This window comes from Ovis canadensis, chromosome 18 (assembly GCF_042477335.2).
Source record: "Ovis canadensis isolate MfBH-ARS-UI-01 breed Bighorn chromosome 18, ARS-UI_OviCan_v2, whole genome shotgun sequence".
Taxonomy (NCBI): domain Eukaryota; kingdom Metazoa; phylum Chordata; class Mammalia; order Artiodactyla; family Bovidae; genus Ovis; species Ovis canadensis.
The window spans coordinates 59,557,946-59,630,034 of NC_091262.1; the positions used below are offsets into that span (position 1 = coordinate 59,557,946).

The following is a 72,089-nucleotide window of genomic DNA, read 5'->3' on the forward strand; positions in this document are numbered from 1 at the left end:
GTCTATCATCCCTACCATTGAAAAAACAAAACATTTCATTAAGTCAAATATGTATTTTTCATTTAAAACTTTAGTTAAGATTGGAGGCATTTTCAGGGTGCGTATGGTAAACTGGAACTGTGTTAGTCACTCAGCTGTGTGCAACTCTTTCTCACTCCATGGACTGTAGCCCACCAGGCTGCCCTGCCTGTGGAATGCTCCAGGCAAGAATACTGGAGTTGATAGCCATTCCCTTCTCCAGGGGATCTTCCCGACCCAGGGATCAAACCTGGTCTCCTTCATTGCAGGCAGATTCTTTACCGTCTGAGCCACCAGGGAAACCCGCATATGGTAAAAAAAACAAATGTAAAACGTACTAGAGAAAAGTGCCAAGATAAAGCTTCCTTTCCTTTCATATTGCAAAAGTTTCAAGAATAATTTAAAGATTTTTGTGCAACATAGAAAATGCAAGTTGTCTGCAGAAACTAATTCAACAATAGTTTAATAGTGGTAATAAAAGTGCTTAGGTAAAGACATTTCTCCAGTTCCTGTAGCCTTAAAGAGGAGGAAAAGCCCTCAGGCAAAAGACCTTTTCACATCTGACAGTAACATCCTGGATGGCCTGGAAGCTCAGACAAGCACTTGGCGGGAAAAGAAAACATACAGACCAAAATCTCACAATCTGTTTCTGTTTAGTTTATAAACTGCGACCGAGTCTGGCAGCTTTCGTGCCTTGTGGGATTTGAAGTCCAGAGGGGAGAAACGATCAGGGTAGTTGAAGCTTCGAAGCCGGCGGCCCCTGCAGGTCTGAACAGTAAGGACTACAATTCCCGACACACACCGCGAGGCCGCGCCGTAATTACCGGCAACCAACCGGACCGGAGCAGGATTAGCTCCATCCCCCGGCTCGGGAGGACTGCCTCCACCAATGGCAGAGCTCTCACCGCTGAGCCTGCGGGTTAGGTTGTGAGGCTCCGGCGGGGGCGGGGAGGAGCCGAGGGGGTTCTGAACGAGCTCGGCGGCGGGGTGGGTCGGGGCGTTCGGCGCGCCCTTCATTGAAGCGGCGGTGGCCGGGCTGGGCGCCGGGAGTGGGAAGCGACGGCGCGGCTGGAAAATGCCAGTCCATTCCCGAGGGGATAAGAAGGAGACGAACCATCACGATGAGATGGAGGTGGACTACGCCGAAAACGAGGGGAGCAGCTCCGAGGACGAAGACACCGAGAGCTCGTCGGTCTCCGAGGATGGAGATAGCTCAGGTACGAGACCCAGCGGGCTGGGACCCCGAGTCCTCGCGCCAGGCTAGCGAAAGGCCGCTCTCCACACGCCGGCAGCTGCGTCCTGCTGGGAGAGCGGGGCGGGGAGAGAGGGAAGGGGCGGAGACTGGCTCCCGGCCCTCCGTGGCACCCAAACTGTTCGCGGGGCGCTGCCCAGCTCCTGGCGGGTCCCGGTTGGCGGGGCGGAGCGGGGCAGGGCGCGGGCCTGGACTCGTCCAGCTCACGGACGCTGCTTGGTTCTGTTCTCGATCCGCCCCGCCCTTGGGACCTCCGGGTAGTGCCTCGGGCTATCCGGAGCGGAAAATGTCCCGCATCTTATCTGGGAGACGCTAGAAATGCCTCCTCTCCCCACACCGCTGACTTCTTATTTTTGCACCTTTGCAGCCCTTCTCAGCGTGTGTGGGTTGTCAGGAGCCGAGGGTACTCGCTCTTGGCTGGTTTAGAATTTATTAATGTCAGCTTCCAAGTCAGCGTGTCAGTCAGTAGTTGACATTCGTCCTCTTTCGGGGGGCTGACGTGGGAGCTGGGTCATCTGCATCATTTCTGTGAACTTTTCAAGACTGAGAAGAAGAGCCCAACATCAGGACTGATTTTAGATCTTCATATGCTTATCAATAACTGGCTGATTTTGGCAGCTTTGAAGTTCTCCAAATCTTTTCTTCCCTTCAGTCTTTTCTAACTTTGTGCTGTTTCAGATTTTTTTGTTTGTTTATTTGTTTTTGTTTTCTGTTTTGAAGGGAGTGGGATGGGGTAGAGTGGCGGGGGGTGGGGGGAGCAGGTTAACACCATAAAGCATTTTTTGCAGTCTTTTAGGAGTGGTTATTTTAAAAAGAGATGAAATTTATGATTACCTGGGTTCCTTTCCTTCTATCCATACGACGAAGATGAGACTTATTTCTTTGTTTTGGCCTGATTTTGGCTATGTGAAGCAAGGATTGATGACAGGTTAACAACAGCCTATCATCACCATGACACTCTCTTTTTTTAGGCTTCCCTTTCAAAGAAAACCTCCGTGGAAGTATGTAATTTAAGTCAATAAATCAGCCACCCCGAATAAGTGTTTCTGAGTGACTTCCTTTTGCAGTATTGGGTTCTACTCAGTGGATGGTATAAATAGTTATGATCTGACCACAATTAAACAGCTGTCATAGGTCACCACTTGAATCAATTGCCAAATGAACGCTTATTTATAAACAATGCTGTAGAATTTGAGAGGTAGAGGACATCTTTTCAGTACAGGATGGTCAGCCAAAGCTAGTGGGATTACCTAATTATCTTGAGGAATGGGCGGAATTTGGATTGGAGTGGTAAAGTTCAGGTGTTTCTATAAAAGAAGGAATATAAGAAAAAGTGCAAGGCGAGAGCTTAAGCCTTATTTAGAAGAGTGAGAAAACCAGTTTGGTTGGGAGAAGGATTTGAGCTAGAAAAGGAAAAGATATAGGTGTTAAAGACTTCAGAAAAAGCAGAAAGTGGGATTGATGACTACCAGTTTAGGAGTCGATGTAAGAAGAAAAACCCAAATACAAAGAGAATGGTGGTCGTTTGAACAAAAATAGAAAAAAAAAAGATTTGAGATGAAGATAGAAGATAAAGTATTACAGACATGTTGTTTTTGAGGTCCTGATGGTGTATTTGAGTCAGAGTGCCCAACTGACAGGTGGTAATGTGGCATTGGAACTTGCCTGGGATGGGAAGTATAATTTGGAACTCATCTGCTTAGTCATGAAAATAGGTGAGATTTCAAAAGTGAGGATTACAGAGAACATCTCTACTATACGTGAGTATGTTTTCTGGATCTGTAAAACATTTTATTTTCACATGTTCTTTGTTTTTGTTTTTATGGGAGTCAGGATCTTTCAAAATGACATTTACTAAAATTCTGCCTTTCTAATTTTTATGTTGATCCTTGTGGGCTTTTGTTTTTAACTGTCTTTTGTTCTATCCCCCCAAATAATGGACACATTAATTTATGAAGAATATGATAATAACTTGAAGCACAAGTCAGATTTTTTAAGCACAAAGAAATTAAATAAATTTTCCAGTTGCATGTTGCTTTTGCATCTCTTTTCTACCATTTATCTTGCATGTTAAACTCCCACAGTTTTATTCCTCTCCAGCCTTGGTACTGGGCCAGTCTTAAGGCTACAGAAAAATTCCATCCAGAGATATTAGGGAGTGAGTCATCTTGAGGGACCACATTTTAAAGAGTCAAGGAATAAGCTCTTAAGAGCCAGAGATAATTTTAATCTGTTTCAGAAAAGTTAAAAAAAAAATCATACTTTCTTGCTGTAGAAAGTAACTGGACATAATTTAATTTTTTCTCATATTTTGACCTTTATTTGATGATGATCAATACAAATATCATTTTGTGCTTAAGTTATTCTGATGTTGTCAACTATATGTGATGTATTGATAAAAACAGACAATGTGAAATATAGGAGAGAGCTGGTAGCTATCAGTTGTTTTCCTTGAAAAGTTTGCTTGTCTTCCTCCTTCCGCTTTCTCACTGACTGACAGAAATTTGGGGAGAGGGAACAGTGGTAGCCTACAAGTAGGAAACCAAGATACTCTGTGGTAAACATAATGAGATTAATTTTCTTTTTTTATTTGACTTGCAAATTATCTGTGTGAGCATTCCATAAGTGGAATTCCATAAGTGGAATTCCATAAGTATTCTTGAGCAATATTAACCTTTAAAGGACATAATCATTTTGGTGCTTAAGTTCTGGTGAGTTGGTGGAAAACAAGCTGAAAGTGGATTAATTACTTTATAGTCATAGTTTAAGGTCAACCTTTCTCTTTTTGGCGGTGCTACAGCATGTGGGAGCTTAGTTTCGTTCCTTGACCAGGGATCGAACCTGTGCCTCTTACAAGTGGGAGCACCGTCTTAACCACCGGACCCCTGCCCCATCAGCCCTTTAATAAAATGATTTAAGAATGAATAAAGAGGCTTCCCTGGTGACTCAGTGATAAAGAATCTGCCTGCCAATGCAGGAGACACGTTTGATCCCTGATCTGGGAAGATCCCACATACCAGGAAGCAACTGAGCCTATGCACCACAGCTGTTGAGACTATGCTCTAGAGCCCAGGAACTGTAACTACGTAGCCTGAGAGCTGCATCTGTTGAAGTCCGGGCGCCATGGAGCCTGTGCTCTGAATCAAGAGAAGCTGCCACAGTGAAAAGCCCGTGTGCGCAACTAGAGAGTAGCCTCCACTCATTACAGTTAGAGAAAGGCCCGCACAGCAACAAAGACCCAGCACAGCCAAAAATAAATACATAAAATTATTTTAAAAAGCGGATAAAATTGAGAATGTCTAGCGATTGTTTTAACTATCTGTATTTTACATTAAATCTACAGTGGAAATTATTTTTGATAAATGTTTAAGTCCTAATGTAGTTTTTCTGTTTTTTTTTTTCTTTAACCATTTGAATTAACCTTCAGATGTATTTGGAACATAACATTAGTTTTAGCTTTGATATTTGCATTTTATTAACAGAAATGGATGATGAAGACTGTGAAAGAAGAAGAATGGAATGTTTAGATGAAATGTCCAATCTTGAAAAACAGTTTACCGATCTCAAGGATCAGTAAGTAGTAATTTCTGAAGGTCACTGTTACTGAATCTCAACCTTGTCACATGTATACTAGCATGAGAGAAATTATATTCATTCTAAACTATTTTCCTTTTTGTTTTTTATGGGACTGACTGACCTGAAAAAGGCTTCAACACTTGTTTTCCTGTTGAAGGCCTCATTAACTAATCAAGGGTTTTGAGGCTGGTTTTGGGGGGGATTTAATGAGATTTTTATGTGGGTATTGGTTATGAAAGTGTTTTCCTTGGATTGCTGTACCCTTGGTTCTAATACGCTTGATTCATTCTTTTGTTAAATAACTGGATAAAGATAACATTTTTTAAAAAGTTTGAGAATAAGAGTTAATTTCCCAGAGATGGCATGGTGATTTTTATTTATATCTTAACATTGGATAATGTATACATTGCATGTTTTCACATGCATTGTTTAGTTTGCTTCTCTGTAAGGTTGGAAGATAGTTTTGTCTCTCATTTGCGCTTGAGAAGATTGATGCTCACAGAGGTTAAGTGATTTGTTCATAGTTTATCAGAAGGTGATAAATTAAGCTAGGCTTTGCCTCTTAGGTGCTATCATGTTCCTTCCACTAAGGCACATTACTTTGGAGGAATCGTAGTGGAATCACAGGCCCTGAATCCAGGCTTTCTTGACAGATTTTAAAAATATAATAATAGATTCTTTACTATCTACTGTAAAGATTGAATGAGCAGTATATAAAATTCTCAGCCATGTGTCTGGCATGTAGTATGTGTTTATAGATACTGTTTTTTCCCCCTCTTTATAATGCCAGAACTCTTATGTAAAGTTGGTAATGCACGAAGGGGCTCCAGTGATTGGAGAGAATAGAATAGATGCAGATTTTAAAGACATCTGAAAGGTGAACGTTCAGTGTAAGGTCATGGGGCATGATATACTTTAGGAAACGTAAATGAAAGGGAGAAACCTTTGAGCCCATAGATAGCTTAACTTATTCAGAAGCTGCCTCTTCAGTTTATGGATTCTTTGTGATTTTGCTGCTTATTCTCTTTCTCCTACTTCTTCCCTAGAGAGGCCCAAAGAAGAGATGAAAGCCCATTTAATATCTGGAATTGCCAGCCTGAAATAAGACAGATTTCGTTACCAGATGAATCCTGCTGTTTATGCCATTTCTGGTGTTAACTTTCATTGGTATTAGTGATAAATATATAGATAATGTTCTATGCTAGTGTGACAAATTGATATAAGCAATCCAAAATAATCCATAGTGTAAAATTTTGCCTTTAAAAAGCATGATGCTTTCAATGCTAAAGATTTACATTGTTAATTTGAAGTTAAAATTAGTTTGGATTCCCAAGAATCCATTGTTTGGGCAACATAGAGAGTTCATTCAGTTCATTTGGGATCATTCTGGAAAAGAGGAAGCAAATTTGTATTTTAGCATAAGAAATCCATGAACGAGTGATTCTTAAAGTTATTTAAGATATATATGTTGAGCTTTTATAGAGCCCTTTTGGTTATCCAAGAAATGAAAATTGTTGTAAAGCTCTAGTATACTATATTACATAGGAGAAGTTTGCATCTAGTGAGTCATTTGGTCTAATCTTGTTCCCCTTGGGGCAAGCAGTTGCCTTGGTTTTTGCTTTCTCATGGCTCACCATGATCACCAGCCAGTTCCCCTATCAGCCTTATTCATTTCTGAAAGTATTAAAAGTAGACTCATTAACACTATTTAATAGGATTCTTTCTCAAGGAATTGGTATAAATATGTTTTTGAAAAAAAAAAATCTTGGCATAAGGTTTATAATTATTTTTTTGTCTCGCCCTGTTGCTTTGTTTTTTATTTTTGTCTTCTCATACTGTGTATCTCTTTAAGCTGTCTCAAATCCTCTTTGGAAGAGGTGGGAAATACATTAATAATAATAATAATAATAAATACCCTGCTTTGTCTGTTCTAGCACTATAGGGCACATATTAGCACTCTTTTCCTAAGGCAAAAAATCCACAGTTTGCAGTATGTAAAGTGGTGGAAGGTGAGTTCTTCCACCTTCTTAAAAAGAAAGAGGGACTTGTCCCACCCAAGTGTCCATTCATTTCAATGTTCAGCATCCAACAAACATTAATTAGCTTCTATTCTGTGAATAGTATTGTGGTTGCTGCTGCAGGACTCATGATCCTTGCCTTTGATGAGTTTATACTTGATTCCAAGGTTGTAGAAATTATACTGATTTTGGGGAATCTATTCTTTTAAAAGTGAGTTAATTGAACAATGTTAATTCGCATATCCTCTTCATTCAGGATGTTCACCTATTCAGGATACTTTATTATCCATATTTTATGTGAGTTTGATGTTTTTCAGGTGCAGTCATCTTTTGTATTAGTTTTTTAGCATTTTGTCTGAAGTTGTATTTATAATTTAAAAACTATTAGTATCGTGTTATACTTTTCGGATTTCATACATTGTATGTTGAGTTTTAGAAAAGTTTAACCCAGACATGATAGTGTATTATTCTGGAAGTTGATTCAGATAATTTATCCTTTCTGGTTTTAAAAAAAGAATATTAACTAGTTATTAACTAGTATGAACATTCAAACTTGCTTTATTCCTTTAAAATCATTATATAAATCACTATGCTAAATATAATGATCAGTAATAGACAATATTAGTTGTCTTAGTTGTATTAGTTGGTATTTTCAAGAGGAGAGAGTGGAATGTTACATGAATGCCAAGTATCATCATGTTTTCAATAGTCAACTGCTATTTATACAAACAACTATAAGCATAATCAGTGGTTTCTTCTGGGAGTTACTATATGCCATCCTTGTGATGTATTATGACATAGTCACCTATGATGCAGTAATAAATGGCAAAAATTTTTTTTACATGATGATCTTAAATCTGCTTTGAGATTTTAGGATATCTTTGAAATGCCACAAAACCAGGGTTAGAAGTGCTTCTCATAAAGAATGACAGTTTCGACATTTTCTTGTTAAAAAAGTTCTATCCTGCAGGACTATTGGTAAAAATAAACATTGGGTTGCCTCACATACCATCTTTGATAATCAAGCTGAAGGTATTGATATGCAAGCAGTTACATTAGGCCTGTTTGCATGTAGACTCATAAAAAGAGCAACGGGGATTCTTTGCCCCACTTTTCACTTCCCCATCTGCCAAGCAACTCATGTTGTTATAGCTTCTTCATTCGCAGTCTAGATGAGCTGGGTATGCCAGGTCTTAAGTTCCCTAGGCTTTGGTTTTACCTTCATCACTCTGCTTCTTCTTGGTTCTCTTAAAAATTAAGTAGGCTGAATATTTTTAAACTGACTCCTTTTCAGGAGATTTGGAGGGGAGGCAGGGAATTATTTATTTTTGACAGCTAATAATGCCTGTATCTAAATTACTCAAAATAATTTGTTCCTTTTAAACTCAGTGTTTATTTGACCTTTTCTCTTAGAATTGATTTATTCTGCAGTGAAAAACACCTACAGTGTCCAGCGGTAGTTATTTTGGTTGTATTTTTTTGATTTGTAAATTAACCATTAAAAAGTGATATGTCTAAAAAATAGAAAAACATTTCTTTGTGATTATTTGCATAAAAGTCAAATGACGTAACTGTGTTCTTGTCACCTGAGATCAAGGAAAAAATATATTCAGTAGGCTATTAGAATATGAATGATATTAAGAGATAATGTATAGAAATGATAAATTGTTAGCCTTTGCTGGGCCTTTAAAATTAATATCTTAATTTTTGCTTTGTTAAGACTTTATAAAGAACGATTAAGTCAGGTGGATGCAAAACTACAAGAAGTCATAGCTGGAAAAGCACCAGAATATTTGGAACCACTGGCAACTTTACAAGAAAATATGCAAATTCGTACAAAGGTAGCAGGTAGGAAAGTGAAACGTCTTTTCCATATAGTAGAATATGAATTCTTCAATAGATTTAAAAGGTGGTTGTTGTTAATAGAAGTACAAATGTATCTACGTTGAACAGAATATTATACTATCAGTCAGCCCACAGTTATTTTAATTTATTAAATGCCTCCTGCTTTCCTCTGCTGCTGTGGAGCGTTAAAAAAAAAAAGCCCTCAAATTGCTCACAGTGTTGTTGAAAAGATATTTCCACATGTGAAACAGAAACCAGGATATTTTCATTAAGAGATACTGTTAACACCGTAGTTTATTTTTCTATTAATGTTCAATTTAAGTCCTCGTAGTATTTTTCATCTTTAAGAGTGATAAAGAGTTCTTATTTATAAAAACATTAAAAAAAATTTGATCAGGATGTTACAGAACAGGGAGTTAACCTTCAAACCTGTAGTTCAGCTATAAGTTTTTATTTTGAAAAGTTTGATGATGCATTTGTGATTATGAATAAATGGAGGTGTATTTTATTTGTATGGTTAAATTTCAGTCTTCTGTTTGTAACTGGCCTCAGAATTGTGTCCTACCATGCCTAACAAAGGATATATCTATTTGAAGATCATTTAATGATTTTTCATCGTCAAACTAAAAACTGAAATTTACTGAAGATGCTGATTGTTTTCTTTTTGGGGAACAATAATTGATCCTCATACACCTGTTACATATTAATAATACCTACGGCATTGTTGATAATAGGTTCTTCTTATACTGAATCCTCCTTAAACCAAATTTTAGTCTTGAGTGCTTAACATTAAGTATATAGATAATGTTATGCTTAATCTGCTATTTTTGCATATTGACTTAGCACATCCTTAAAAGTAAACATGTCCTTACTTTTCTTTGACATTTGAAAAGAACTAAGTGAGACTTCCTTAAGTTTTGAAAATATTACTTGAGTCAGTTATTCACTTTGCTACGAGGTGGCCTCCTGTACTTTTTGAGTGTACAAAGAGTAGTGTGTGTGATTGTGTTGCTGATGGCATAGTTCCAGATATCTGTTCCTTGCCTTTACTGTACAAGAAAAAGTATTACAGTTCTAGAGGCAGCTATGGCATAGAGTTAAGTATGTACATCTAGACCTCTTTGCCATTTTTGTGATGGCGTATTTGCATGGCCTACTTTCTGTGTTTTTTTAAGGGTGCCTATTTTATGCAGTGGTCTCGGTACCTCTAAGTTAAACTCGAACATCTATCCTCTAGGTAAAGCTCTGTCAGGAGCACTCAAACATCGTGTTATTTTATAAATTTTCTTATATTAGTTTGTACATTGAGTCTTGGAAGCTTCGGACTCTATTTTGTTTCGATGGTTATGGTATCCAGTTGTTAGTTTGAGTATATATGATTGAGAAACCAGAGTTTTTTTTTACTGTTTCCCTTATGAATCCTGAGACATTGTTTTTCATAGGTGAAGAGTTTTATTTTTGTTTTAATCATTCTCTAACAAGCATTTGGAAATATTTTTTAGAAAAATGGCTAAGAACTAAAATTCGCACTGTAGTTTCTCTCTAGCTCTTAGTTTTGTAGTCTTCTTTGATGTATATTTTGACTGAGCCTTGTTATTTTTAGTTTATAAAGGTAAAGTTAGACCCACCAATTTCTTCTTGATCCATTTTATAAAATAGGACAGAATTCTTACAGGGAAGTGATAATGAAACTCCTTATTGCTAACATAATCAGAGTAATTGTGTTTGGTTGCAGGAATCTATAGAGAGCTCTGCTTAGAATCTGTAAAGAACAAATATGAATGTGAAATTCAAGCTTCTCGCCAGCATTGTGAGGTACTGTTATTTTGTTTAACTTTTAAGCTGATTTCAATTCTTCAAGTCTTCTTCTGAGTGCAGCAGTTAAAAAAGTAAATGAAACAAAATTGAATAGTACTTTAGCTCAGCCCACTTATGCAATTTTTTTTAATACAGTTTCATTGGAAGCTATATTGGAAATGGGACACAAAGAATCATACAAAAGAACTAAGTGATATAATTTTAGAAGTTTTGCAGCTGTCACCTTAAAAAGACTTTGTAATATTTATGTCATCTGGCATCACCAAAAGTAGTATAATTAGTATAATGTTAAAGACTCAAAAAATGTATATCCGGTAGTTATATTAACTTCTCAATTTTTTGATCTGTCTCCACATCTTAGGGCAAAATTCTCTATGGGGGAAAAATGGATTCTCTATGTTCTGTTTATTTTTAATAGCATTGGAAAACATAGTGTTGATTTTGCAGATTACTTTTCATAAGGCCTAGACAAGATCATAAATAACTAGGGAAAATAAGAACAAGCTCTGTGATGATTCTTATCTTAATGTACCATATCTTTATAAACTATTAAATTACTGAGAGTAGATAGATATAAAAATGATGGAGCTTGTGTCATTTTCTTGGTTATAACTGAGATGAAACATTTTCTTTTCTAAGAAGTACCTGTACCTATCTTTTGCCTTTATGTTGAGCTTTTAGTCTTTTCCTCATTGACTGTAGGGATTCTTCATATATTCTGGATACAAATGCACTGCTGGTTATAAGCTTTGCAAATATTTTTACCCAGGCAGTGGGGAATCTTTTTCATTCTTTTTGATGACCTTTTAAACAAAATTTCACATTTTAATGTGGTTGAATTTATCATCTTTCCTTTATAATACTGTATGTTTCTTGTGTTTTCCCCACTTTGAGTAAAACGATATGTTTTCTTTTAAAATTTGAAATTTGTTTTTTGTTGCTAAACTACTTTTAATTCATTTTTGTGTGTGATTAAAGTATGGATCTAATTTTACTTCTTTGCTTTTGGATAGGTAATCTCACTGTTTATTACATACTTCATTGTTTCCCCACTAATCAGCAGTTCCATCTCTTTTTTATACCAAATATCCATGTATGTGCTGGCTTGTTTTTAGCGTTTTTTTTCATCTGTTCCAGTGGTCTGTTTGGCTCTTCTTGCACCAGTATCACAATTTCTCTATTTGCAGCTTTCTTTCTAGTAAGTTGATGACTCAATAGCCTAATAATTTTACCTTGCTCTTTTCCTTCTTACAGATGTTATTATTATTAATTATATTTGTTGTTTAGTAACAGCTTTTTAAAAATTACCTTTTTTACTTTTTATTTTCTGCTGCTGCATAGAAAAGTGAGTTTTATATATTGATACTATATCCAACCATGTTACCCTTTCTTAATTTAGAGTGTAAATAATATAAGTAAATCATCATATAGTAATAATGTGATTTGTGAATAATGCTGCAGTGAAAGTGATGTGTGTATTCTTGGCACCCTTGGTGAAGTTCAGTTGACCATACATGCATGGGTCTATTTTCAAGGCTCTCTATTTCTGTTCCGTTGGTCTAAGTTTTATTCTGGTACCATATTGTTATAATTACTGTAGTTTTATAATATGTTTTAAAATTAGGAAACGTGAGGCCTCCTCACATTTGTTCTTCTTTCTCAAAATTGTTTTGTCTACTTGGGGTCCTTTGTATTTTCATATGAATTTTAGGATTGTTTTTTCTATTGCTGTTAAAAAGTCATTGGAATTTTAATAGAGGTTATATTGATTTTTTTAAATTGCTTTGGGTAGTATGGACATTTTAACAATAATAAGTCTTCCAATCCATGAACATGGGCTCTCTTTCCACTTATTTATGTTTTTCTTAATTTCTTTTATCAGTGTTTTATATTGTCAGTATACAAGTCTTTCAGTTTAGTTTATTCCTAAGTATTTTATTGTGTTAGATACTCTTGTAAATGAGATTTTTAATTTCCCATATCTCCTTAATTCTATCAGTTTTTGCTTTATATATGTGTGCATATATATATATATATATAGAGAGAGAGAGAGAGAGAGAGAGAGAGAGAACTTCCCTGGTGGCTTAGACAGTAAAGCATCTGTCTACAATGCAGGAGACCCAGGTTCGAGCCCTGGGTTGGGAAGATCCCTTGGAGAAGGAAATGGCAATCCACTCCAGTACGATTGCCTGGAAAATCCCATAGACAGAGGAGCCTGGTAGGCTACAGTCTATGGGGTCGCAAAGAGTCGGAGACGACTGAGCGACACAGAGAGAGAGGAAGAGGGAGAGAGAGAGACAGAGAGTCTGTATTAGCACACACATATTAAAATTTTTGTGTTTTTAATGAGTGTAACATTTTATCCTTTTTTTATACCTTCTGTCTCTGTAATGGTGATTTTTGCCTTAAAGTCTATTTTGTCTTGACAGTTAAAGCAGGTACCCTAGTTTTATTTGGCTTGGCATCTGCCTGATAAGACATTTTTTCATTCTTTATTTTTTTTATCTTTTCACTTTTTTCTGGCCTTGTATTTTAGATGTATTACTTATAAATAACATATACCTTGATTTAAAATAAAACTAACAATTTTTGTCTTTTAACTGATAAATTTAGTCCAATTATTTTGATACATAAGCCCAACCTATTCTGTGTTTTTAATTTGTTATGCTTTATCCTTTTATAAAATTCTCTCCTGACGTTTTTTTGGTAAGTATGTGTGATGTGTTGAGTTTTAACATTACATCAGAAATTTATATCCTCTATTTCTATTTTATTGATTACCTCCACATTTTCCATTTCTATATTTTAAAGCTTATCTTAAATTTTCAGTATACATACCTCCATTAGTAGAATCTAAATACCAATCAATGGCTCTGTTCTCCTCAATAAAATTCCTATATAAAGGATCTTAGAACTCTAACTGCAGTTACTCCCTCCCAAATTACAAGTTATAGTTGTTCACAATTTCTTACCTTTCATACTTTAGATGAGATGTTACTTTGATCTCATAGATTTAGTTGTGTTTAAGTTTATCCATATTTTATTAATACTAGTTACTTGTTCACTGTTTTTTAATTATTAATTTGTCTGTATCAGATCTTAGTTGTGGCATGTGGAATCTTCACTGCTGCATGAAGGATCTTTCTCTGTGGTGCTCAGGCACTAGAGAGCGTAGGATCAGTAGTTGCCATATACAGGCTTAGTTGCCTGGAGGCACATGGGATCTTAGTTCCCCAACCAGGGATCGAACTCGCGTCCCCTGCATTGGAAGGTGGATTCTTAACCATTGGACCACCAGTGCAGCCCCTTGTTAGTTGTTTTTGAGTTGCAACCCTTCCCTGCAGGTTTATGTTTTGCTTTTTGAAGAATATCCTAGGCATTCCTTCCCTGAAAGTCTTTTAGTTCAGTTTTTCTTTGTTCAAAAATAGCTTTATTTGTAAATATTGTGGAACAACAGTTTAGGGGGTTATAACACTCTAGGATGACAATTATTTCTTGTTAATATTTTTAGGATCTTGCTTTCCACAGTCTGTGCTAGAAGCCTACAGTCATTTGTAGGTAATTTTTTTCCCTTTCCCTCACTGGCTGCAAAAACTCTTCTCTTTGTTGTTCTTCAGTTTCTGTACTGTGTGTCTCCACAGGATTATTTTTCTCTCCTGACTTGGATTTGTTGTGACTTCTGCATCTCAGAATTTGTTTTCCATTCATTCTCTTTTATATTTATTTTTTGTTTGTTTTTCTGGCCGCAAGGCATGTGGGATCTTAGCTCCCTGACCAGGGATCAAACCTGTACCGCTTGCATTGCAAGGCGAAGTCTTAACCACTGGACCAGCAGGGAAGTCCCTCCATTAATTCTGGAAATCTCTCAGCTGTTAACTTTTCTGGTATTGCCTCTCTTCCATTGTCTTTACTTCCATCTTCTGAAACTCTAGTAAGTCATATGTAAGTCCTCATTCTGTCTTTCATGCTGCTTAATAGTTAATTCATATTTTTATTCAGTAAGTCATTATCAGACCTTCTTAGAGCCTAATTCTGCTGTTTCTTATTTCTGCCAAACCTCACAGTTTGCTTATTTCATGATTCTGGAGGCTTTATTGGTAGGAATTCTGCGAGCCTTGGACAGAAGACGTGGCTCTTCAGATTGTGTGTATGTGTGTGCGTGCATATGCTGAGTCATGTCTGACTCTTTGCAACCCTGTGGACTGTAGCCCTCCAGGCTGCTCTGTCCACGGGATTCTCCAGGCAAGAATACTGGAGTGGATTGCCATTTCCTCCTCCAGGGGATCTTCCCAACCCAGGGATCGAACCGTCTCTTGTTCTCCTGCTTTGGGAAGCAGGTTCTTTATCACAGTGCCACCTGGGAAGCCCCCTTTAAATAGTATCTGCTTTTTTTTCTGCTGAGTTGTTTTAGCCAGTATCCTCATCTGCCACCAGCACATGACTGCTTCAGTTTTTTGGCTTAGGATTTTCTGTGTTTAAATCTCAGATATGTAGAAATCAGACCTGAGATGATATATGTTTAGGGAAAACTTTTTTCTCCACTTATGCTCTATGCTGAGACAGATTTCCCTCAGGTGGATCGTTTAAGTCAGCCTTTTCATAAAATGTAGTAACCCTTCAGAACCGTACGGGGATCTCAGTTACCTCCAAGATCTTTCTCTTTTAACCAAACAGCCATTAAAAACCATGCTTCCGCTGTTCAGTAACCAGCAAGTACCCTCAAGGAGACCACAGTTTCAGTATCAGGTTAGCATGCTGGTTTCTAGCTCCTTGTTTACGTTTGATCCTTGGGGATATCTCTTATTTTCTTGAGAGATTAGCTATATCTTTAAAAAGATTTTGTGGTATTCTATCTACAATGTCTAGAGGTGTTGGGAGTTTTATTTAATTTTGTTTTTCGTGAATATCTAGTGCTTCTTCATAGACTAACTCTCACATCCATACATGACCACAGGAAAAACCATAGCCTTGACTAGACGGACCTTAGTTGGCAAAGTAACGTCTCCGCTTTTGAATATACTATCTAGGTTGGTCATAACTTTCCTTCCAAGGAGTAAGCGTCTTTTCATTTCATGGCTGCAGTCACCATCTGCAGTGATTTTGGAGCCCAAAAAAAGTCTGACACTGTTTTCACTGTTTCCCCATCTATTTGCCATGAAGTGATGGGACCGGATGCCATGATCTTCGTTTTCTGAATGTTGAGCTTTAGGCCAACTTTTTCGCTCTCCACTTTCACTTTCATCAATAGGCTTTTGAGTTCCTCTTCACTTCTGCCATAAGGGTGGTATCATCTGCATATCTGAGGTGATTGATATTTCTCCCAGCAATCTTGATTCCAGCTTGTGTTTCTTCCAGTCCAGCGTTCCTCATGATGTACTCTGCATATAAGTTAAATAAGCAGGGTGACAATATACAGCCTTGATGTACTCCTTTTCCTATTTGGAACCAGTCTGTTGTTCCATGTCCAGTTCTAACTGTTGCTTCCTGACCTGCATACAGATTTCTCAAAAGGCAGGTCAGGTGGTCTGGGAAGAATTGATGCTTTTGAACTGTGGTATTGGAGAAGACTCTTGAGAGTCCCTTGGACTGCAAGGAGATCCAACCAGTCCATTCTGAAGGAGATAAGCCCTGGAATTTCTTTGGAAGGAATGATGCTGAAGCTGAAACTCCAGTACTTTGGCCACCTCATGCGAAGAGTTGACTCATTGGAAAAGACTCTGATTCTGGGAGGGATTGGGGACAGGAGAAGAAGGGAACGACCCAGGATGAGATGGCTGGATGGCATCACTGACTCGATGGATGTGAGTCTGATTGAGCTCCGGGAGTTGGTGATGGACAGGGAGGCCTGGCGTGCTGCGATTCATGGGGTCGCATAGAGTCGGACACGACTGAGTGACTGCACTGAACTGAGTGTACTACATTGCCATAAATAAAAATCAACAAGATACATTTAAGTAATGTTTTTTCTTAGGCAATTGTATTGATATTCTTTCTCTTCCATGGTTTTTCAGCTTTGAAAGTCCTCACTTCTTCATAGAGATGCTGAATATTTACCTCAGTCTCTTCTGGTTTAGTTATGGTTTGATGTTTTAAATGTTTAATATATAATTACTACTATAATTAATCTGTTTAATTATATAATTAATCTGAAAATACTCACCAGTGGTTCAAGGGCATTTTTAGATAGGAAATAGAAGGTGAATAGGAACTTTAAATATTTAGAGTGTTATGTGTTTTACATTCACTTTCATTTGAATGCTTACAGCAATTTTATAGAATAGGAATTGTCTTGATTGTTATGAATGGGTTAACAAAGACTCAGAGAGTTTAAATAATTTGCTTGGGAGTCACACAGTTAATAAGCAGCAGAACAAGGATTGAAATCCTTTGTTTATTTTTCTAGTTATTTATGTAGTTTAGTGTTAAATCTGAACTTTGTCATACAAGGCTTTGTATCTGCTTATTCCTTAGTTCTTCATTTGACTCATATGTTAATAATGGAAATAACCCGAGGGACGAGGGAAGTGGGAAGAAGGAAGACATACTGCCAGTTGTCAGAATAAAAGATTGATTAGCAGCAAATAGAAAAGAAGGGCCAGGGTCAGAGACTAGACAGGTTCATGCAGGTATGCACACAGAGAGTGTTCCAAAAACCACAGAGGCAATCAAGGCAGCAGATGGTTTGTGTCAAATTAAGGAAGAAAATCATATTTATAGAATACTATAATGTGCCTGAAACACTAAGTTGGGTAGAGATACTTTATTTAGGTTATCTCATTTAAGCCTCCCCATAGAGCTGGAAATGAGTTTTAAGATGTGATGGCAGGTGGTAGCAAGGTTTCAGCCAGGCCCTTAGGGTTCAGGGTTAGCATTCCTATTTTTAAAAATTGGTGAGAGCTCTTCAGAGCTCTGATTTTTTTTGATTTTCAATTCATTTGATTATTTTTTCTGATTATAACATTAATAAGTGTTTGATGAGAAAACTAGAGAAATAAGTCTAAAGAAGAGAATAAAAGCAACCATAATCTTACTAAGCAGAAGTAATTACTGTTAATAAGTGTGCATGCATGCTCAGTTGCTCAGTCATATCCAACTTTTTGTGACCCCATGAACTGTAGCCCACCAGGTTTCTCTGTGGATTTCCCAGGCAAGAATCTGGAGTGGGTTGTCATTTCCTTCTTCAGGGGATCTTGCCAACCCAGGGATTAAACCTGAATCTCCTGTATGCAGGCAGATTCTGTATCACTGAGCCACCTGGGAAGCCCTAAGTGTGTGTATGTTTGTATAATTGTTTTTCACATAGCTGGTGTGACTCTATGTATACTATTTGTATCCTAACTTTTTAATAAGCAGCATTTCATAAGTTTAACCTTATTGCTCTAAATACTTTTTTTTTAAGGGTCACTTTGTGTTTTTTATTTTTAAAAATTGGAAGATGGTTCTTTTAAGGTGCTAGCCTGCCATCTTCTTGATCAGCTGGCCCCCTAAAAAGGTCTCTTTCTGCCTCAGCCCCTTATCTGTCAGATTCATTGGCCTGTTGTGCAGTGAGCAGATCAAGCTTGGACTCAGTATCAATTTGGCTTAGCCAGCCAGGAGCCTGCTGCTTGTGTCTAGCTGATACTAATCAAGGAATATTGGGGCAAGACCCTAGTAGCTGCTGGGACCATTTGTCCTGAAGTTCTTTTCTTTCAAGATTCCCTGCAGTGACCTGGCTGCCCCCAGTGCTTGGCAGTTGAGAAAAGGAACAGACAAACTTCTACTAGTTGACAGACTGGGATTTTGTTTGTAGGGATTCATTAATGAAAAACCCAGCCCTGCATGAGATAGATCTATAATCTCTTCAGAAACTTGACATCTTCCAACTCAGTTCAAAATTGAGTGAGCATCCAGGAAACCACTGGCTCATTCACTGCTCTGATGAGGTCTTAGCTTTGGAACACAGAACAATGCAGAGTTATGCACTTAAAGCTCAGAAAAGGATGCAGAACAGTATGCGCTAGATCAAGCCACGCTCCTTAGCACTTTAAGAGATGAAGCCATGAGCCTTTGGAGTGGGAGCACTGGCTCCAAGACCCTAGGCTACCAGAGAACTAACCCTCAGTTCAGTTCAGTTCAGCCGCTCAGTTGTGTCCGACTCTGCGACCCCATGAATCGCTGCACACCAGGCCTCCCTGTCCATCACCAACTCCCGGAGTTCACTCAAACTCACATCCATCAAGTGATGCCATCCAGCTATCTCATCCTCTGTCATCCCCTTCTCCTCTTGTCCCCAATCCCTCCCAGCATCAGAGTCTTTTCCAATGAGTCAACTCTTCTCATGAGGTGGCCAAAGTACTGGAGTTTCAGCTTTAACATCATTCCTTCCAAAGAACACTCAGGGCTGATCTCCTTTAGAATGGACTGGTTGGATCTCCTTGCAGTCCGACGGACCCTCAAGAGTCTTCTCCAACACCACAGTTCAAAGCATCAATTCTTTGGTGCTCAGCTTTCTTCACAGTCCAGCTCTCACATCCATACATGACCACAGGAAAAACCATAGCCTTGACTAGATGGACCTTTGTTGGCAAAGGAATGTCTCTGCTTTTCAATATGCTGTTGAGGTTGGTCATAACTTTCCTTCCAAGGAGTAAGCGTCTTTTAATTTCATGGCTGCAGTCACCATCTGCAGTGATTTTGGAGCCCCCAAAAATAAAGTCTGACACTGTTTCCACTGTCCCCATCTATTTCCCATGAAGTGATGGGACCAGATGCCATGATCTGCGTTTTCTGAATGTTGAACTTTAAGCCAACTTTTTCACTCTCCTCTTTCACTTTCATCAAGAGGCTTTTTAGTTCCTCTTCACTTTCTGCCATAAGGGTGGTGTCATCTGCATATCTGAGGTTATTGGTATTTCTCCCGGCAATCTTGATTCCAGCTCGTGTTTCTTCCAGTCCAGCGTTTCTCATGATGTATTCTGCATATAAGTTAAATAAACAGGGTGACAGCATACAGCCTTGACGTACTCCTTTTCCTATTTGGAACCAGTCTGTTGTTCCATGTCCAGTTCTAACTGTTGCCTCCTGACCTGCATATAGGTTTCTCAAGAGGCAGGTCAGGTGGTCTGGTATTCCCATCTCTTTCAGAATTTTTCACAGTTGATTGTGATCCACACAGAGGCTTTGGTGTAGTCAATAAAGCAGAAATAGATGTTTTTCTGGAACTCTTGCTTTTTCGATGATCCAGCAGATGTTGGCAATTTGATCTCTGGTTCTTCTGCCTTTTCTAAAACCAGCTTGAACATCTGTAAGTTCACGGTTCATGTATTGCTAAAGCCTGGCTTGGAGAATTTTGAGCATTACTTTACTAGCATGTGAGATGAGTGCAAATGTGCGATAGTTTGAGCATTCTTTGGCATTGCCTTTCTTTGGGATTGGAATGAAAACTGACCTTTTCCAGTCCTGTGGCCACTTCTGAGTTTTCCAAATTTGCTGGCATATTGAGTGCAGAACCAACCCTAGGTGGCATCAAATAGTGAGAACTCACACAAAGGAAACCTCTAGAATACAAGACACTGCATCACCCAACCACCAATAGCACCCTGTGCAGGATGCCTCATCTAAACAACAAACAAAACAAAAAATACAAACCACATCATCAGTAGACAGGAGTACCACCTCATCCAGCCTTGTCCATCCGAGGAAAAACAAACAAACAAACATGCAGCAGAAATCTCACCCTATATGAAGGTTACACAAACCACTGGGACCAACCTTAGGTGGGGAGAAACCAAAAGGAAGGAAGAATTCTACCTTGAAGCCTGGGCAAAGAAGACCTCAAGTACAATAAATTAAAAAAGAAAAAATGAAAAGGCAGAGAAATACCACACAAATGAAGGACAAACTAGAAACAAGTCCAAATAAATGAAGAGGAAATAGGCAAACTGCCTGAAAAAGAATTCAGAATGATGATAGTAAAGATGATCAAAAACCTTGAAAACAAGATGGAGAAAATGCAAGAATCAATTAACAAAGACCTAGAAGAATTAAAGAATAAATATGCAGGACAAACAACACAATTACTGAAATTAAAAATACTCTAGAAGGAATTAGTAGCAGAATATCTGAAGCAGAAGAACGAATCAGTGAGCTGGAAGATAAAAGGTGGAAATAACTTCTGAAGAGCAGAATAAAGTAAAAAGAATGAAAAGAATTGAGGATAGTCTTAGAGACTTCTGGGACAATATCATATGCACCAACATTCGAATTATAGGAGTCCCAGAAGAAGACAAAAATAAAGGGTATGAGAAAATTTTTGAAGAGATTGTAGTTGAAAATTTCCCCAACATGGAAAAGGAAATAGTCAATCAAATCTAAGAGGCACGAAGAGTCCCATACAGGATAAACCCAAGGAGAAACATGCCAAGACACATACTGATCAAACTAACAAAGACTAAACACAAAGAAAGAATATTGAAAGCAGCAAGGGAGAAGCAATAAGTAACATACAAGGGAAACCCTATATGCTTAACAGCTGATCTTTCAGCAGAAACTCTGCAGGCCAGAAGGGAATGGCAAGATATATTTTAAGTACTGAAAGGGAAAAATCTACAACCAAGATTACTATACCAAACAAGGATCTCATTCAGAATTGATGGAGAAATAAAATGCTTTTCAGACAAGAAGAAGTTAAGGGAATTCAGTACCACTAAACCAGCTTTACAACAAATGTTAAAGGGACTTATATAGTCAAGAAATACAAGAGAAGGAAAATGATCTTGGTACGGGGAGGGAGGAGGGAGGGGGGTTCAGGATAGGGAACACGTGTATGCCTGTGGCAGATTCATGTTGATATATGTCAAAACCAATACAATATTGTAAAGTAATTAACCTCCAATTAAATTTATATTAAAAATGGCAATAGGAACATATATATCAATAATTACTTTAAACGTAAATGAACTAAATGCTCCAACCAAAAGACACAGATGGCTGAATGGATACAAAAACAAGACCCATATATATGCTGTCTACAAGAAACCCACTTCAGATCTCAAGACACATATAGACTGAAAGTGAGAGGATGGAAAAGTATATTCCATGCAAACGGAAAGCAAAGCTGGAATAGCAATCCTCATGTCAGACAAAATAGACCTTAAAGAAGACTACAAGAGATAAGGAAGGACACTACATAATGATCAAGGAATCAATCCAAGAGGAAGACATAACAATTGTTAATATCTATGCACCCAACAGAGGAGCACCACAATGCTATGACACTAGAAATCTGTTACAAGAAAAAAACTGTAAGAAACACAAATACATGGAGATTAAACAACATATTTCTAAATAACCAACAGATTACTGGAGAAATCAAAAGGGAAATAAAAAAATTTCTAGAAACGAATGACAAAACTCAAAACCTGCGGGATGCAGCAAAAGCCGTTCTAAGAGGGAAGTTTACAGCAATACAATCCTACCTTAATAAACAAGAAGAACATTGAATAGACAACCTACTTTACAGCTAAAACAACTGGAAAAAAAATTAGTAGAAGCAAAGAAATCATAAAGATCCAAGCAGAAATAAATGAAAAATGAAATAAACAGTAGTAAACATTAATAAAACTAAAAGCTGATTCTTTGAGAAGATAAACAAAATTGAGAAACCTTTAGCCAGACTCATCAAGAAAAAGAGAAGAATCAAATCAACAAAATTAGAAATGAAAAAGGAAGCATTGCAACAAACAGTACAGAAATACAAAGGATTATAACAGGCTATTATGAACAACTATGTGGCAATAACATGGATAACCTGGAAGAAATGGACGGATTCTTAAAAAAGTTCAATTTTACAAGTTCAGTTCAGTTCAGTCGCTCAGTCGTGTCCGACTCTTTGCGACCCCATGAATTGCAGCATGCCAGTCCTCCCTGTCCATCAGCAACTCCCAGAGTTCACTCAGATTCACGTCCATCGAGTCAGTGATGCCATCCAGCCATCTCATCCTCTGTCGTCCCCTTCTTCTCCTGCCCCCAATCCCTCCCAGCATCAGAGTCTTTTCCAATGAGTCAACTCTTCACATGAGGTGCCCAAAGTACTGGAGTTTCAGCTTTAGCATCATTCCTTCCAGAGAAATCCCAAGACTGAATCAGAAAGAAATTATGAACAACCCAATTACAAGCACTGAAATTGAAGCTGTGATCAAAAATCTCCCAAAAAACAAAAGCCCAGGACCAAATGGCTTCACAGGAGAATTCTGTCAAACATTTAGAGAAGAACTAAAGCCTATCCTTCTAAAATTCTTTCAAAAAATTGAAGAGAAAGAATATTTCCAAACTCATTCTATGAGGCCACCATCACCTGATACCAAAACCAGACAAAGACAACACACAAAAAGAAAACTACAGGCCAGTATCACTGATGAACATAGATGCAAAAATCCTCAAAAAATTTTAGCAAACAGAATTCAGCAACACATCAAAAAGCTCATACACTATGATCAAGTTGGGTTTTTCCAGGGATGCAAGGATTCAATATATGAAAATCAATGTGATATACCATATAAACAATTTGAAAGATAAAAACCATATGATAATCTCAATAGATGCAGAAAAGGCCTTTGACAAAACTCAGCACCCATTTATGATTAAAACTCTTCAAAAAGTGGGCATAGAAGGAACCTACCTCAACATAGTAAAAGCCATATATGATAAGCCTACAGCAAACATTATTCTCAGTGGTGAAAAACTGAAAGCATTCCCCCTGAGATCAGGAACAAGATAAGGGAGTCCACTGTCTCCACTATTATTCAACATAGTTTTGGAAGTCCTAGCTATAGCAATCAGAGAAGAAAATGAAATAAAAGAAATCTAGATCATAAAAGAAGAAGTAAACCTCTCACTGTTTGCAGATGATATGATACTATACATAGATAACCCTAAAGATAGTATCAGAAAATTACTAGAGCTAATCAGTGAATTTCTCAGTTCCAGGATGCAAAATCAATATGCAGAAATCACTTGCATTTCTATATACTAGCAATGAAAAATCAGAGAAATTAAGGAATCAATCCCATTCACCATTGCAACAAAAATAATTAAATATCTAGGAATAAACTTACCTAAGGAGACAAAAGAACTGTACACAGATAATTATAAGACACTAATGAAGGAAATCAAAGATGACATAAACAGATGGAGAGAGATTCCATGTTCCTGGGTAGGAAGAATCAATATTATGAAAGTGGCTGTACTGCTAAATGCAATCTACAGATTCAGTGTGATCCCTATCAAATTACCAGTAGCATTTTCCACAGAACTAGAACAAAAAAATTTCACAATTCAAATGGAAATACTACAGACCCTGAATAGCCAAAGCAGTCTTGAGAAAGAAGAATGGAGGTGGAGGAATCAACCTTCCTGACTTCAGATTATACTACAAAGCTACAGTCATCAAGACAGCATAGTACTGGCACAAAAACTGAAATATAGACCAATGGGACAAGATAGAAAGCCCAGAAAGAAGCCCATGGACCTATGGGTGCCTTATTTTTGACAAAGGAGGCAAGAATATACAATGGGGCAAAGACAACCTCTTCGATAAATGGTGTTGGGAAAACTGGACAGCTGCATGCAAAAGAGTGAAATTAGAACACTTCCTAACACCATACACAAAGATAAACTCAAAATGGATTAAAGACCTAAATGTAAGACAAGAAACTATAAAACTTTTAGAGGAAAACATAGGCAGAAAACTCAATGACATAAAGCAAGATCCTGTATGACCCACCTCCTAGAGTAATGGAAATAAAAGTAAAACAAGGGGGACCTGATTAAACTTAAAAGCTTTTGCACAGCAAAGGAAACAAGGTGAAAAGACAACCCTCAGAATGGGAGAAAATAATACAAATGAAACAACGGACAAAGGATTAATTTCCAGAATATACAAGCAGCTCATACAACTCAATGCCAGAAAAACAAACAACCCAATCAAAAAGTGGGAAAAAGGCCTAAACAGTCATTTCTCAAAAGAAGACGTATAGGCAACTAACAAACACATGAAAAGATGCTCAACATCGCTCATTATTAGAGAAATGCAAATCAAAACCACAATGAGGTACCATCTCACACTGGTCAGAATGGCTGCTATCAAATAGTCTACAAACAGTAAATGCTGGAGAGGGTGTGGAGAAAAGGGAACATCTTGCACTGTTGGAGGGAATGTAAGTTGATACAGCCACTATGGAAGACGGTGTGGAGATTCCTTAAAAAACTAGGAATAAAACCAGAATAAAACCAGCATATGACCCAGCAATTCCACTCCTAGGCATATCCAAAACTGAAATAGGCACATGTAACCCATTGTTTATAGCAGCACATTTGTAATACCTAGAACATGGAAGCAACCTAGATGTCCATTGACAGATGAATGGAAAAAGAAGTTGTGGTGCACACACAATGGAACATTACTCAGCCATAAAAAGAAATGCATGTGAGTCACTTCTGATGAGGTGGATGAACCAAGAACCTATTATACAGAGTGAAGTGAGTCAGAGAGAGAAAGATAAATACCGTATTCTAATGCACATATAGAATCTAGAAAAATGGTACTGAAGAATTTATTTACAGGGCAGCAGTGGAGAAACAGACATAGAGAATGGACTTACGGACATTGGGAGAGGGCAGGAGAGGGTCAAATGTATGGAAAGAGTAACACGGAACTTACATTACTATATGTAAAATAGATAGCCAACAGGATTTTGCTGTATGGCTCAGGAAACTCAAACAGGGGCTCTGTATCAACCTAGAGGGGTGCGGTGGGGAGGAAGATGGGAGGGAGGTTCAAAAGGGAGGGGTTATATGTACACCTGTGACTGATTCATGTTGAGGTTTGACAGAAAACAGCAAAATTCTATAAAGCAATTATCCTTCAGTAAAAAATTTTTTTCTTCTAGTTTTATGAAGATGTAATTGACATATAGCACTGTGTAAGTTTAAAGTGTACATCACAGTGATTTAATTTACAAGCATCATGATATCATAAGTTTAATGGGCAGCCATCTCATATAGATATAAAATTAAAAAAATTAAAAAATAAATTTTTCCTTGTGATCAAAACTCTTAGGATTTACTCTTAACAACTTTTGTATATAACACATAGTGCTATTAATTATATTAATCATGTTGTACTTTTTTTTTTTTTTTAATTTTTAGTTTTTTATTTTTTAAATTTTAAAATCTTTAATTCTTACATGCATTCCCAAACATGAACCCCCCTCCCACCTCCCTCCCCAGAACATCTTTCTGGGTCATCCCCATGCACCAGCCCCAGGCATGCTGCATCCTGCGTCAGACATAGACTGGCGATTCAATTCACATGATAGTATACATGTTAGAATGTCATTCTCCCAAATCATCCCACCCTCTCCCTCTCCCTCTGAGTCCAAAAGTCCGTTATACACATCTGTGTCTCTTTCCCTGTCTTGCATACAGGGTCGTCATTGCCATCTTTCTAAATTCCATATATATGTGTTAGTATACTGTATTGGTGTTTTTCTTTCTGGCTTACTTCACTCTGTATAATCGGCTCCAGTTTCATCCATCTCATCAGAACTGATTCAAATGAATTCTTTTTAACGGCTGAGTAATACTCCATTGTGTATATGTACCACAGCTTTCTTATCCATTCATCTGCTGATGGACATCTAGGTTGTTTCCATGTCCTGGCTATTATAAACAGTGCTGCAATGAACATTGGGGTACATGTGTCTCTTTCAATTCTGGTTTCCTCGGTGTGTATGCCCAGCAGCGGGATTGCTGGGTCATAAGGTAGTTCTATTTGCAATTTTTTAAGGAATCTCCACACTGTTCTCCATAGTGGCTGTACTAGTTTGCATTCCCACCAACAGTGTAGGAGGGTTCCCTTTTCTCCACACCCTCTCCAGCATTTATTGCTTGCAGATTTTTGGATCGCAGCCATTCTGACTGGTGTGAAGTGGTACCTCATTGTGGTTTTGATTTGCATTTCTCTAATAATGAGTGATGTTGAGCATCTTTTCATGTGTTTGTTAGCCATCCGTATGTCTTCTTTGGAGAAATGTCTATTTAGTTCTTTGGCCCATTTTTTGATTGGGTCGTTTATTTTTCTGGAGTTGAGCTGCATAAGTTGCTTGTATATTTTTGAGATTAGTTGTTTGTCAGTTGCTTCATTTGCTATTATTTTCTCCCATTCAGATGGCTGTCTTTTCACCTTGCTTATATTTTCCTTTGTTGTGCAGAAGCTTTTAATTTTAATTAGATCCCATTTGTTTATTTTTGCTTTTATTTCCAGCATTCTGGGAGGTGGATCATAGAGGATCCTGCTGTGATTTATGTCTGAGAGTGTTTTGCCTATGTTCTCCTCTAGGAGTTTTATAGTTTCTGATCTTACATTTAGATCTTTAATCCATTTTGAGTTTATTTTTGTGTGCGGTGTTAGAAAGTGATCTAGTTTCATTCTTTTACAAGTGGTTGACCAGTTTTCCCAGCACCACTTGTTAAAGAGATTGTCTTTACTCCATTGTATATTCTTGCCTCCTTTGTCAAAGATAAGGTGTCCATATGTGTGTGGATTTATCTCTGGGCTTTCTATTTTGTTCCATTGATCTATATGTCTGTCTTTGTGCCAGTACCATACTGTCTTGATGACTGTGGCTTTGTAGTAGAGCCTGAAGTCAGGCAAATTGATTCCTCCAGTTCCATTCTTCTTTCTCAAGATTGCTTTGGCTATTCGAGGTTTTTTGTATTTCCATACAAAGCTTGAAATTATTTGTTCTAGTTCTGTGAAAAATGTGGCTGGTAGCTTGATAGGGATTGCATTGAATTTGTAAATTGCTTTGGGTAGTATACTCATTTTCACTATATTGATTCTTCCAATCCATGAACATGGTATATTTCTCCATCTATTAGTGTCCTCTTTGATTTCTTTCATCAGTGTTTTATAGTTTTCTATATATAGGTCTTTAGTTTCTTTAGGTAGATATATTCCTAAGTATTTTATTCTTTTCGTTGCAATGGTGAATGGAATTGTTTCCTTAATTTCTTTTTCTACTTTCTCATTATTCGTGTATAGGAATGCAAGGGATTTCTGTGTGTTGATTTTATATCCTGCAACTTTACTATATTCATTGATTAGCTCTAGTAATTTTCTGGTGGAGTCTTTAGGGTTTTCCATGTAGAGGATCATGTCATCTGCAAACAGTGAGAGTTTTACTTCTTCTTTTCCAATTTGGATTCCTTTTATTTCTTTTTCTGCTCTGATTGCTGTGGCCAAAACTTCCAGAACTATGTTGAATAGTAGCGGTGAAAGTGGACACCCTTGTCTTGTTCCTGACTTTAGGGGAAATGCTTTCAATTTTTCACCATTGAGGATAATGTTTGCTGTGGGTTTGTCATAAATAGCTTTTATTATGTTGAGATATGTTCCTTCTATTCCTGCTTTCTGGAGAGTTTTTATCATAAATGGATGTTGAATTTTGTCAAAGGCCTTCTCTGCATCTATTGAGATAATCATATGGTTTTTATTTTTCAATTTGTTAATGTGGTGAATTACATTGATTGATTTGCGGATATTGAAGAATCCTTGCATCCCTGGGATAAAGCCCACTTGGTCATGATGTATGATCTTTTTAATGTGTTGTTGGATTCTGATTGCTAGAATTTTGTTGAGGATTTTTGCATCTATGTTCATCAGAGATATTGGCCTGTAGTTTTCTTTTTTTGTGACATCTTTGTCAGGTTTTGGTATTAGGGTGATGGTGGCCTCATAGAATGAGTTTGGAAGTTTACCTTCCTCTGCAATTTTCTGGAAGAGTTTGAGGAGGATAGGTGTTAGCTCTTCTCGAAATTTTTGGTAGCATTCAGCTGTGAAGCCATCTGGACCTGGGCTTTTGTTTGCTGGAAGATTTCTGATTACAGTATCAATTTCCGTGCTTGTGATGGGTCTGTTAAGATTTTCTATTTCTTCCTGGTTCAGTTTTGGAAAATTGTACTTTTCTAAGAATTTGTCCATTTCTTCCACGTTGTCCATTTTATTGGCATACAACTGCTGATAGTAGTCTCTTATGATCCTTTGTATTTCTGTGTTGTCTGTTGTGATCTCTCCATTTTCATTTCTAATTTTATTGATTTGATTTTTCTCTCTTTGCTTCTTGATGAGTCTGGCTAATGGTTTGTCAATTTTATTTATCCTTTCAAAGAACCAGCTTTTGGCTTTGTTGATTTTTGCTATGGTCTCTTTTGTTTCTTTTGCATTTATTTCTGCCCTAATTTTTAAGATTTCTTTCCTTCTACTAACTCTGGGGTTCTCCAACTCTTCCTTTTCTAGTTGATTTAGTTGTAGAGTTAGGTTATTTATTTGACTTTTTTCTTGTTTCTTGAGGTATGCCTGTATTGCTATGAACTTTCCTCTTAGCACTGCTTTTATAGTGTCCCACAGGTTTTGGGTTGTTGTGTTTTCATTTTCATTAGTTTCTATGCATATTTTGATTTCTTTTTTGATTTCTTCTGTGATTTGTTGGTTATTCAGAAGTGTGTTGTTCAACCTCCATATGTTGGAATTTTTAATAGTTTTTCTCCTGTAATTGAGATCTAATCTTAATGCATTATGGTCAGAAAAGATGCTTGGAATGATTTCGATTTTTTTGAATTTATCAAGTTTAGATTTATGGCCCAGGATGTGATCTATCCTGGAGAAGGTTCCATGAGCACTTGAAAAAAAGGTGAAATTCGTTGTTTTGGGGTGAAATGTCCTATAGATATCAATTAGGTCTAACTGATCTAATGTATCATTTAAAGTTTGCGTTTCTTTGTTAATTTTCTGTTTAGTTGATCTGTCCATAGGTGTGAGTGGGGTATTAAAGTCTCCCACTATTATTGTGTTATTGTTGATTTCCCCTTTCATACTTGTTAGCATTTGTCTTACATATTGCGGTGCTCCTATATTGGGTGCATATATATTTATAATTGTTATATCTTCTTCTTGGATTGTTCCTTTGATCATTATGTAGTGTACTTGTTTATTTTATAACTGGAAGTTTGTACCTTTGGACGGCCTTCAACCAGTTTCCCCCTCCCTAAATACTCTTAAAAATCTGCTTTAACTGGGTAATGTGTGTACATATTCCTGAAAGCACAGGCTTATAATGCAAAACAGCAGCCTCACTACCATCTCTGTGTTCTACATGCAAGCAGCAATTGTCTATGTAAATCTTTTATCTACTGCTTCTGGAGTTTAGCCTCATTTCTAAATAATATCAGTTTTGGATAGTACGTTTTGAAAGCCGAGGATTCCATATTAGTTTTCCTCATCTCATTCTTCTGATATAGTTATGTCATAATTTTTGTTTTTGTTGTAACAATAACTATTTTTTACTGATCCCAGAGTTATGCTTTGCTTAAACTTCCCTTCTTGTACAACTATGTTTTTTTTAACCTTGGAATTAATTGCTTCGTTTATTGTTTGTTAGTTTTCTCTTGTTTATCAGATCTTCCCAGAGACTCGAGCAGATTTATGAAAACCCCCAGTGCCGTTTTCTGCATGGTCAGATGCTTCAGGTAATCCATGAGACCCGTTTCCTTCTGGAGTTCTCCATCCTGGGAGCAAGTCTTCCATCCCTGGACCCCGTTCCTTTCTGCTCCATCTTTCAGATACTTTCTATGCTAGCTGCATCTCTGTCTTCATGGGTTTCTCTTCACAAGTAAAGTGATTCCCTTTACTTCTTTCCCTGCTATAGTCTTGTTTTCTTTTTTCAGTTTTGTTGAGTAGCTTCTTGGGAAAAAGGGTATAGAAGTTAGGTGTTTGAGACTTCTTGTATTGGTTATCTATTGCTTTATAATAAATTACTCCAAAATTTAGTCACTTGAAACAGTAATCAGCATTTTATTTTGCAGTCTCTATGGTCAGGAATTTGGGAGCAAAGTAGCTGGGTGGTTCTGGCTCAGGGAATCACATGAAATTGCCGTGAAGAGGTCAGCCAGGGAAGCAGCTATTTGAAGGCTTGACTGGGACTGCAGGAACTGCTTCTATGGTGACTGACTTAAAGACTGGCAGGTTGTTGCTAGTTGTTGGTTGGAAGCCTTATTCCCATAGGCCTCTCCACAGGCTGACTGAGGGCCCCCATGTCCTTGTGACTAGCTTCTCCGAGGGTGAATGGTTCACAAGAGCAAGACAGAAGTGATAGTGTTTTTAATAACCTAGATTTCTGCCACATTATATTCCTTACAGATGAGTCATTAAGTCCTGCTCACTTTCAGGGAGACAGGAATTAGGGTCTACCTTTTGAAGGGAGGCATGTCAAAGATTTATTGGACATGTTTTAAAACCCTTACATCTTTCATGTCTGGAACCATCTTTTAACTCACCCTTGAGAGTATGGAATTCTAGATGTAAGTAATGATGTTTCCTCAGAATTTTGAAGGCATTTTTCCACTGTCTTCTAGCCTCTAGTATTGCTTTGGGAAGCCTGTTACCATTGTGAATCCTGATCCTCTGTACATGACCTTTTTTCTTCCTGAATAGCTGTAAGATGTTTTCTTTGTCCTTGATGCTATGGAACAGCAAGGTGATATGTGCATCTCTCTTCATTCATGTGGATACTCAAGAGGAACATTTATATCAGGAAACATACCTTTTGCTCTGAGAAGTTTCTTATATTGTTTCTTCTCTATTATTTTCTGTTTTCTCATTTTGGAATTCTTCTTGGTTAGCTGCTGAACCCCCAATATTGATTTTGAATTTTCTTATATTTCATATATATATTGTATTATTGCATATTTTGTAGATCTTATATATTATATTTTTATTATAGGTACTTCCCTCCACCTCTTCCCTTCATTCTTATTTTATTGTTTTTAAGAGTGTATTCAACTTTCTTTTCCAATCCTTTTACTAAATATTTTATTTCCATTCTGTATTTAATTTCCAAGAGCTCTTATGTCCTCTGATTACCCATTTTTAATATTTTTTCCAACTCCTATTCTTTTCTCATGGGTGTAATCCCATCCCTTTATGGGTATTAAATGCAGTTGTTTTGAACTTTTTTTCTGTATCTTGACTTGTTCCTGTTTCTTTATACTTCTTTTTTGTTCATTTGTCTCTCTGTGTTTCATTTTGATGCTTTTCACAAATAACTAGTCACCTTTGGCCATCATTCATATCTAGGAATGAGTCAATATAATCTGCCTGTGTGCAGAGCTTGTCAGCTGCTGAGCTCTAGAAGTTTTCTTCTCACTGGTGAGCCTTTCTCTCTTTAGGGCTTCCCATGTATTTTCCCCCATCCAGACCCTTCTTCATTTCTTTGTAGATTTGGAAGTATGACTCAGACTTTTTGAATATTCCCCCCCTAAACTTCTTTCTTTACAGAGTTCCTGTGTGAGTATAGTGTACATAATGCAGATCTTGGGGTTCTGTCTCAGTTTAGTTATCATGTTCAGAGGTTATGGCCTGGCATTGTCCTCCTTCCTTTGTTTGATAACTATAAGTGTCGTTTGTTGATTTATTTTGTACTTGTTTTCTGTTTACTTCATTATGTCTTCGGGAAGAGAGAGTTTATGATCTGGATTCATTTGTAATTTTACTGTAGCCGTTTTCCCCTACTTTTTGAATTCTGAATGTTATCTGCAGAGTAGTAGTATGGATGTACAATAATTTCTGTAGCCAATACTCTGTTATTAGATTTTACTTTGTTCCTGGTTTTATGCATTACAAGTATTGCTGTTGTGGACATCCTTTTCCATGCAACATTGGCCAAGGTTGTTATTTCTTTAGGATAGAATCCTCAGCGTAATTACTAGATCAAAGGATATAGTCAGTGAAGTCCTTAAAACTTATTTGTAAGTTACTTTCTAAATTGTTGAGTTGGTTTATATTCTCTATATCAGTTGGCATAGTTTATTTATTTATTTTAAGTTAATTTATTAATTTTAATTGGAGGCTAATTACTTTACAATATTGTGGGTTTTGCCATACATTGACATGAATCAGCTACGGGTATACCTGTGTGAAGTAAGTCAGAAAGCATCCTCTCTCCCATCCTGAACCCCTGAACCCCTCTCCCACCTCCCTCCCCATCCCATTGCTCTGGGTTGTCCCAGTGCACTGGCTTTGAGTGCCCTGTTTCATGCATTGAACTTGGACTGGTGATCTGTTTCACATATGGTAACATGTTTCAGTGCTATTCTCTCAAATCATCCCACCCTCATCTTTTCCCACAGAGTCCAAAAGTCTGTTCTATGTATCTCTGTCTCTTTTGCTGTCTCACATATAGGGTTATTGTTACCATCTTTCTAAATTCCATATATATGTGTTAATATACTATATTGGTGTTTTTCTTTCTGACTTACTTCACTCTGTGTAATTAGCTCCAGTTTCATCCACCTCATTAGAACTGATTCAAATGCGTTCGTTTTAATAGCTGAGTAATATTCCGTTGTGTATATGTACCACACCTTTCTTATCCATTCGTCTGCTGATGGACATCTAGGTTGCTTCCATATCCTGGTTATTGTAAGCAGTGCTACTGTGAACACTGGGGTACACATGTCTCTTTCAATTCTGGTGTCCTCAGTGTGTATGCCCCGCAGTGGGATTGCTGGGTCATAAGGCAGTTCTATTTTCAGTTTTTTAAGAAATCTCCACACTGTTCTCCATAGTGGTTGTACTGGTTTGCATTCCCACCAACAGTGTAAGAGGGTTCCCTTTTATCCACACCCTCTCCAGCATTTATTGTTTGTAGACATTTTGATAGCAGCCATTCTGACCGGCATGAGATGGTATCTCATTGTGGTTTTGATTTGCATTTCTCTGATAATGAGTGATGTTGAGTACCTTTTCATGTGTTTGTTAGCCATCTGTATGTCTTCTTTGGAGAAATGTCTGTTTAGTTCTTTGGCCCATTTTTTGATTGGGTCATTTATTTTTCTGGTAGGCATTGTTTATTATAATTGAAAAGAATAAAACAACTTTGCCAAGTGAAGAATAGTATTGCATACTGCACATTTTAATTTGTACTTGTATTTCTCTCTGTCTCTTCTTTTGGCTATTTTTGGTAGTGAGTATATGACTGCAGCCATGAAATTAAAAGACGCTTACTCCTTGGAAGAAAAGTTATGACCAACCTAGATAGCATATTTAAAAGCAGAGACATTACTTTGCCAACAAAGGTCCGTCTAGTCAAGGCTATGGTTTTTCCTGTGGTCATGTATGGATGTGAGAGTTGGACTATGAAGAAAGCTGAGCACTGAAGAATTGATACTTTTGAACTGTGGTATTGGAGAAGACTCTTGAGAGTCCCTTGGATTGCAAGGAGATCCAACCAGTCCATTCTGAAGGAGATCAGCCCTGGGATTTCTTTGGAAGGAATGATGCTAAAGCTGAAATGCCAGTACTTTGGCCACCTAATGCAAAGAGTTGACTCATTGGAAAAGACTCTGATACTGGGAGGGATTGGGGGCAGAGGAGAAGGGGACGACAGAGGATGAGATGGAGGATGGCATCACTGACTCAGTGGAGTCTGAGTGAACTCCGGGAGTTGGTGATGGACAGGGAGGCCTGGCGTGCTGCAATTTATGGGGTCACAAAGAGTCGGACACGACTGAGTGACTGAACTGAACTGAACTGATGGACAGTATTTAGAGTTTTCTTACTGATTTATCCATGCTTGTTTAATTTCATCTGATGGTTTTAAGGCTTTGTCATGTTGCAGGTATTTTTTATTGCTTTCTTCTTTTGTTTGCTTTTTAATGTGTCTTTAATTTCTGTGTGCACAAATAGTTCTTTAAACATAACTTGTCCTTCGGATTTTTGTGCTTTGAAAAACTTTCTTCATCCCAATATCATTCACTATCTTTCCTTACTTCCTTTAAATTTCATTTTGTAAATTTAACTGTTTAGTCCATTGTTTTATATAACATAAGGCAAAGAACCTTACGTTATAAAATTTTTTCTCTGTATCAGTTCAGTTCAGTCACTCAGTCGTGTCCGACTGTTTGTGACCCCATGGACTGCAGCATGCCAGGCTTCCCTGTCCATCACCAATTCCCAGTGCTTGCTCAAACTCATGTCCATCAAGTCGGTGATGCCATCCAACCATCTCATCCTCTGTCGTCCCCTTCTCCTGCCTTCAGTCTTTCCCATCATCAGGGTCTTTTCCAGTGAGTCAGCTCTTTGCATCAGATGGCCAAAGTATTGGACTTTCAGCCCAACATTAGTCCTTCCCATGAATATTCAGGACTGATGTCCTTTAGGATGGACTGGTTGGATCTCCAAGGGACTCTTCAAGAGTCTTCTCCAGCACCACAGTTCAAAAGCATCAGTTCTTCAGCACTCAGCTTTCTTTATGGTCCAGCTCTCACATCCGTACATGACTAGGAAAAACCATAGCTTTGACTAGGTGAACATTTGTCGGCAAGGTAATGTCTCTGCTTTTTAATAAGCTGTCTAGGTGGTCATAACTTTTCTTCCAAGGAACAAGTGTCCTTTAATTTCATGGCTGCAATCACCAGCGGTGATTTTGGAGCCATGAAAAGTAAAGTCTCTCACTGTTTCCATTATTTTATCAGCCATGAAGTGATGGGGCTGGATGCCATGATCTTAGTTTTCTGAATGTTGAGTTTTAAGCCAACTTTTTTTCTCTGTACACTTAAACTCATTTTTCTCTTGTCATTTATTGTCATCTGGTTTTCAAATAATTTGAAAAGTCACCTTTTTTGTAACATTTCCCACAACTGGAATCTGTTTCTTGGCTTTTAAATCCTGTTCTGCTTATCTTTTTATTCCAATGCAGCATACTTAAAAAAAAAAAAAAGGACTGTAGCCTTTTAATATGTTTTGTTCTTTCTCTGGTAATGCTAGTCCTTGAAAATCTCCTAAGATGCTAGTCCAGGTTCAAAACTGTGAGATGCCTTAGTCAGGGAACTGCCAACAGGCAATTGATTCTGAACCCAGGCCAGAGGGAATATGAGTGCAAACATGGAACCTTGGAGCCACTTTGCTGGCACTCCCTAACATGGCCCTGATGAGAAGGAGCATGGTCTCAGTTGGTGAAAGGGATCAGTGAGCAGGTTCACTAAGTATACGTGTGAAGATTGGAGGGGTGTGGGATTTTGAAGCCAAATGTGTAGTTATAATTAATAATACTTTTAAAAAGGTAAATTACCTATTGAGTATAGAAGGCTCTACAGGCACCAAAGAAAGGGAGTTTGAAAGCCTCTTTCTTTTCCAGCTGTCTTTTTACCTGCTTCAGTTATGACTTTCTTTCCTTCTCATGGAAGGCTGTTGAGGGGCTGGGGATAAGGGAGAGAAGAACAAAGAATAATGAGGATAGAGTCAAGGCACTTCTATTTGTGTAATTTAAAGTATACCTGTGGTATTTTTTAGAGAAGCCTTCAAAACTTCAAACATTTCAGTCCTATTGTACCTTTTTTTTTTAAACAATGACTGGTAGGTTTATTTCAGAATTTCTGTTTGGCCTAGGGCAAATATATCAATGGAATACAAAGAGAATTCACCAGTTAAAAGTCCATATTCTTTTTTTTTTAGTGGTAATTTTTATAAAACATTTTTTCATTGAAATATTTTTGAAAGCAAAGGCTTTATCACTCCTACTTAGCTTTCAGAGGCCTCTTTGGTTGGAGAATCTGGCTCTGTTCATAGCCATCACACGATCTTGACTGTGACTGCAGCCTGTTCTCCCTTCTTATCTGCTATGTAACAGTTCCCAATTCTTGTAGTACAATTTAGATAATGCTAGACTATTCAGTAAAATTTTACCAAAAGCAGAGGAGAAAGTAAAAGGAAGTAAGCATAGAGAGTAACATGTAATGAGATAATTTTTCATAGGGGATCTAGTTTTAGCCTTCTTCAGCTCTGCTTTCTCTCTGCCTCCAGGATTGCTTCAAATTTACAAAAACCATCTTTTCTCTTCCACTTGGCAGAGCCTTCAAGCATACGTAGACTCTAAATTTCAAACCCAAAAGAGAAGACTTCATGATGGACACTGGGAATGCTCAAAATGGGCATGGCTTATGCCTTCCACAAGAAATCATAACTAACTGTATTCCAGTAGCTACTATGAGACAGGCATATCTAGCTATATCCCAATAGGCTATTGTCTTTACTAGAGATATGCATGTGGTAGGTGGGTGGCAATCTGTCACAGCCTTTTATATGATAAATCTATGTGATTTTATTTATCATATAAAATTATAGTGGGAAATGGCAACCCACTCCAGTATTCTTGCCTAGAAAGTTCCATGAACTGAGGAGCCTGATGGACTACAGTCCATAGGGTTGCAAAGAATTGCACACTACGGAGTGCGCACGTGTGCGCACGGACACACACACACACACACACACACACACAGCTCATCTTCACGCTGATGCTCATCCTCTGGCTTTAAAAATAAAGGATACAGTATTTTATAATTAAAAAAAAAAGGGCTAGAACAAGTGGATCCGGATTCTAGTCTGATTTACTAGTAAATAGTCTTGTCTCTTAGCCAGTGGCTCAGTCTTTCTATAGTTTTGTTGAAAGATTGGGATATAATTAGTCTGTAATATTATGATTTTATCTTTAATTGAATTGTTTGAAATAATTATAAAATTTATACTTGAATTTTATCTTTAATTGAATTGTTTGAAATAATTATAAAATTTATACTTGAAATTTTCTCTTGAATTCGTCTCTTTTAATACGATTGACGTATTAGTGAGGAATTGTTCTGATATGAGAAAAAACAGTTTTGTTTTACAGTGATACATTTTACAGGACAGGCTCTCCATTGTGCTGACAGGGGGCCTGCCTGTATTTGAAAGGGGCTACAGGAACTCACTATGAGTTTTTTATGAAGTAAATATTTGCCTCTTTATCACATACAGATTTAGATATTCTTAAACAACTTAATTGCATGTAGTTCTCTGTATACTTAGATTCTTAGTTTCTAGTTTTAGTTCATTCATATATTTGACATTTCATCATTAAAATTTTTAAGTTGAATTTAAACAAAAGCACCATATGTTAAAATACTTTAAAAAGTGAGTTATTTGGTATTGTTAGTTAAACATGGAACGATTCTTTCTTCCTGGTTATGTGTGATCTATTTTTTTTTTTCCAGAGTGAAAAGCTTTTGTTATATGATACAGTACAGAGTGAGCTAGAGGAGAAGATAAGAAGGCTTGAAGAGGACCGGCACAGCATTGATATTACCTCAGGTGAGGGGAATGCTGTGACTGTCATGTTTAAGTGACACTAAATCTTTGTTTTACTGAGGTGTCTCTTCATATCTAGTCTCTTATACAAATGGTATATAAATGAAGTGTCCTAATGAGAGGGCAAGGAGGAAGACTGCTAAAGAATTTGCTGTGATTGTTGCTTTAATTGGGACTCATACTTCAGAAGGATATAGAAAATGTAGCACATGAAAAGGAATAAAATAGAAGTGTGACAGGAACAACAGGCATGAGGATAATACACTGTAAGAACAGTTAAGAATATTATTACAACATAACAGTAGTATTGGAAGACAGCTACAGTATATATTCTTTCCTCTAAGTCTTGAAAGATTGTCATGTGGAAGAAGGAATAGAAAGGACCTTTTCTCTTGGTCCTGCACAAACTAGGACAAAATGATGGGTATTATAAGGAGGCAGATTTTTGTCTCAAAAAGAGGAAATACTTATTAATAATTAGATTAGGCCAAAGTGAAATTGGCTTTTTCAGGGAAAGGCTTTCTACACCTTGGAAGATTTACTGGGCTATCCTATGGTTCTTGGATGAGTATTATGTTACTTGTTATAAATTCTGTTTGTCTAGGATACAATAGGCAGAGCAGACGAGCTGAGCTCTCGTGCCATTGTTCGACTAGTTGGCTGGCCATCGTTGACAGTTTTAGCTTTTCTAGGTCAGTCTCTTCTTATAATTGAAGTGATGAGACTGTCTGCCTGAGAGGTAGCTTCGAAGATTAGTTGAGACCATTCATGTGATGAATATTTAAGTGCCTGACATATATGTTCATCAGTTACTAGGCATTAAGTGCCAAATTGAATTTTATTCTAATGAAAGAAGAGGAAAATTCATAAATATATAGCTGCTCATTAAATTATATGTAGTCATATATATATATATAATATATACCCATATTTATAGCATATAAACATAGCCACCAATGTAGTTTTGCTACTATGAAATTAGTCTTTTTTTTTCCTTTGATCTCAAGAAATCAAGTAATACTTAATTTTTATTTACTTGCCAGAGCTGTGGAATGATGAGCTTCAGTCAAGAAAAAAGAGGAAGGATCCTTTCAGTCCCGACAAAAAGAAGCCAGTTGTTGTGTCAGATATCCTTTTTCAAATTTTCCGGGTTTTTAAATTTTTTTTTTTAGTTGTTTTAATGTATGTTTTTTCACTGTGCATATCTTTGTAACTTTTATTAGTATACATTATCTTTATTTGCATGATCCTGTAGTAAGAGATGATTTTTAAAAATGATTGAAAGCAGAAGGGTATAGTTTAGATTAAGCCAGGTAGAGAGGATAAGAAATTTAGCCATGATCTCAACACTGAAAATTAATGTGGCTTTGTAGATCACAAGGGCTTTGAAATGAAGCAGCTGTTTATTAGATAGCGTGATTGCTTAATTCTCACGTGTACTTTTTGACATTTTTAATGTCTCTGAAACTGGAATGTCTTTAAATTACATTAATATACACATTCAATCTTGGCATTCCCTATGGTACCTTCCCCTGGCTCCTGCTTTCCCCCTTACCCACCTCAAAACAGTGATTAGGTTGTTGGTTTATCTTACTGTCAGAGACACCATAGGATTAAGAGAATATGGTTATAATATCTGAAGTACTAGAACATACTTAACGCTGGTAAGTTTTTTGAAAAACAATTTGGAGTCAGAATTCAGCATGCTGATGGTTTCTGTCTGAAGTCATTGTTCCAGTCTCTGAAAAACAGAAATTTGGAAGTATAGTTTAAAATTGAAATTCTTACAGCTAAACTGACCTTGACTTTTCAACGTCCGTATATAGTTTATATGTTACAAGATCTTGATATTCTTGAAGACTGGACAACAATAAGGAAGGTATGATTAAAGAGCAATGGAATTCAAGTATATTTTTTGTAGTCTACTTTTTAAGAGTGTATAATTTTTCACTAATACATCAAAATATTGTTGTAAATATGCTTTACTTTGCAACAGTCTCTCTAGGCAGTCATTACTAATACAGATATCTGTGGATTGCAAGAGTATTTTATGAGAGGCATGCTAGCAGTTTGATTCTATTTTTTCCTGTGATAACGTAATTAACAATTTATGCAAAAGTATGCAAAAGTATTTTGGTTGCCCCAAAACAGTAATGGATTACCATTCTGTGCCTAGTGCTTAGCCTGGTACTGGCTCACAGAAGGCACTCAGATATATTTGTTGAATGAATGAAAGTGAGTGAATATTTGAACCTTTATTATACATTTTTGCATTTTGTCATTAAACATTGAAATGTTAGAAGATTTTCTGTGCTTGTTTGAAAGTGGAGACTTGTTTTCCTATTAAAATTTTCCATTCTCAGAAGCTTCTTAGTTGAGAATTTGAGATTGTATTAGGTATTGATAACACCTCTAGAATAAATTTTTATTCTTTTTATATTCCCATGGTTTTAAACATTACCAACTTATTGAAGCAGATCATATTTCACTGTTTGTTATTAAGCTTGTAAATTTTATATATTAAATGGATATCGAAATATACTTTGATTTTGAACTCAGACATCTTTCTTCTTCTTTTTTTAATTAAGGCAATGGCTACACTTGGTCCACATAGAGTGAAAACAGAACGTAAGTCATTTTGTCTGAGTTCAGAAATCTCTTTGGAGACTTTTTAAGTCAATTACATACTAAACCACTCCCCCGTCACTGGTTTCATTTAATCAGTGAACGCTATATGCAGAACTGTGAAAAATTCTTCTGGAGACTTTGCCTCATGTAAAAGTTTCAAGATTTATGAATGGAATGTATTTCTTCTTTAGTGCTTCAACTGCATTACAGTTGCTAATAATGGATCAGTAATCTTAAAAGTATTTATTTAGTGTTTTTTAATGGGCTCAGTAATTCTATAGGGGAGGTGTCTAGAGTCCGTGGATGGCCTTCAGAGAGCCTGTGAATAGGAATTGTGGACTTTCAATTCCTCAAGCCTCTGGAATTGTGCACAAAGTTACTTCTGTACCTATATTTTCTATGAGAGAGATTAGAATGCTGGCAGTTGGGTTCATCAAAAATCCTGAAATCACTGCTGAAGTAGTGACGGACATTACTGTCTAGAATAATTTCTCTGTTTCTACCTTCTTTCACTGTATAGATTTGAGCCATGGATTCCTTTAAGAGTCTGACTACACTGTTGAGTGGGTCTCCTCCCCAGCCCCTGTTATCTTTAGCATGTGTATTCTTTGTTTTCTTCATGGCACTTACCACAATTTGTAATTTTTTGATTGTTTACATGTTTACCTGTCTCCTGAGAGAATCGTAAGCTCCACAAAGGTCAGAAATCTGTCTGTTCAGTCACAGTGCTCAGAAAACATTTGTTGAATGAATGAATGAGTGAATACTTACTGAAAACCTTTTAAATACCAGGCACTTTTTGAGGTCAGTGAATGTAGTGGTTCAAGAGTTGAACCTCCTGGAACTTCCTTGAGGGAGGCAGAATGATAATGTATATGTAAATAGATGACTAACTAGATACTGACAAATTGTAATAATTGCTATGAAGGAAATATAAAGCTGTGGTGAAGATTAACTGAGGAGTGGGTAGAGTGGTTGGGGAAGACCTTTCTGAGGTGGTGACATTTGAATGATGCAGAGGGGTATATTTCATGGTGTGCTTTTGACAGTGTGCTTCCATAAAGAATGTTTTTTTTTTTTTTTTTCTGCATGAGTTTATCTGATGAATCTCAAACCATTTCTAGAATTTCAAAATGAAAATTCTACTGAGGACATTTGCTTTTTAGAATCAAAGGGCTGGGAAATTCTTGGAATATATGTTAAACTTTGCTTTTTTGAAGTGTCAGTTGAGACAATAAAAAGTGTCAGGTGAGACAATATGAAAAAATATAATTTTCAGTGGAGATATGACAACTCAGATTTTAAATTTTACTTAAAATGGCACTAGTAAAGCATAATGCATCATCTTTTCTCCTTACACTTGTCTAGTTATTGATTTATTATATATTGTTTGTGTGTGTGTTAGTCATTCAGTTGTGTCCGACTCTTTGCACCCCATGGACTGTAGCCCACCAGGCTCCTCTTTTCATGGAATTTCTCCAGGCAAGAATAATGGGTTGCCATTCCCTTCTCCAGGGGATCTTCCCCACCCAGGGATTGAATCTGAGTCTCCCGCTTTGCAGGCAGATTCTTTACCCTCTGAGCCATCAGGAAATTTTCAGTGGAAATATGACAACTCAGATTTTAAATCTTACTTAAAATTGGCATTAATAGTGGATAATATATCTGCTCTCTTGCACTTGTCTAGTTAATTGATTTATTATATATATTTTTAGCTTTTTTAATAGCTCTATTAAACACAGTGAATTATATAAAAAATGTAGGAAATGAAATTCTCTTTGTTTTTATTAGATGTAGGTTTGTTATCTGAAAAAGTATTTTTAGTGTTTTTTCACATATATGGGTGGATTGGTATTAATGCTTAAGTGTTCTGCACTTTTGTTCCTCTGACAATGTCTTATTAATATAACAGTTTTTGAACTGATCCCTTTAGCACCTGTGAAACTGGAAAAACACCTGCACAGTGCTAGATCCGAAGAGGGAAGGTTATACTATGACGGTGAATGGTATATACGTGGACAGACAATATGTATTGACAAAAAAGATGAATGTCCTACCAGGTAAAAAGCCTTTATTGTTTCAGTGCTGCTCAGTATTAGAGTGTACTGAGTTGTTGTCAGTAAATTTTTGCTGCTTGTGTAGTGCATTCCTAATACCTTAATATGTGCCTGTGGATTTCTTTCTTTTTGTGACGTATGATTTGATTAGCATGTTTGAACACCAGTGTTAATGTTAACTTTTGGGGGTATATTTTAGTATTTTGTATAAAAAAAATTGCATCAATCAAAATGGGAAAGGAATTGAAAATTAGTGAAAATTTAGAGTGATGGTAATTAAAGTATAACTTGAAAACTGAAAATTGCCTTTTAGAAGATTCAACCTGTCTGAGCTTAAATAAAGTTTCTATAATTATTTATAGAGCCTTCTAAGTTTTCTCTGGTGTGGCCTTTGGAAAATATTAATGTGCATCACTTCTTTAGTTCCTTTATAGTTTATTATTTAATCCTGAGTTTTTTTATCCTCTACAGTAAGAAAATAACTTTTTCTAGGTAGTAATAGTAAATAAGGTGTTTGCATTTATTACTGAATACTCGTTTCAGGAGCAGACTTTTCTCATAAAAGTCCATTGAGCTAATTAATTAGTAGGTTACATATATAATACTCCTGGATTTTTTGCTTTATCTTATTGCTTTTGAGTCATATAACTACTACTACTTAGGATCTGTGTGTATGCATGCTAGTTGCTTCAGTTGTGTCAGATTCTTTGTGATCCCATGGACTGTAGCCTGCCAGGCTCCTCTGTCCATGGGATTCTCCAGGCAAAATACTGGAGTAGGTTGTCATGCCCTCCTCCAGGGGATCTTCCTGACCCAGGGATTGAATCCATGTCTCTTAGATATCCAATATTGGCAGGTGGGTTTTTTACCACTAACACCACCTGGGAAGCATATATATATATATATATATATGTATGTACACATATATATATATACACATACATACATACATACATATATATATAAAGTACCCCTGGCTTCTTTGCCTTATCTTATTGCTTTTGAGACATATAACTACTACTATGTACCATAAATGTGGTTAAAAAGGAAATGCTTGTGCTCAGTCACACAGTTGTGTCTGACTCTTTGCGACCCCATGGACTGTAGCTGGCCAGACTCCTCTATCCATGGGACTTTCCAGGCAAGAATACTGGAGTGAGTTGCCCTTTCATTCTCCAGGGGATCTTCCTGCCCCATAGATCAAACCTGTGTCTCCTGTATTAGCAGGTGGATTCTTTACTATTGAGCCACCAGGGTAGCACTAAAAAGGAGATAAAATAGCATAAAAGAGGATTAAACACAAACATAGTTTTAGAAAGACTTCTGTTAGGTTGGTGCAAACGTAATTGTGGTTTTGGACTGTGAATTTTAAATCATTGTTACTAGGTTCAAACACATCTTTATTAATCAAAATAGGAACCATTACAATCAGCACATTTTTGCCAATGGGAAATTAGTTTATTTCTGTAGCATAAAAATCCATGGTTCGAGATGTGAACTCTTTCTTGGAAAACATTTTCGGCACCCTGCTGGTTGTAGAAGCATTTTCCCTGCAAGAAGTTGTCGAGATGCTTGAAGAAGTGGTTGTCAGTTGGCGTGAGGTTAGGTGAATATGGCAGATGAGGCAAAACTTCGTATCCCAGTTTGTTCAACTTTGAACTGGTGGTGGTGCAACGTGTGTTTGGGGGTTTTTGTGGAGAAGAATTGGACCCTTTCTGTTGACCCCTGCTGGATTCAGGCATTGCAGTTTTCAGTGCATCTCATCAATTTCCTGAGCATACTTCTTAGATCTAATGGTTTTGTCAGGATTCAGAAATCTATAGTGGATCAGATGGGCAGCAGACCACCAAACAGTGATGGGGACCTTTTTTTGGTGTAAATTTGGCTTTGGGAATTGCTTTGAAGCTTCTTCTTGGTCCAGCCACTGAGCTGGTCATCACCGGTGGTTGTATAAAATCCACTTTTTGTTACATGTCACAGTCCAGTCGAGAAATGGTTCATTGTCACTTCAGAACAACGAGTGTTTTGATTTTCAGTCAGCTTGTGAGGCACTCACTTACTGAGCTTTTTCACCTTTCCAGTTTGCTTCAAATGCCAAATGACCATCAGTTCATTTCAGTTCAGTTGCTCAGTCGTGTCCGACCCTTTGCAACCCCATGGACGGCAGCATGCCAGGCCTCTGTGTCCATCACCAACTCCGGGAGTTCACCCAAACTCATGTCTGTTGAGTCGGTGATGCCATCCAACCATCTTATCCTCTGACGTCCCCTTTTCCTCCTGTCCTCAATCTTTCCCAGCATCAGAGTCTTTTCAAATGAGTCAGCTCTTCACATCAGGTGGCCAAAGTATTGGAGTCTCAGCTTCAACATCAGTCCTTCCAGTGAACACCCAGGACTCCTTTAGGATGGACTGGTTGGATCTCCTTGCAGTCTAAGGGGCTTTCAAGAGTCTTCTCCAACACCACAGTTCAAAAGCATCAATTCTTCGCCACTCAGCTTTCTTTATAGTCCAAATCTCACATCCATACATGACCACTGGAAAAACCATAGCCTTGCCTAGACAGACCTTTGTCTCTGCTTTTTAATATGTTGTTTAGGTTGGTCATCACTTTCCTTCCAAGGAGTAAGCATCTTTTAATTTCATGGCTACAATCACCATCTGCAGTGATTTTGGAGCCCCCCAAAATAAAGTCAGCCACTGTTCCCACTGTTTCCCCATCTATTTCCCATGAAGTGATGGGACAGGATGCCATGATCTTAGTTTTCTGAATGTTGAGCTTTAAGCCAACTTTTTCACTCTCCTCTTTCACTTTCATCAAGAGGCTCTTTAGTTCTTCTTCAGTTTCTGCCATAAGAATGGTGTCATCTCCATATCTGAGGTTATTGATATTTCTCCTGGCAATCTTGATTCCAGCTTGTACTTCATCCAGCCCAGCATTTCTTATGATGTACTCTGCATATAAGTTAAATAAGCAGGGTGACAATATACAGCCTTGACGTACTCCTTTTCCTATTTGGAACCAGTGTGTTGTTCCATGTCCAGTTCTAACTGTTGCTTCCTGACCTGCATCCAGGTTTCTCAAGAGGCAGGTCAGGTGGTCTGGTATTCCCATCTCTTTCAGAATTTTCCACAGTTTATTGTGATGCACACAGTCAAAGGCTTTGGCATAGTCAATAAAGCAGAGATAGATGTTTTTCTGGAACTCTCTTGCTTTTTTGATGATCTGGCGGATGTTGGCAATTTGAACTTAATGATCAATGTTGAGTTCTTCAACAACTTCTTGTGTAGTTGTAATAGGATCAGCTTTGATGACGGCTTTCAATTTCGTTGTCAACTTCTGATGACTGGCCACTGCACTCCTTATCTTCAAGCTCTCAGCTCCTTTGCAAAACTTCTTGAGCCACTGCTGCACTGTGTGTTCATTAGCAGTTCCTGGGTCAGGTGCATTGATGTTGTGAGTTGTCTGTGCTGCTTTACGACCCATTTTGAACTTGAATAAGAAAAATCACCCAAATCTGCTTTTTGTCTAACATCATTTCCCTTGTCTAAAATAAATATGAAATACACAGCAAGTAATAAGTCATTAGCAAAAAAACATAAAGTGAGAAATGTATGTTAAAAAATGATGTATAACATAACCGCATTTATTTAAGAATGTATTCCAATATCAAATGGCAAAGTTCAACAATGCAAAACTGCAATTACCTTTGCACCAACCTAATAAAGATTAATAGTGTTAAAAAAATATGTATGAGTACCATAGATACTTGACACTGGGAATTAAGATTTGTATTTAGAACATATCCTACAACCATATCAATATGAGTTGGAGCTGTAATACCATACAAGAAGTGGTTTTAGCTCCAGTTTTTTGTCTTTTGGAGTTGGGTGGGAATGGACAATGTGCTTTTAATAGTTCCAAGAGTAAATTTTACCAACTCTATTAAGAAAAGAAAGGAGATAATTGTGTTGTTGAATGTGGTGTTTTTGGCAGCATGCCCTGCTAGTAGCATTCTGATAAATGACAATTACATACCTGAGTCCACCCTTACAGTCCAGCTATTTTGGTTTTATAGCTAGTGCTCTAAAAGTGGAGGAGGCATATTGTCATTCATTCATTCATATGTTTTTTTTTTCTTTTTAGTGCTGTAATTACAACAATTAACCATGATGAAGTTTGGTTTAAGAGGCCTGATGGAAGCAAATCTAAGCTTTACATTTCACAGCTACAGAAAGGAAAATACTCAATTAAACATTCGTAATCATGATTTAAGTGTTATCTAAATCTACCTTATTAGTGTTACCAAGTATGATGTGCCATGGGAATTAAAAAATGTATTCAATAACTTAATATTCTCATTGAATCATGAGAGACTGTGTATTTATAGGTAGTACTCTAAGTAAACCTCATGTTGATATGTTATTAAAAGAGACAGTAATAAAAGTTTAGTCATGATCATTACATTTATTTGCCTTTTTGATCCAATGACCAATAGGTGTATATGGTAGGGTTTTCTTACTAAACTTTTTCCTTTGGTTTTTATGTAAATCTGTCTTACCTTTAGTGAACTGTGTTAGCAATGGCGACATTTATCTGCAGTTTTCTTGATTTTCAAGATCTTTTCTCTGATCATATATTTGTAAATAAGCCTGATAAAATGTTTCCTATAAATGGTTTGTAATAGCACATTCGTGTTAAATCAAAACTGAAATTTAAACGTATATATGTGAGTATGTATAGATGGCTTCATCAGCTTATTTAGAACTGATGGCCTTACTTTACAATCTTATTTTACCCAAATTAAGCTATTCGGCTGGAAAGCTAAAAGGAGCACTTTTGTAGACTAGCAGTTTTCCTTCTCCTCTTCCTTGATTGTATGGTGGTGACCTATTTTTACAGGTCATACTTTATGTTGATTAGCAAAGTTAGTGTCAAGTAATAACATGCTTCTTCCTGTGTTTCTCGTGAATCTTTGGAGGGCAGGTATTGATGCCTGGTATTTATGATACAGTATGTAAGTGGGTGGACAGTAACTGACAGTATTGTGGTACTTGCTGTACATGTCTGATCTTTTGAAACAGATTTTTAGTAAGCATTTTCCAGAGGTAAAACTAGGTTCATATCCTAATTTTATTTCTAGGGCAAAATAGACACGGATGATCTCCTTGAATCTATTCCCAAATTAATATTTTTATCTTTGGTGTTTCTACGCTTTAAGGCCACTTCGTGCAATTTAGAAAGTATTGGCCTCTTTTCCCCTAGTCACATTCAAAATTAACTTCTGAAACCTCAGGAACAGTACAGAGATCAAAGCCCTCAGTATGGCAGCACAATTGGCAATAGTATGTATTAGGGTACAACCAAATCAGGTATTCCTTGTGGTCTTATGCACTTTAATTTCCGTTATTTTGAGACTTAAGAGGATGAAGAAGAGATCTACTTATTAACACTTAGGGCAGGAATATCTGCATTTTTCCGTTTGTTTTCTCACCGTTTTACCTCTGCAGACATCTTCCTGTGCAGATCACTACTTCAGAGTTGCCAAATGTTAATTAAAATATTTGACTTCTGAAACTCGTTATCAGCAAAGTTATGAATGTTGTTCTATTTCTAATTAACCTTAGCAAATGTACATAATATCATAATCTGATAGTATTTGACAGTACTTATGTATACAATGTTTCATAAGCATTTTTAATAAGATTTGTATTTTTAAATTTAGTATATAATAAAAAGATGTGTTTGAGTGTCATTCGTAGTGTCTTGAATGACTTGTGCATGAGTTCTTTTATTATTTATAACCTGTCTACTTCTGAGAAGGATTTGAGCCAGTTTACATTAATAGGTATGGAGTGTTGAACAAATGTTACTCCTTCTCTCTTTCAACCTCTGTTGCAGATATTTAAGACAGCTAAGTTATACTTAATTTAAATATATGCACATATGTTCTACTTTAATAAAAATATATTGTATAAGTTCTGAAATTGTAAGTAGAAGTCTTTAATTTAAAAACCATGATTTAGCACATTTACTTTCAGAACTTCAATGTTTATATCAAATAAAACAAATTCCATAGTATTGATGCTGATTCAGGTAAGCATATGCTTGACTGTGATTGAAGTACTATAAAATAGATTGTATTGTTGTCAGTTTGCCATTTGACTTCTGCTCAAATAGTTTAGGGAAACTGTTCAGTTCAGTTCAGTTGCTCAGTCGTGTCTGACTCTTTGTGACCCCGTGGACTGCAGCACGCCAGGCCTCCCTGTCCATCACCAACTCCCTGAGTTTACTCCAACTCATGTCCATTGAGTCGGTGATGCCATCCAGCCGTCTCATCCTCGGTCGTACCCTTCTCCTCCTTCCTTCAATCTTTCCCAGCATCAGGATCTTTTCAAATGAGTCAGTTCTTCACATCAGGTGGCCAAAGTATTAGAGTTTCAGCTTCAACATCAGTCCTTCCAATGAATATTCAGGACTGATTTCCTTTAGGATGGACTGGTTGGATATCCTTGCAGTCCAAGGGACTCTCAAGTCTTCTTCAATACCACAGTTCAAAAGCATCAATTCTTCGGTGCTCAGCTTTCTTTATAGTCCAACTCTCATATCCATATATGACCACTGGGAAAACCATAACCTTGACAGACCTTTGTTGGCAAAGTAGTGTTTCTGCTTTTTAATATGCTGTCTAGGGGAATTGTTAGAATCTGCAAAATGTGATGTAGCAGCTGCTGATAACCCTACAGTCAGCCTCTGTCTTAGGATCAGTATGAGGACTTTTCCTGTCTCAGCTTCCAGGATTTCATGTTTAGTTATCCCTCCCCAACATTTCCCATTAAAAGAATCTAATCATTACTAATCTGGTTCATCACTAAAATTAGTTAGCACACAGTAAATGCACACTCATTTCTGTCCTTTCTTCTCACTGGCCCCTGAGTACTTTTCATTGCAAACTGTCACATAAAAGTCGTTTTGATATATGTATTGTTACTCAGTACTCAGATACCCCTGGACAGAAACATATACAATCTCAAATAATTGATAATTATTTTAAAAGAAGAACAAGAATGTTGTCTGTTATTTCTGATTTTGATTTTGGATCCACTAAGTCCAGTACACTAAAATTGAATTAAAATGAATTTATAAGATAAGGAAAATGGATGTAGGATGAATGAATACACTAGTTAGGATTTATATAGTTTCTTGCCAGGTTGGAATATAAACTATTTTAATTGCTAAAGATGAAGAAATCTGAAGTATTTTTAAAAGAACATGCAAGCTCAGAATGGAGTTAGGGAAAACACATGTTCCTTACATTGTCTTCATGGATGAACTGCCAGAAGTATGCCTGATATATCAGGTGGGATTAATTGAGGCATTTCCATCATTGGTCACTGTGGTGCAGAGTCTTGTCCTTTACCTTCATAGGCCCCAAACTTAAACTTTATCCATATGCCCTTTTGTGTCTGCCCCCCACTCCCAATTCATATATTAAAGCCATCACACCCATTACCTCAGGAAGTGACTGTATTTGGAGATGGGGCCTTTGAAGAGGTGATTAAGTTAAAATGGGTGTTTACATTAGGTCCTCATCCAATCTGACCAATGTCCTTATATTTTTTATTTTCAAAATTTCTTTTGAGGAAATTTGGACACAGAAAAATTTGGAAAGCAGATGTGTGCACGCAGAGGGAAAGACCATATGAAGACAGAAGTCCACTGCCTGCAAGCCAAGGAGAGAGGCTTCAGGAGAAACCAAACCTGCTGACACTTTGATCTTGGACTTCTGACCTCTAGAGCTGTGAGAAAATGCATTTCTGCTGTCTGAGCCACCCAGTCTGCGGTATTTGTTATGGCGAGTCTGTCAAACCAGTAACACGCCCTGAGTTGACCACTCTGGGAAAGTTAGACCAACTCACTCACGATTGAAGTGACAGCTGTGTGTCGATTCAATAATTTACATTGGGAGATATAACTGAGAAGGGGACCTGACTCAAGTCAACTACTTGGCATATTGTTTCCTTCTAGGAAGATCTGTGTGAAATCACTTGGAATCCAAAGATTGGTTTGTTGAAACCTTAGGGAGTCCACCTGTCCTCTCATTATGCTGGACACATTGTTATAATCTGATTTTTAAAAAATTCTATTAATATCTGTTCTACAGCAAAGTGATTCCTGTACACATATATATTCTAATTCATGTTCTTTTCCATTATGATTTATCACAGGATATTGAATATAGTTCCCTGAGCTATGCATTAGGATCTTGTCATTTATCCATCCTATATAGTTTGCATCTGCTAGTCCCAAACTTTGAATCCATGTTTCCTCAACACTGCTTCCCCTTTGGCAACTGCAAATCTGTTTCCTATGCCTGGAAATCTATTTCTGTTTTATATATATGTTCATTGATGCTTTATTTTAGATTCCACATACAAGTGATATGATACAGTATTTGTTTTTCTCTTTCTTTGCTTAGTACGTTAATCTCTATGCCCATTCATGTTGCTGAAAATGGCATTATTTCATTCTTTTTGTGGTTAGTAATCCATTGTACACATACACCACATATTTTTTTTTTAATGTGTTCAGTTCAGTTCAGTTCAGTCGTTCAGTTGTGTCCGACTCTTTGCGACCTCATGAATCGCAGCACGCCAGGCCTCCCTGTCCATCACCAACTCCCGGAGTTCACTCAGACTCACGTCCATCGAGTCCGTGATGCCATCCAGCCATCTCATCCTTGGCTGTCCCCTTCTCCTCCTGCCCTCAATCCCTCCTAGCATCAGAGTCTTTTCCAATGACTCAACTCTTCTCGTGAGGTGGCCAAAGTACTAGAGCTTCAGCTTTAGCATCATTCCTTCCAAAGAAATCCCAGGGTTGATCTCCTTCAGAATGGACTGGTTGGATCTCCTTGTAGTCCAAGGGACTCTTCAAGAGTCATCTCCAACACCACAGTTCAAAAGCATTAATTCTTCAGCGCTCAGCTTTCTTCACAGTCCAACTCTCACATCCATACATGACTACTGGAAAAACCATAGCCTTGACTAGATGGACTTTAGTCAGCAAAGTAATGTCTCTGCTTTTGAATATGCTGTCTAGGTTGGTCATAACTTTTCTTCCAAGGAGTAAGCATCTTTTAATTTCATGGCTGCAGTCACAATCTGCAGTGATTTTGGAGCCCTCCAAAATAAAGTCTGATACTGTTTCTACTGTTTCCCCATCTATTTGCCATGAAGTGATGGGACCAGATACCATGATCTTCGTTTTCTGAATGTTGAGCTTTAAGCCAACTTTTTCACTCTCCTCTTTCACTTTCATCCAGAGGCTTTTTAGCTCCTCTTTACTTTCTGCCATAAGGGTGGTGTCATCTGCATATCTGAGGTTATTGATATTTCTCCCGGCAATCTTGATTCCAGCTTGTGTTTCTTCTAGTCCAGCGTTTCTTAATCGGCTGTACTGGGTCTTGGTTGCAGCATGTCAACTCTTGTTGAGACATATGTGATCTGTTTCCCCACCAGAGATCGAACCCAGGCCCTGTGCTTTGGGAGTGCAGAGTCTTAGCCACTGCATCACCAGGAAGGTCCCAACACCACACCTTCTTTTTCCATTCATTTACTGATGAATATTTGGGTTCTTTTTATGTCTTCAGTTCAGTCGCTCAGTCGTGTCCAACTCTTTGCGACCCCGTGAACCACAGCATGCCAGGCCTCCCTGTCCATCACCAACTCACGGAGTCCACCCAAACCCATGACCATCAAGTCAGTGATGCCATCCAACCATCTCATCCTCTGTCATCCTCCTCTCCTCCTGCCCTCAATCTTTCCCAGCGTCAGGGTCTTTTCAAATGAGTCAGGCTCTTCGCATCAGGTGGCCAAAGTATTGGAGTCTCAGCTTCAACATCAGTCCTTCCAGTGAACACCCAGGACTGATCTCCTTTAGGATGGACTGGTTGGATCTCCTTGGAGTCCAAGGGACTCTCAAGAGTCTTCCCAATACCACAGTTCAAAAGCATCAATTCTTCAGCGCTCAGCTTTCTTCACAGTCCAACTCTCACATCCATACATGACCACTGGAAAAACCATAGCCTTCACTAGATGGACCTTTGTTGGCACAGTAATGTCTCTGCTTTTTAATATGCTGTCTAGGTTGGTCATAGCTTTCCTTCCAAGGAGTAAGTGTCTTTTAATTTCATGGCTGCAATTACCATCTGCAGTGATTTTGGAGCCCCCCAAAATAAGTCTTGACTCTGTTTCCACTGTTTCCCGATCTATTTGCCATGAAGTGATGGGACGGGATGCCATGATCTTAGTTTTCTGAATGTTGAGCTTTAAGCCAACTTTGTCACTGTCGTCTTTCACTTTCATCGAGAGGCTCTTTAGTTCTTCTTCACTTTCTGCCATAAGGGTGGTGTCATCTGCATATCTGAGGTTATTGATATTTCTCCCGGCAATCTTGATTCCAGCTTGTGCTTCATCCAGCCCAGTATTTCTCATGATGGACTCTGCATATAAATTAAATAAGCAGGGTGACAATATATAGCCTTGATGTACTCCTTTTCCTATTTGGAACCAGTCTGTTGTTCCATGTCCAGTTCTAACTGTTGCTTCCTGACCTGCATAGAGTTCTTTTTTGTACAGTTCTTCTGGGTATTCTTGCCACCTCTTCTTAATATCTTCTGCTTCTGTTAGGCCCCTACTATTTCTGTACTTTATTGAGCCCCTCTTTGCATGGACTGTTCCCTTGCTATCTCTAGTTTTCTTGAAGAGATCTCTAGTCTTTCCCATTCGATTGTTTTCCTCTATTTCTTTGCATTGATTGCTGAGGAAGGCTTTCTTATCTCTCCTTGCTATTCTTTGGAACTCTGCATTCAAATGGGTATATCTTTCCTTTTCTCCTTTGCTTTTCGCTTCCCTTCTTTTCACAGCTATTTGTAAGGCCTCCTCAGGCAGCCATTTTGCTCTTTTGCATTTCTTTTTCTTGGGGATGGTCTTGATTCCTGTTTCCTGTACAATGTCTTAGCTATTGTAAAATACTGCTGCTATGAACATTACATAGAAGGGCATGTATCTTTTTAATTACAATTTTGTCTGGATGTATGCCCAAGAGTAGGATTTCTGAATCATGGCAACTCCGTTTTTAGCTTTTGATTTGGTTTTTCCTGGTGTGCTGCTGACTGGGATCTCACTGTGAAGACCAGGTGCACAGCCCTCCTCTAAGTTCTTTCTATACTATGTACTTTGCCACTCTGCCCTGTTTATTGGACCAGTGTGATCCCTGGCTCATGACAGCCAACAATAATAATGCTTGTAATTTGAATGCCTGCCATATGCCAGGAACATTTTTTTTTAATTTATTTTTTATTAAAGGATAATTACAGAGTTTTGCTGTTTTCTGTCGAACCTCAACATGCATCAGCCATAGGTATACATATATCCCCTCCGTTTTAAACCTCCCTTCCACCTCCCTCCCCACCCCACCCCTCTGGGTTGATACAGAGCCCCTGTTTGAGTTTCCTGAGCCATACAGCAATTCCCGTTGGCTCTATATTTTACCTATGGTAATGTAAGTTTCCATGGTACTCTTTCCATACATCTTACCCTCTTCTTCCCTCTTCCCAGGTCCATATGTCATTTCTCCATGTCTGTTTCTCCACTGTTGCCCTGTAAATAAATTCTTCAATACAATTTTTCTAGATTCCATATATGTGCATTAGAATACATTATATGTGCATTATCTATATTTTTCTGACTCACTTCACTCTGTATAATAGATTTTGGGTTCATCCACCTCATTAGAGCTGCCTCAAATGCATTCCTTTTTATGGCTGAGTAATATTCCATTGTGTATATGTACCACAACTTCTTTTTCCATTCATCTGTCAATGGACATCTAGGTTGTTCCATGTCCTAGCTATTGTAAATAATGCTGCAATGAACAGTGGGATACATGTGTCTGTTTCAGTTTTGGTTTCCTCAGGGTATATGCCTAGGAGTGGGATTGCTGGGTCATATGTTGGTTTTATTCTGGTTTTATTTCTAGTTTTTTAAGGAATCTCCATACTGTCTTCATAGTGGCTGTATCAATTTACATTCCCACCAACAATGCAAGAACGTTCCCTTTTCTCCACACCCTCTCCAGCATTTATTGTTTGTAGCCTTTTTGATGAGGGCCATTCAGACCCCTGTGAAGTAATATCTCATTGTGCTTTTGATTTGCATTTCTCTAATAAAGAACTATGTTGAGCATCTTTTCATGTGTTTGTTAGCCATCTGTATGTCTTTGGAAAAATGTCTATTTAGGTCTTTTCCCACTTTGTAATTGGGTTGTTTGTTTTTCTGGTATTGAGTTGTATGAGCTGCTTGTAGATTTTGGAAATTTATCCTTTTTCTGTTGTTTTGTTTGCTATTATTTTCTCCCATTCAGAGGGTTGTCTTTTCACCTTGCTTATAGTTTCCTTTGCTGTGCAAAAGCTTTTAAGTTTAATTAGATCCCACTTGTTTACTTTTGTTTTTAGAGGTGGGTCATAGAGGATCTTGCTTTGATTTATGTCTTCAAGTGTTCTGCCTATGTTTTTCTCTAAAAGTTTTATAGTTTCTTGTCTTATATTTCGGTCTTTAATCCATTTTGAGTTTATCTTTGTGTATGGTGTTAGGAAGTGTTTTAATTTCACTCTTTTGCGTGTAGCTGTCCAGTTTTCCCAGCACCATTTATCGAAGAGGCTGTCTTTGCCCCATTGTATATTCTTGTCTCCTTTGTCAAAAATAAGGTACCCATGGTGCATGGGTTTTTTCCTGGGTTTTCTATCTCGTTCCATTGGTCTATATTTCTGTTTTTGAGCCAGTACCATACTGTCTTGATGACTGTAGCTTTGTAGTATAATCTGAAGTCAGGAAGCTTGATTCCTCCAGCAGCATTCTTCTTTCTCAAGACTGCTTTGGCTATTCGGGGTCTTTTGTGTTTCCATATAAATTGTGAAATTTTTTGTTCTAGTTCTGTGAAAAATCCTACTGGTAATTTGATACAGATCACATTAAATCTGTAGATTGCATTTGGTAGTATAGTCATTTTCACAATGTTGACTCTTCCTATCCAAGAACATGGAATATCTCTCCATCTGTTTATGTCATCTTTGATTTCTTTCATTAGTGTCTTATAATTTTCCGTGTACAGTTCTTTTGTCTCCTTAGGTAAGTTTATTCCTAGATATTTAATGTTTTTGTTGCAATGGTGAATGAGGGTGATTCCTTAATTTCTATTTCTGATTTTTCATTGTTAGTATATAGAAATGCAAGTGATTTCTGTGTATTGATTTTGTATCCTGTAACTTTGCTAAATTCACTGATTAGCTTTAGTAGTTTTCTGATACTATCTTTAGGGTTTTCTGTGTCCAGCATCTTGTCATCTGCAAACAGTGAGAGCTTTACTTCTTCTTTTCTGATCTAGATTCCTTTTATTTCTTTTTCTTCTCTGATTGCTGTAGCTAGGACTTCTAGAACTATGTTGAATAATAGTGGTGAAAGTGGACAACCTTGTCTTGTTCCTGATCTCAGGGGGAATGCTTTCAGTTTTTCACCATTGAGAATAAAGTTTGCTCTAGGCTTATTATATATGGCCTTTACTGTGTTGAGGTAGGTTCCTTCTATGCCCATTTTTGAAGAGTTTTAATCATAATTGATGCTTTTGAACTGTGGTGTTGAAGAAGATTCTTGAGAGTACCTTGGACTGCAAGGAGATCCAACCAGTCCATCCTAAAGGAAATCAGTACTAAATATTCATTGGAAAGACTGATGTTGAAACTGAAACTGCAATACTTTGGCCACTTGATGCGAAGAACTGACTCATTTGAAAATACCCTGATGCTGGGAAAGATTGAAGGTAGGAGGAGAAGGGGATGACAGAGGATGAAATGGTTGGATGGCATCACCAACTCAATGGACATGAATATGAGTAGGCTCCCGGAGTTGGTGATGGACAGAGAGGTCTGGTGTGCTGCAGTCTATGGGGTTGCAAAGAGTCGGACATGACCAAGCAACTGAACTGAGCTGACTGAATCATAAATGGGTGCTGAGCTTTATCAAAGGCTTTTTTGCATCTGTTGAGATTATCATATGGTTTTTATCTTTCAATTTGTTAATATGGTGTGTCACGTTGATTTTCGTATATTGAAGAATCCTTGCATCCCTGAAATAAACCCAACTTGATCATGGTGTATGAACTTTTTGATGTGTTGCTGAATTCTGTTTGCTAAAATTCTGTTGAGAATTTTGAATCTATGTTCATCAGTGATATTGGCCTGTAGTTTTCCTTTTTGGTGTTGTCTTTGTCTGGTTTTGGTATGAGGGTGATGGTGGCCTCGCAGAATAAGTTTGGAAGTGTTCCTTCCTCTGCAATTTTTTGAAAGAGTTTTAGAAGGATAGGCATTAGCTCTTCTCTAAATGTTTGATAGAATTCTCCTGTGAAGCCATCTGGTTCTGGGCTTTTGTTTTTTGGGAGATTTTTGGTCACAGCTTCAATTTCAGTGCTTGTAATGGGTTGTTCATAATTTCTGTTTCTTCCTGGTTCAGTCTTGAAAGATTGAACTTTTCTAAGAATCTGTCCATTTCTTCCAGGTTATCCATTTTATTGCCATATAGTTGTTCATAATAGTCTCTTATAATCCTTTGTATTTCTGCATTGTCTGTTGTAACCTCTCCTTTTTCATTTCTAATTTTGTTGATTTGATTCTTCTCTTTTTTTCTTGATGAGCCTGGCTAAAGGTTGGTCAATTTTGTTTATCTTCTCAAAGAACCAGCTTTTAGTTTTATTAGTCTTTACTATTTTTTCTTTCATTTCTTTTTCATTTATTTCTGCTCAGATCTTTATGATTTCTTTGCTTCTACTAATTTTGGGTTTTTTTTTTGTTCTTCTTTCTCCAGTTGTTTTATGTATAAGTTAGGTCGTCTATTCGATGTTTTTCTTGTTTCTTAAGGTAGGATTGTATCGCTTTAAACTTCCTTCTTAAAACGGCTTTTGAATATAGTGAAAATGAGTATACTACCCAAAGCAATTTACAAATTCAATGCAATCCCTATCAAGCTACCAGCCATATTTTTCACAGAACTAGAACAAATAATTTCAAGATTTGTATGGAAATACAAAAAACCTCGAATTGCCAAAGCAATGGGCTCTACTACAAAGCCACAGTCATCAAAACAGTATGGTATTGGCACAAAGACAGACATATAGATCAATGGAACAAAATAGAAAGCCCAGAGATAAATCCACACACATATGGACACCTTATCTTTGACAAAGGAGGCAAGAATATACAATGGAGTAAAGACAATCTCTTTAACAAGTGGTGCTGGGAAAACTGGTCAACCACTTGTAAAAGAATGAAACTAGATCACTTTCTAACACCACACACAAAAATAAACTCAAAATGGATTAAAGATCTAAATGTAAGACCAGAAACTATAAAACTCCTAGAGGAGAACATAGGCAAAACACTCTCAGACATAAATCACAGCAGGATCCTCTATGATCCACCTCCCAGAATTCTGGAAATAAAAGCAAAAATAAACAAATGGGATCTAATTAAAATTAAAAGCTTCTGCACAACAAAGGAAAATATAAGCAAGGTGAAAAGACAGCCATCTGAATGGGAGAAAATAATAGCAAATGAAGCAACTGACAAACAACTGATCTCAAAAATATACAAGCAACTTATGCAGCTCAATTCCAGAAAAATAAATGACTCAATCAAAAAATGGGCCAAAGAACTAAATAGACATTTCTCCAAAGAAGACATACGGATGGCTAACAAACACATGAAAAGATGCTCAACATCACTCATTATTAGAGAAATGCAAATCAAAACCACAATGAGGTACCACTTCACACCAATCAGAATGGCTGCGATCCAAAAATCTGCAAGCAATCAATGCTGGAGAGGGTGTGGAGAAAAGGGAACCCTCCTACACTGTTGGTGGGAATGCAAACTAGTACAGCCACTATGGAGAACAGTGTGGAGATTCCTTAAAAAGTTGCAAATAGAACTACCTTATGACCCAGCAATCCCGCTGCTGGGCATACACACTGAGGAAACCAGAATTGAAAGAGACACATGTACCCCAATGTTCATCACAGCACTGTTTATAATAGCCAGGACATGGAAACAACCTAGATGTCCATCAGCAGATGAATGGATAAGAAAGCTGTGGTACATATACACAATGGAGTATTACTCAGCCATTAAAAAGAATACATTTGAATCAGTTCTGATGAGATGGATGAACCTGGAGCCGATTATACAGAGTGAAGTAAGCCAGAAAGAAAAACACCAATACAGTATACTAACACATATATATGGAATTTAGAAAGATGGCAATGATGACCCTGTATGCAAGACAGCAAAAAAGACACAGATGTGTATAACAGACTTTTGGACTCTGTGGGAGAGGGAGAGGGTGGGATGATTTGGGAGAATGACATTCTAACATGTATACTATCATGTAAGAATCGAGTCACCAGTCTATGTCTGATGCAGGATACAGTATGCTTGGGGCTGGTGCATGGGGATGACCCAGAGAGATGTTATGGGGAGGGAGGTGGGAGGTGGGTTCATGTTTGGGAACGTATGTAAGAATTAAAGATTTTAAAATTTAAAAAATAAATAAATAAATAAATAAAGGGAAAAACAAAACAAAACAAAAAAACGGCTTTTGCTGCATTCCATAGGTTTTGAGTTGTCATGTTTTCATTATAATTTGTTTCTAGAAATTTTTTTATTTCCCTTTTGATTTCTTCAGTAATCTTTTGGTTTTTTTAGAAATGTGTTGTTTAATCTCCATGTGTTTGTGTTTCTTACAGTTTTTTTCTTATAATTGGTATCTAGTCTCATAGCATTGTGGGCAGAGAAGATGCTTGATATGATTTTGGTTTTCTTAAATTTACTGACGTTAGATTTGTGACCCAAGGTGTCTATCTTGGAGAATGTTCCATGTGCACTTGAGAAGAAGTTCAGTTCAGTTCCATCACTCAGTCATGTCCAACTCTTTGTGACCCCATGGGTTCCCTGTCCATCACCAGCTCCCAGAGCCTCCTCAAACTCATGTCCGTCACGTTGGTGATGCCATCCAACCATCTCATCCTCTGTCGTCCCCTTCTCCCACCTTCAATCTTTCCCAGCATCAGGGTGTTTTCCAGTGAGTCGGTTCTTCACATCAGGTGGCCTAATTACTGGAGTTTCAGCTTCAGCATCAGTCCTTTCGGTGACTATTTAGGACTGATTTCCTTCAAGATCATCTGGTTGGATCTCCTTGCAGTCCAAGGGACTCTCAAGAGTCTTCTCCAACACCACAGTTCAAAAGCATCAATTCTTCAGTGCTCAGCTTTCTTTATAGTCCAACTCTAACAACCATACATGACTACTGGAAAAACCATGGCTTTGACTAGATGGACCTTTGTTGGTAATTTTTCTGTGTTTCGATCTAATGTCCTGAAGATATCAATGAGATCCGTCTCACCTAATGTTTCATTTAAGACTGTGTTTCTTTATTAATTTTCTATTTTGATGATCCGTCCCTTGGTGTGAGTGGGGTGTTAAAAGTCTCCTACTATCATTGTGTTACTGTCGGTTTCTCCTTTTATGTCTGTTAGTATTTGTCTTCTGCTTTGAGGTGCTCCTCTGTTGGGTGCATAGATATTTACAGTTGGTATGTCTTCCCTTTGGATTGATCCCTTGATCATTATGTAGTGTCTTTCCTTATCTCTTGTAATCTTCTTCATTTTAAGGTCTGTTTTGTCTGATGTGACCGTTGCTACCCCAGGTTTCTTTTGCTTCCCATTTGCTTGGAGTATATTTTTCCATTCTCTCACTTTCAGTCTATATGTGTCTTGAGGTCTGAAGTGGGTTTCTTGTAGACAGCATATATGTGTGTCTTGTTTTTGTATCCATTCAGCCAATCTGTGTCTTTTGGTTGGAGCATTTAATCCATTTACGTTTAAAGTAAATATTGATATAAATGTTCCTATTGCCATTCTTAATTGTTCGGGGTTGATTTTGTAGATCTTTGTTCTTCTCTTGTATTTCTTGACTATATAAGTCCCTTTAACATTTGTCATAAAGACGGTTGGTTGGTACTGAATTCTCTGAACTTTTGCTTATCTGAGAAGCTTTTTATTTCTCCATCGATTTTGAATGAGATCCTTGTTGGGTACAGTAATCTTCGTTGTAGATTTTTCCCTTTAAGTTCTTTAAATATATCCTGTTATTCCCTTGCCTGCAGATTTCTGCTGAAAGATCAGCTGTTAAACGTTATGTGGTTTCCCTTGTATGTTACTTGTTGCTTCTCCCTTGCTGCTTTAATATTCTTTCATAGTGTTTAGTCTTTGTTAGTTTGATCAGTATGTGTCTTGGCATGTTTCTCCTTGAGTTTATTCTGTATTTGACTTTTTGTGCCCTTTGGACTTGTTGACTATTTCCTTTTCCATGTTGGGGAAATTTTCAACTATAATCTCTTGAAAATTTTCTCATACCGTTTCTTTTTGTCTTCTTCTGGGACCTCTATAATTCGAATGTTGGTGCATTTAATATGATTCCAGAAGTCTCTGAGACTCTCCTCAGCTCTTTTCATTCTTTTTACTTTATTCTGCTCTTCAGAAGTTATTTCCACCATTTTATCTTCCAGCTCACTGATACATTCTGCTTCAGATATTTCTGCTATTGGTTCCTTCTAGAATATTTTAATTTTAGTAATTGTGTTGTCTCTGTATGTTTATTCTTTAATTCCTCTTCAGTTCAGTTCAGTCACTCATTCGTGTCAGACTCTTTGCGACCCCATGAATTGCAGCATGCCAGGCCTTCCTGTCCATCAACATCTCCCGGGGTTCACTCAAACTCATGTTCATCGAGTCGGTGACACCATCCAGCCGTCTCATCCTCTGTTGTTCCCTTCTCCTCCTGCCCCCAATCCCTCCCAGCATCAGAGTCTTTTCCAATGAGTCAACTCTTCGCATGAGGTGGCCAAGGTATTAAAGTTTCAGCTTTAGCATCATTCCTTCCAATGAACACCCAGGACTGATCTCCTTTAGGATGGACTGGTTGGATCTCCTTGCAGTCTAAGGGACTCTCAAGAGTCTTCTCCAACAACACAGTTCAAAAGCATCAATTCTTCAGTGCTCAGCTTTCTTCACAGTCCAACTCTCACATCCATACATGACCACTGGAAAAACCATAGCCTTGACTAGATGGACCTTTGTTGGCAAAGTAGTGTCTCTGCTTTTGAATATACTATCTAGGTTGGTCATAACTTTCCTTCCAAGGAGTAAGCGTCTTTTCATTTCATGGCTGCAGTCACCATCTGCAGTGATTTTGGAGCCCAAAAAATAATGTCAGCCACTGTTTCCACTGTTTCCCCATCTATTTCCCATGAAGTGATGGGACCAGATGCCGTGATCTTCGTTTTCTGAATGTTGAGCTTTAAGCCAACTTTTTCACCCTCTTCTTTCACTTTCATCAAGAGGCTTTTTAGTTCCTCTTCATTTTCTGCCATAAGAGTGTAGTCATCTGCATATCTGAGGTTATTGATATTTCTCCCAGCAATCTTGATTCCAGCTTGTGCTTCTTCCAGTCCAGCGTTTCTCATGATGTACTCTGCATATAAGTTAAATAAGCAGGGTGACAATATACAGCCTTGATGGACTCCTTTTCCTATTTGGAACCAGTGTGTTGTTCCATGTCCAGTTCTAACTGTTGCTTCCTGACCTGCATCCAGGTTTCTCAAGAGGCAGGTCAGGTGGTCTGGTATTCCCATCTCTTTCAGAAATTTCCACAGTTTATTGTGATCCACACAGTCAAAGGCTTTGGCATAGTCAATAAAGCAGAGATAGATGTTTTTCTGGAACTCTCTTGCTTTTTCCATGATCCAGCGGATGTTGGCAATTTGATCTCTGGTTTCTCTGCCTTTTCTAAAACCAGCTTGAACATCTGGAAGTTCATGGTCCATGTATTGCTGAAGCCTGGCTTATAGAATTTTGAGCCTTACTTTACTAGCATGTGAGATGAGTACAATTGTGTGGTAGTTTGAGCATTCTTTGGCATTTCCTTTCTTTGGGATTGGAATGAAAACTGACCTTTTCCAGTCCTGTGGCCACTGTTGAGTTTTCCAAATTTGCTGGCATATTGAGTGCAGCACTTTCACAGCATCATCTTTCAGGATTTGAAATAGCTCAACTGGAATTCCATCACCTCCATTAGCTTTGTTCATAGTGATGCTTTCTAAGGCCCACTTCACATTCCTCTAGGTCTTTGTTAATTGTTTCTTGCGTGTTCTCCATTTTGTTTTCAAGATTTTTTATCATCTTTACTATCATTATTCTGAATTATTTTTTAGGTAGTTTGTCTATTTCCCCTTCATTTGGACTTCTGGTTTTCTAGTTTGTTTCTTCATTTGTGCAGCATTTCTCTGCCTTTTCGTTATTATTATTTTTCTAAGTTATTGTGTTTGAGGTCTGCATTTGCAGGCTTCAGGGAAAGTTGAATTTTTTCCTTGAAGAAAGTAAAATTCTTTCTTCCTTTTGGTTTCTGCCCTCCTAAGATTTGTCCACTGGTTTGTGTGAGCTTCGTTTAGGGTGAGATTTGTGCTGAGTTTTTGTTTGTTTTTCCTCTGATGCGCAAGGTAATTCTGTCTGCTTATGGTTGGATTTGTATTTTTGTTTTATTTGTTGTTTACATGAGGTGTCCTGCACAGGGTGCTATTGGTGGTTGGGTGATGCATGATCTTGTATTCAAGTTGTTTCCTTTGTGTGAGTTCTTACTATTTGATACTCTCTAGGGTTAGTTCCCTGGTAGCCTAGGGTCTTGGAGTCAGTGCTATACTCCAAAAGCTCAGGGCTTGATCTCTGGTCAGGAACAAAGATTTCACAAGTGGTTTGTTATGGCATTAAATGAGATAAAAACAAATATCCAAAAATGAGAAACCAAAGATGAACCCCAGACAAATGGCAGTTAAAAATCAGGCAAATAATAATTAAAATGATGGAATATACACATATACACCCATGAGCAACATGAAAACAGTCCAACAGAAATAAAGTACAGTAGATTGACCCAGTGAACAAAGGACATCAAAAATTATATTTATCAGTTAAGAACAAAACTAACTTAAGCACAAACTGGAAAGCAAAACTCAAGCAAGGTGCCAAGTGGGGAATAAAGCCATGAAAACAAAACTGACAAATATGTTGAGAGGAAAGGAAAGAAAGAAAGAAAGTCTAGATATCCAAAGTTAATTAGAGGTTGATGAAGATTTACATACATTAAAGATTAACTGCAAGGGGAAAAGGACAGTAGGAAAGGCAAACAAAGGAATAAATGTATAAAAGATATAATAGGTTTAAAAAAGAAAAGAGAAAAAAAGTGGAAGAAGTAAGAAAAAAGGAGAAAAAGGGAAAACTCCACAGAACTGCAAAAGCCCAAAGTCAAAGCAGAGGTTTATAACAACAATAGAAAGTGTGAATGAATCTGCACATATAGATATACACACATAGTCAGAATCAAAACAGTCCAACCAAAATAAAGCACAATAGATTGACCTGGCAAACAAAGGAAACCAAAAATCAAATCTACCAGAACAAAACTAGTTAAAGCACAAACTGGGAAACAAAACTAAAGCAAGGTGCCAACTGGGTAATAAAGCACTGAAAATAAAAGTAACAAATATGTTGAGATGAAAGGAGGAAAAGGAAAGAAAGAATAGATACGCAAATTAAATAGAGGTAGATAAGGAAGATTTATATACATTAACGATTAACTGCAAGGGGAAAAGAACAGTAGGAAAAGCAAAGGAATAAATGTGGAAAAAATAATAATAGGTTTAAAAAGTTAAAAGTAAACAAGAAAAAGAAAGAAAAGAGGAAAATGCCACTGCAGAAGTCCAACATAGAGGCAAGGGTTTATGACAACAAAAAATGTGACAGGAAAAAGAAAAAAAGCTCAAAAGCTTAATTGGATTTCTTAGTGCCAATACATTCGACAACTACAACAGAGGGTGTGGAAAAAAAAAAAGGAAACCCAAAGAATCTACATAACAAATCAAAAAATGAGAATAATAAATGTTTTTCTTGAGTCACTGCTGTCAGACTCCTTTCCCTCTCTGGGAGTCACAGTCCACCTTACCTCCGTAGGATGGCCTCCAACACTGTGCTGATCTCTGGACCTGCTGTGGGGGTAGCTTAGATTCTAATCTGGTCCTACGCCTCTGTGTTCTTGTCTCCAATGTCAACAGCTATCAGAGCTAGTGTGTTTTCTTTTGTGGGAGCTCTCAATGGCCTTTCATATATTCCGTCGACAGGGTCTGCTTAGTTGATCATGTGGATTTAATCTGCAGCTTGTATAGCTGATGGAAAGGTTTTGGGTCTTCTTCCTTAGTCACACTGCCCCTCGGTTTCAATTGTGGTTTTATTTCCACCTCTGCACATGAGTCATCCATTGGAGTTTGCTCCTGAGGCTGCCCTGGAGGACTTGAGCCTACCCAGGTGTGGGGGTGGTGCAGCTGCTTGGATTGCAGTGGTTCTGGCAGCACCAGGTATTCAGGGGGTTTGTCGGCTAGGGCAGCAAGAAATATAGTGCTCTAGAAGGGTATGGCAACCAGTATTGGCTAATACCCTCCAATATTCTTGCCTGGAGAACCCCCTCTCTGACAGAGAAGCCTGGCAGGCCACAGTCTACGTGGTTGTGAAGTGTCGGACACAACCAAAGTGACCTTGCATGCATAGACGCAAGACTTTTTTTTTGCTGGGGCAGCTCTGTCCCAGTGAGAGTTGAGCGTGAAGGTGGTGCAGCTGCTTGGCTTGCAGGGACGCTGGTGGCGCCAAGTGTGCAGGGACATGAACTGCCTCAAGCGCAGGAGTAATGGCCCTATCAGGGTCTTTTTTCGAGCCTTTCTAGCTGGTGATCAGAAGGCCTCTTTGGCCAGTCTTTCTCCATACCTCCATCCCATTCAGACACTTAGAGGGTTCCCTTGCCTGGGGTCCTTTGTTGTTTGGTGCATCAGGCACATAGAGAGGGACCCCTGATTGGGGTCCTACTCTGTAGGTCAGCACATCAGGCACTTAAAGGGGCACCCTGGTGGGGTCCTACTCTGTAGTTCCATGGGTCAGGTGTTTGGTGGGCCAGCCTCTCTATTGTTCAGCTGTGGATGCTGGTGTGTGTGAAGAGAGAGGCTATGGTGATGGCTCTAGCCCCTGCGCGTGACTCAGCAGTATCGCCTTGCTTCCACGGCTGCCTAGGTTTCCTCCACCGGCATTTCCCACCACGATCACCTCCCTCACATCCCCTCAATCTGTCTCTCTGCAGTCAACAGCAGCCCTTGCCCTGGGATTGGCTCCACAATCCCTAAACTCCAGCTCCTAGCCGCTGCCCCTTCCTGGAAACCAGGGTTCCTATCTAGGGTATCTATGACTGTGGCAAGGACTGTCTGATTCTCATTCCATTTAGGCTACCACAGGTCCACTGTTTCACTCTCAGCCTTAAATGTTTCTCCTCTGACTCAGACAGTTGCCCTGCTGTGGGGATCAGACCCCTGCTTCAGTTCCTCCACTCGCTGAGGGCAGGTCCAGTCCTAGTAACACTCCTATTTTTCCCCCTGGTTCCTTCCTCCTGCCGAGTTTTGCGTGGTTCTATATATTCTTTTCCACTGGTCAGGTCCTCTTGTCCGCTCTAAGCTGGTGTTCTGCATGCAGTTCTGTGTCTGAAGGTGTATTCCTGATGTATCTGTGGAGAGAGATGTACCCCACGTTCACCTACTCCTCCGCTGTCTTGTTTTCCAAGGAGTGATTTCTGGAACTATGTTTAGTATATAAGTAGAAATTCCCTAGTGGCTCAGACAGTAAAGAATCTGCTTGCAATGCAAGAGACCTGGGTTCGATCCCTAGATCTGGAGATCCCTTGGAGGAGGGAATGGCTACCCACTCTAGTATTCTTGCCTGGAGAATTCTATGGACAGAGGAGCCTGGCGGGCTACATACAGTCCATGGGGTTGCAAAGAGTTGGACACAACTGAGTGACTAACATTTTCACTTCACTTTTCATTTCAGAAAGTTATTTGATATTTTTCATGTTTAAAACAAAATGAACCTAAATATTGGAATTCTGATATGCTTTCTTTATAAAATTACTATTTAATAGGAAATTTCTGGTAACTTTTTCTCAAGGTATGGGAGGCAAAAATTATGGCAGAACTTATATTTTGAATGTTTTTAAACTTAGTTGACTAGAGAAGGCAATGGCACCCCACTCCAGTACTCTTGCCTGGAAAATCCCATGGATGGAGGAGCCTGGTAGGCTGCAGTCCATGGGGTCGTAAGAGTCGGACACGACTGAGCGACTTCACTTTCACTTTTCACTTTCACGCATTGGAGAAGGACATGGCAACCCACTCCAGTGTTCTTGCCTGGAGAATCCCAGGGATGGGGGAGCCTGATGGGCTGCCGTCTATGGGGTCGCACAGAGTCAGAGACGACTGAAGCGACTTAGCAGCAGCAGCAGCAAACTTAGTTGATTATCTCAAGTTTCTAATCTTTCTGAAAAATGTGTATTTGATACATACATTATCTATTATCTATTTATAACTAGGAAGCAAGTATAAGCCTAAGATTTCTTTTCTCCTAAACTTACAGTTAATATATACTCTTTCAAAGACACAATTTATTAAATGAAGGTCAAGAGGAGAAGGTATGTAGTAACTGTCTTTAGAGTTCACCTTTCCTTTCCTTTTCCATTTTTCTGTATCTAATAGAAGTCTGAAGTGGGTGAACTTGCCAGGAGACGTTGCATACTCTTGAAGAGAAAATGCCATAATTCTAGTCCAGAAGCAGGTCATCTGTTCTAGTAAAGATTACAATTTACATTAAACTGCTTAGAAAACCAAATCCTTAGGCAGAAGCTAAATGATATCTGCTGTTAGTGGGATGGTGAAAGAAATGTATTTTGCTTATTATTGAACAAATATGGAAATGGTATTGCTAATGGCAAAGATAGTGAAGTGCTCACTTTTTTGAAGATAAATTTATGGTTCCAGTATATTATATTTTAAGTACATTTATGGATAACTGTAATTATTAAGGAAAGGATTTGAAAAAAAAAAGATTTAAGGCACTGTTTAATTATTCACTGGCTATGGCCATTTTTGATTTGAAGCTTACACTCCACGGTGTTCAGTTCAGTTAAGTCGCTTAGTCGTGTCCGACTCTTTGCGACCCCATGAATTGCAGCACGCCAGGCCTCCCTGTCCATCATCATCTCCTGGAGTTCACTCAGACTCAAGTCCATTGAGTCGGTGATGCCATCCAGCCATCTCATCCTCGGTCGTCCCCTTCTCCTCGTGCCGCAAATCCCTCCCAGCATCAGAGCCTTTTCCAATGAGTCAACTCTTCGCATGAGGTGGCTAAAGTACTGGAGTTTCAGCTTCAGCATCATTCCTTCCAAAGAAATCCCAGGGCTGATCTCCTTCAGAATGGACTGGTTGGATCTCCTTGCAGTCCAAGGGACTCTCAAGAGTCTTCTCCAACACCACAGTGCAAAAGCATCAATTCTTCAGTGCTCAGCTTTCTTCACAGTCCAACTCTCACATCCATACATGACTGCTGGAAAAACCATAGCCTTGACTAAATGGACCTTAGTTGGCAAAGTAATGTCTCTGCTTTTGAATGTACTATCTAGGTTGGTCATAACTTTCCTTCCAAGGAGTAAGTGTCTTTTAATTTCATGGCTGCAGTCACCATCTGCAGTGATTTTGGAGCCCCCAAAAATAAAGTCTGACACTGTTTCCACTGTTTCCCCATCTATTTGCCATGAAGTGATGGGACCAGATGCCATGATCTTCGTTTTCTGAATGTTGAGCTTTAAGCCAACTTTTTCACTCTCCTCTATCACTTTCATCCAGAGGCTCTTTAGTTCCTCTTCACTTTCTGCCATAAGGGTGGTGTCATCTGCATATCTGAGTTGTTGATATTTCTCCTGGCAATCTTGATTCAAGCTTGTGTTTCTTCCAGTCCAGCGTTTCTCATGATGTAGTCTGCATGTAAGTTAAATAAGCAGGGTGACAGTATACAGCCTTGACGTACTCCTTTTCCTGCTTGGAACCAGTGTGTTGTTCCATGTCCAGTTCTAACTGTTGCTTCCTGACCTGCATATAGGTTTCTCAAGAGGCAGGTCAGGCGTTCTGGTGTTCCCATCTCTTTCATAATTTTCCACAGTTTATTGTGATCCACACAGTCAAAGGCTTTGGCATAGTCAATAAAGCAGAAATAGATGTTTTTCTGGAACTCTCTTGCTTTTTCGATGATCCAGTGATGTTGGCAATTTGATCTCTGGTTCCTCTGCCTTTTCTAAAACCAGCTTGAACATCAGGAAGTTCACGGTTCATGTATTGCTAAAGCCTGGCTTGGAGAATTTTGAGCATTACTTTACTAGCATGTGAGATGAGTGCAATTGTGCAGTTGTTTGAGCATTCTTTAGCATTGGCTTTCTTTGGGACTAGAATGAAAACTGACCTTTTCCAGTCCTGTGGCCACTGCTGAGTTTTCCAAATTTGCTGGCCTATTGAGTGCAGCACTTTCACAGCGTCATCTTTCAGGATTTGAAACAGCTCAACTGGAATTCCATCACCTCCATTAGCTTTGTTCATAGTGATGCTTTCTAAGGCCCACTTGACTTCATATTCCAAGATGTCTGGCTCTAGATTAGTGATCACATCATCATGATTATCTGGGTCATGAAGATCTTTTTTGTGCAGTTCTTCCATGTATTCTTGCCACATCTTCTTAATATCTTCTGCTTCTGTTAGGTTCAGACCATTTCTGTCCTTTATTGAACCCATCTTTGCATGAAATGTTCCCTTGGTATCTCTAATTTTCTTGAAGAGATCTCTGTCTAGTCTTTCCCATTCTGTTGTTTTCCTCTATTTCTTTGCATTGATCACTGAAGAAGGCTTTCTTATCTCTTCTTGCTATTCTTTGGAACTCTGTATTCAGATGCTTGTATCTTTCCTTTTCTCCTTTGCTTTTCAACTCTCTTCTTTTCACAGCTATTTGTAAGGCCTCCCCAGACAGCCATTTTGCTTTTTTGCATTTCTTTTCTGTGGGGATGGTCTTGATCCCTGTCTCCTGTACAATGTCATGAACCTCATTCCATATTTCATCCTGCACTCTATCTATCAGATCTAGACCCTTAAATCTATTTCTCACTTCCACTGTATAATCATAAGGGATTTGATTTAGGTCATACCTGAATGGTCTAGTGGTTTTCCCTACTTTCTTCAATTTTAGTCTGAATTTGGCAATAAGAAGTTCATGATCTGAGCCACAGTCAGCTCCTGGTCTTGTTTTTGCTGACTGTATAGAGCTTCTCCATCTTTGGCTGCAAAGAATATAATCAGTATGATTTTAGTGTTGACCATCTGGTGATGCCCATGTGTAGAGTCTTCTCTTGTGTTGTTGGAAGAGGGTGTTTGCTATGACCAGTGCATTTTCTTGGCGGAACTCTATTAGTCTTTGCCCTGCTTCATTCCACATTCCAAGGCCAAATTTGCCTGTTATTCCAGGTGTTTCTTGACTTCCTACTTTTGCATTCCAGTCCCCTATAATGAAAAGAACATCAGCTTTAGGTGTTAGTTCTAAAAGGTCTTGTAGGTCTTCATAAAATGGTTCAATTTCAGTTTCTTCAGCGTTACTGGTTGGGGCATAAACTTGGATTACCGTGATATTGAATGGTTTGCCTTGGAAACAAACAGAGATCATTCTGTCGTTTTTGAGATTGCGTCCAAGTACTGCATTTCGGACTCTTTTGTTGACCATGATGGCTACTCCATTTCTTCTGAGGGATTCCTGCCCATAGTAGTAGATATAATGGTCATCTGAGTTAAATTCACCCGTTCCAGTCCATTTTAGTTCACTGATTCCTAGAACGTCGACTTTCACCCTTGCCATCTCTTGTTTGACCACTTCCAATTTGCCTTGATTCGTGGACCTGACATTCCAGGTTCCTGTGCAATATTGCTCTTTACAGTATCGGATCTTGCTTCTATCACCAGTCACATCCACAGCTGGGTATTGTTTTTGCTTTGGCTCCATCCCTTCATTCTTTCTGGAGTTATTTCTCCACTGATCTCCAGTAGCATATTGGGCACCTAATGACCTGGGGAGTTCCTCTTTTGGTATCCTATCATTTTGCCTTTTCATACTGTTCATGGGGTTCTCAAGGCAAGAATACTGAAGTGGTTTGCCATTCCCTTCTCCAGTGGACCACATTCTGCCAGACGTCTCCACCATGACCTGCCCGTCTTGGGTTGCCCCACGGGCATGGTTTGGTTTCATTGAGTTAGACAAGTCTGTGGTCCTAGTGTGATTAGATTGAGTAGTTTTCTGTGAGTATGGTTTCAGTGTGTCTGCCCTCTGATGCCCTCTTGCAACACCTACCATCTTACTTGGGTTTCTCTTACCTTGGGTGGGGGGTATCTCTTCATAGCTGTTTCAGCAAAGCGCAGCTGCTGCTCCTTACCTTGGATGAGGGGTATCTCCTTACTGCCACCGTTCCTGACCTTCAACGTGGGATAGCTCCTCTAGGCCCTCCTGTGCCTGCGCAGCCACCGCTCCTCTGGTTGCTCCTCCACGGTGTTAACCTATACATATTTTATCAACATATTTATGTTTGTATAAGTAATAACACTACCCACTACACCAGGGCAAACTTGGTTTGGGACTTTCCTACACACCCTTGAGCTGTCCCTCCTCACTCTGTGCCTCATGCACAGGAATATCTGTTGGGGGTCTCAGGCTTCTCATAGTCAGGGGAGCCCAGGGGTTTTGTCCACTTGTTCCCCTTCCTCTCTGGTACAGCTCTCTTCTCCCTCCTCCTTGTGTGGCTGCTCAAGGGACTTCTTAGCATGGGTCAAGTCCACTCTCTACGAGGCTACCTAGGTGGGAGGAGATCCAAGATGGAGAGGATGCTGGTCTGTCCACTGCCTGCAAGACCTCCCATGTCCTCTCCTGATTCTCTGGACTTTCTCTTTTTCTCCTTGCATTTTAAGCTTTAAAAGACTCTATAAGATTCTGTGACGTATAGTGGTTGTTTTCCTGCCAGGTAGATAAAATAGGACACAGCAGGACCCATTATTGACACTAAAGGAATATCGTGTGTACTCCTCTTTGCCTTTTTTTTTAATGTCAGAACTGATTAATTGCCTTTAAAATGTTTTAAATTTTAAAAAAATGTATTTTCAGATTCTTTTCCATTATAAGATATTGAGCATAGTTCTCTGGGCTTATACAGTAGGTCCTTTTTGGTTATCTATTTTATATATAGTAGAGTATATCTGTTAATCACAAACTCCTAATTTATTTCTCTCCACACCCTTTCCCCTTTGGTAACCATAAGTTTGTTTTCTATGTCTATGAGTGTATTTCTGTTTTGTAAATAAGTTCATTAGTATATGTATATATATATATATTTTTAGATATCACATGTAAATGATATATTTGTCTTTCTCTGACTTCACTGAGTATGATAATTTCTAGGTCCTTTTATGTTGCTGCAAGTGGCATTATTTCATTCTTTTTTATGGTTGAGTAATATTCCTGTGTGTGTGTGTCTGTGTCTGTGTGTGTGTGTGTGTGTACACGC

General features: G+C 38.1%; 1 protein-coding gene across 1 annotated transcript; it reads left to right on the plus strand.

The window, feature by feature from the left end:
* Positions 1-462: 462 nt before the first annotated feature.
* Positions 463-48,182, plus strand: BRMS1L (BRMS1 like transcriptional repressor). Its single transcript, XM_069558742.1, has 10 exons — positions 463-1,235; positions 4,753-4,843; positions 8,585-8,712; positions 10,445-10,524; positions 37,651-37,747; positions 38,788-38,871; positions 39,559-39,623; positions 40,333-40,372; positions 42,306-42,432; positions 46,574-48,182. The coding sequence occupies exons 1-10, from the start codon at positions 1,094-1,096 to the stop codon at positions 46,689-46,691; spliced, it is 972 nt and encodes a 323-aa protein (XP_069414843.1). The 5' UTR covers positions 463-1,093; the 3' UTR covers positions 46,692-48,182.
* Positions 48,183-72,089: the final 23,907 nt, after the last annotated feature.

Bases quoted from the DNA above. Each gene is read 5' to 3' on its own strand.
- BRMS1L (XM_069558742.1), top strand. From the start codon at position 1,094: ATGCCAGTCCATTCCCGAGGGGATAAGAAGGAGACGAACCATCACGAT. The intron at 8,713-10,444 runs GTAGGAAAGTGA...GTTTGGTTGCAG, and splicing joins AATTCGTACAAAGGTAGCAG to GAATCTATAGAGAGCTCTGC. The intron at 10,525-37,650 runs GTACTGTTATTT...TTTTTTTTCCAG, and splicing joins CTTCTCGCCAGCATTGTGAG to AGTGAAAAGCTTTTGTTATA.